Genomic DNA, 68,933 nt, shown 5'->3' with positions numbered 1-68,933 from the left:
CCATTGGTAATTTGATAGGGATTGCATGGAATCTGTCGATTGCTTTGGGTAGTATAGTCATTTTCTCAATATTGATTCTTCCAATCCAAGACCATGGTATATCTCTCCATCTGTTGGTATCATCTTTAATTTCTTTCAAAAGTGTCTTATAGTTTTCTGCATACAGGTCTTTTGTCTCCATAGGTAGGTTTATTCCTAGGTATTTTATTCTTTTTGTTGCAATGGTAAATGGGAGTGTTTCCTTAATTTCTCTTTCAGATTTTTCATCATTAGTGTATAGGAATGCAAGAGATTTCGGTCCATTAATTTTGTACCCTGCAACTTCACCAAATTCATTGATTAGCTCTAGTAGTTTCTGGTGACATCTTTAGGATTCTCTATGTATAGTATCCTGTCATCTGCAAATAGTGACAGTTTTACTCCTTCTTTCCAATTTGTATTCCTTTTATTTCTTTTTCTTCTCTGATTGCTGTGGCTAGGACTTCCAAACTATGTTGAATAATAGTGGCAAGAATGGACATCCTTGTCTTGTTCCTGATCTTAGAGAAAATGCTTTCAGTTTTTCACCATTGAGAATGATGTCTGCTGTGGGTTTGTCATATATGGCCTTTATTATGTTGAGGTAGGTTCCCTCCGTGGGTTTGTCATATATAGCCTTTATTATGTTGAGGTAGGTTCCCTCTATGCCCACTTTCTGGAGAGTTTTTATCATAAATGGGTGTTGAATTTTGTCAAAAGCTTTTTCTTCATCTATTGAGATGATCATATGGTTTTCCTTCTTCAATTTTTTAATATGGTATATCACATTGATTGATTTGCATATATTGAAGAATCCTTGCATCCCTGGGATAAATCCCAGTTGATCATGGTGTATGATCCTTTTAATGTGTTGCTGGATTCTGTTTGCTCTTATTTTGCTGAGGTTTTTGTATCTATATTCATCAGTGATAGTGGTCTGTAATTTTCTTTTTTTCTATTATCTTTGTCTGGTTTTTGTATCAGGGTGATGGTAGCCTCATAGAATGAGTTTGGGAGTTTCCTTCCTCTGCAATTTCTTGGAAGAATTTGAGAAGGATGGGTGTTAGCTCTTCTCTAAATGTTTGATAGAATTCACCTGTGAAGCCATCTGGTCCTGGACTTTTGTTTGTTGGAAGATTTTTTTTAATCACAGTTTCAATTTCATTACTTGTGATTGGTCTGTTCATATTTTCTATTTCTTCCTAGTTCAGTCTTGGAAGGTTATACCTTTCTAAGAATTTGTCCATTTCTTCCAGGTTGTCCAATTTATTGACATGGAGTTGCTTGTAGTAATCCCTCATGATCTTTTGTTTGATTAACATGCGTCTTGGTGTGTGTTTCTCCTAGGGTTTTTCCTGTATGGGACTCTCTGTGCTTCCTGGACTTGGGTGACTATTTCCTTTTCCATCTTAGGGAAGTTTTCCACTATAATCTCTTCAAATATTTCCTCAGACCATTTCTTTTTCTCTTCTTCTTCTGGGTCCCCTATAATTTGAATGTTTGTGTGTTTAATGTTGTCCCAGAGGTCTCTGAGATTGCCTTCAATTCTTTTCATTCTGTTTTTCTTTATTCTGCTCCTCAGCAGTTATTTCCACCATTTTGTCTTCCAGCTCATTTATTCGTTCTTCTGCCTCAGTTATTCTGTTATTTCCTTCTAATGTATTTTTCATTTCAGTTATTGTGTTGTTCATTTCTGTTTGTTTGTTCTTTAGTTCTTCTAGGTCTTTGTTAAACACTTCTTGTATCTTTTCAGTCATGCCTCCATTCTATTCTCAAGATTCTGGATCATCTTTACTATCATTACTCTGAATTCTTTTTCAGGTAGATTGCCTATTTCCTCTTCATTTATTTCGTCTTGTAGGTTTTTACCTTGCTCCTTCATCTGTGACATGTTTTTTTGACATCTCTTTTTTTTTTTTTTTTTTTTTTTTGTGAGTGGGATTGTGTTCCTGTTTTACTAGTTGTTTGGTGTGAGGCTTCCAACACGAGTTTGTAGGCTGTTGGGTAGAGCTGGGTCTTGGTGCTGACATGAGGACCTCTGGGAGACCTCACTCCAATGAATATTCCCTTGGGTCTGAGGTTCTCTGTTAGTCCACTGTCTTGGACTCAGAGCTCCCACCTCAGGAGCTTTGGCTGGACCTCTTGCTTGTGAGCCAAAATCCCACAAGCTGCGTGGGGTGGCAAAAATAAAAAAGAAGAAGAACAATAATGAAGTAAAAAATAAAATTAGACTAGGAAACTAATAGCTATGTTAGAAAAAATATAAAAATAAAAATATAGATGAAATAACAACCAGAAGGTAAAACAGAACCAGAATAGTAAAAAAGAGAACAAAAAAAAGAAAAAGTGGAAAAGGCCTTGGCTGTGGAGAGCAGGGCCTAAGCAGGGGTGAGGTTTGGGTGGTGGGTGGGGCCTATGCTTAGGCCCCATGGGGCTGGAAATGGCTCTGGGGGTTTGGGGATGGGGCTTAGGCCCAACAGAACAGAAGGGGCCCAGGCATGCCTCCCACCTCTGATCTCAGAGGGTGGGGCACTCCACCTGGGTGCCCAGCAGACTTCCTGGGCTCGAGTGGACAGAGCATACAGCCTCCTGCTCCTCTGGTCCTGGGGTTCCCCTCCAACCTGCCTCTCCTGATCTCCCTGGCCTCCCTCCTATTCCCCCAGTAACCACATGGCCTGGAGTGGGCTTTGGAGGGCAGGGGATCAGCCTGGGAGCTTAGCAGGCTTCCTGAGCCTGAGGGGTGGGGAAAATGCCCTCTGCTCCTCTCTGGCTCCTCTGGTTCCAGAGGGCCTCTCCCACCTGCCTCCCCTATTCTCTCCCAGCCTCTCTCCTACGCCCACAGGACCAACCCAGCCCAGAGGGGACCTCTGAGGGCATAGGACCCAGCCCAAGAGCTGGGCAGACTTCCCTGGCTAATTGGGCAGGGGAAACTCTGACCATGCTCCCCCCCAATCCAAGCTCCTCAGGGTCTCCCCAGGCATGGGAACCCCTCCCTCTCTCAGCCACCCCTCAGGGGCTCCAGTCCTGTCTGCCCTCCACTTCTCCTCCCCCATCAGTCCCCCCATGTCCTTCCTACAAGTTCGCTTGGGGGTTCTTCCCATCTCCTTAAGCATTAGGGTCCCCCGCCAGCATCTGGCAGGCACCCTAGTTGTGGGGAGATGCGAAGTCCGTGTCTTCCCACACCACCATCTTGACTCTGTCCCCAGTCCTACCATTTCTACTGAACTTTGTACTGGAGCTATAAGCTGATTGCAGTAAGGCAATGAAAATACTTAAAAGGCCTAAAGTTCAAAAATAAACAAAACTCTCTCTATTGGTAGATGACATAATTTTTAACATAGTAAAAACTAAGGAAACTATAATAAAGATACTAAAAATAATAAATGAGCTAGCAAGCTCACAGATTATAATTAAAAATCAATTGTATTTTCATACACTAACAGGAAAAAAATTTGGTAAATGAAATTACAGAAATAATTCCATTTATAATGGCATCAAAAATCATAAAATATTTAGAAATTTAACAAAGGCTATGAAAGACATTCACACTGGAAACTACTATACGTTGATGGAAGGTAATAAAGGAAACCTAAATAAATGGAATCAATTTACTGGGTTTTATTGGTTTGAAGACCTGAAATTGTTAAGGCATCAATTCACTCCACAGCGATCTATAGATTTAGGGCAATCCTAACACAATCACGATAATAATAATATTATATATTAATTATATATATAATATTACATATTAATAATATAATCAGTCTAGGACTGATAAACAAATTACAGAATAGAGAGTAACAGAATAGAGTTCAGAAATACAATCATATATTAATGGTAGTTTTGACAAAGGTGCCCCTGAACTCCAAAAGGGATAGGAATGTCTTCAACAAATGATCCAGAAAAGGTGGATATCCATATGGGAATAATTAATTTCAAACACTATCTAATGCCATACAGAAAAATTAACTCAAGCTGTAACATAAACTAAAATATAGTAGGTAAATCTGTAAAGCTTTAGAAAAATAATCATAGCATAATATCTTTGAAATGTGGATTTAAGCAAAAGTTTTGTAGACAAAACTAAGAAAGCAATAACTATAGTAGAAAAAATGTAAGTTAGACTTTATGAAAAGTAAAAACTTCTGTCATCAAAAGACATTAAAAAAATTAATAGGTAACCCAAAGACAGGGAAGAAACTTTACAAACATATCTGACAAAAGACTGCTATGTACAATATATATATTTTAAAACCCTATAACTCAATAATTAACAGACAAAAGAAAATCTATTAAATATGAGAAAAATATTTCAACAGAAATTTGACAAAAGGAGAGATATAAATGACCAATAAGCACATGAAAAACTGCTCAGTATTGCTTGTGACAGGAAGATGTCTAATACATTCACATGAAGATTTCTACACATCTCATCAGAATGGTTAAAATGAAAAAGAATGACCTAACTAAATGTTGGGAAGAATGTGAAGCACTTGTAACTCTCATACATTTTTAACTGGTGTGTAATATCGTACAATCAAATTGGAAAAAGCTCTGGCAATTTTTTATGAAACTAAGCATATGTTTATATTTTGACACTGTAATTCAAATCCTACGTGTTTATTCAAGAGAAATAAAAACACATGTTCACAAAAACACTTGTATAAAAATATTCATAGCAGTCTTTATTTGTAATAGCCAAAGCCTGGAAATAGCTCATGATTCCATTGAGGGCAATGGATAAAGAAGGTGGGATCCAGATGGTGGAGTTGGAGGACATTGAGTTCACCTTCCCTCATCATGAACACGTACATCAAAATTACAACTACATAGGGAACAACTCTCTCTGAAATTGACCTGAAGACTAGCAGAACATTTCTTATACCACCAAGGCTATAAAGAAAGATCCACATGGAGTCTGGTAGGTAGGGAAGAGGAGCGCTCTAGTCTGGACCCACACCCCTAGCTGGGGACCCAGAAGATAGGGGGATATCACAGGCTTGGGGAGTCCCTCTGGGGAGTGAGGTGTTCAAGTCACATAACAGGCACCCCAGCCCTGGGGTCTGACATTAGGAAGATGAGCCCTCTTAGCTGGTTTGAAAATCACTGAGGCTTGGGACTTCCCTGGTGGTGCAGTGGTTAAGAATCTGCCTGCCAGTGCAGTGGACATGGGTTTGAGCCCTGGTCTGGGAAGATCTCACATGCTGCAGAGCAACTAAGCGTGTGCACCACAACAACTGAAGCCCATGCACCTACAGCCTGTGCTCCACAACAAGAGAAGCCACCACAATGAGAAGCACGTGCACCACAACGAAGAGCAGCTCCCACTCACCACAACGAGAGAAAGCTCGTGCACAGCAATGAAGACCCAATGCAGCCAAGTAATAATAAATAAATAAATAAATTTAAAAGAAAAGAAAAAAGAAAATCAGTGAAGCTTACCAGAGGGCTGTAAGAAACTGAGACTCTGCCCTTCAAGAGTATACACACAAACTTGCTTACTCCCAGTCACAGCATGGCGACAGCCAATTGAAAACTGCCTGGTGTTCTGGCTGGCTTGCCAGGACCACCACTAGCATACCCACCAGCTCTCATTGGGCTCCTGCTCGGGCCCCTTTTGCTCTGATGCTGCTCCCAACTAAGACAGAGGCAGCCATTGCAAATGAGGATGTGCACACTAAGAGGGAACATAGCTGGCTTGGGCCCTGGCACTGCCTTTGACCAGGACAGAGGCAGCCATTGCAGATATATGCATGTGTGCACACATTTAGGAGGACGTAAAACCAGCTCCAGGGAGAAGACCAGCATTTCTGGCACAAATATCCATGTTTACACTTGGGAGGGAATGAAACCTACTCAGTAGTATGGCCCCAACCTCTCTGGCCCCACCCAAGCCTAAAACTAGGGCATGCACACTGGGGGAAAATGTCAAACAAGCACAGAAGTACAGCCCCAAGTCCTTGGGCCTTGGTGACACCCCCAACCAAGATGGAGACTGCCATCACACCCATGAGAGACCCAACTCCCTCACAGCTCCTGCCCACCCCTTGGGTCCTACCCTTACCCCTGATAAGGTGGTGACTGCCATTGAGCATAGGAGGAGCCCTGACTCATACTTGGCTCTAGCTCTAGATCCTCCCACTCCAGCCCTACATCCCACCAATGCATTGGTTGCCACTGTACCCCTGGAGAAGACATAGCCTGTGCTCACTTCAGATCCAGCTCTCCCACCAAAGCCAGTGGGCACACACAAACTGCATAGGGATGCTCCCACACAGGACACGCCTTTAATACTGGGATAGGTAACTGTTTCATCTAATCTACAAAGACAGAGAAAGTTAAACAAAATGAAAAGACAAATATGTTTCAAAAGAAAAAAGGAAAAAAAATCTCTGAAAAAACCCTAATGACACAGACACAAATAATTTACTGGATAAAGTGTTCAAAGCAATAGTAATAAGAATGCTAACTGAACTTGGGAAAAGATGACCATAGTGAAAATTTCAACAAAGAACAAGAAAATGTAAAGAAGAACCAATCAGAGCTAAAAAAAATAATAATATAACAGAAATGAAAAGTACACTAGAAGGAATTAGCAGATTCAGTGATACATAAGTAATCTGGAAGACAGAATAATGGAAATTACCCAATCAGAATACCAAAAAGGAATGCAAATTTTAAAATATAAGGATATGGCTTCCCTGGTGGTGCAGTGGTTGAGAATCTGCCTGCCAATGCAGGGGACACGGGTTCGAGCCCTGGGCTGGGAAGATCCAACATGCTGCGGAGCAACTAGACCTGTGAGCCACAACTACTGAGCCTGCACATCTGGAGCTTGTGCTCAGCAACAAGAGAGACCACGACAGTGAGAGGCCCGCACACCGCGATGAAGAGTGGCCCCCGCTCGCCGCAACTAGAGAAAGCCCATGCACAGAAGCAAAGAGCCAACACAGCCAAAAATAAATAAATAAATAAATAAATTTTTAAAATATGAGGATAGTTTAATGGACTTCTAACATAACATCAAGCATACTAATATTTGCATTACAAAGGTCCCAGAAGGAGAAGAGAGAGAGAAAGGGGTAGAAAATTTGTTTGATAAAATTATGACTGAAAAATTCCCTAAGCTGGAGAAGGTAAGAGACATCTGGGAATAAGAAGCACAGAGTCCCAAACAAGATGAACCTCAATAGACCCACACCAAAACATGTCATAATTAAAATGGTGAAAGTTAGATATAAAGAGAGAAATTTAAGGCAACAAGAGAAAAAGAGTTACATATAAGGGTATCAGCTGATTTTTCTAGAGAAACAGAAGTTTATAGCAATACAGGCCTTCTTCAAGAAACAACAAAAATCTCAAATAAATAACCTACCATCTAAAGCAATTACAAAAATAAGAAAAATAAATCCTAAAGTCAGCAGAAGGAAGGAAATAATAAAAGTCAGAACATAAAGAAATATAATAGAAACAAAAAAATAGAAAAGATCAATGAAACCAAGAGCTGTGTTTTGAAAAGATAAATAAAATTGATAAGCCTTTAGTTACACTCAAGAAAAGAACAGGCCCAAATAAACAAAGTAAGAAATGAAAGAGGAGAAATTACAATTGATATCATAGAAATAAAAGCAATCATAAGAGAATAATATGCCAAAAAGTTGGACAACCTAGAAGAAATGGATATATTCCTAGAAACATACAATCTTCCAAGACTGAATCAAGAAGAAATAGATAATTTGAACAGACAGATTATTAGAATTAAAATTGAATCAGCAATCATAAAACTCCCCCAAAACAAAAGCTTAGGACCAGACCACTTCAGAGGGGAATTCTACCAAACATAAAGAAGTGTTAATACCTATCTGTCTCAAACTATTCCAAAAATTTCTAAAGGAGGGAACATTCGAAAACTCATTATATGAGGCCACCATTACCCTGATACCAAAACCAGACAAAGACACTACAAAACAAGAAAATTACAGGCCAATATCTCTAATGAATATAGATGCAAAAATCCTCCACAAAATATTAGCAAACTGAATTCAGCTATATTTTATAAAAGGATCATACACTACTATCAAGTGGAATTTATTCCAGGGAAGCAAGCATGGTTCAATATTCACAAATCAATCAATGTGATGCACCACATTAACAAAAGCAGGATAAAAATCACATGATCATCTCAGTAGATGCAGAAAAAGCATTTTACAAAATTCAGCATCCATTCATGACAAAAACTCTCATCAAAGTGGGCATAGAGGGAACACATCTCAACATAATAAAGGCCATCTATGACAAACCCACTGCTAACATCATACTCACTAGTGAAAACTAAAAGCTTTTCCTCTAAAATCAGGAACAAGACAAGGATCCACATTCTTACTGTTTCTATTTAACATGTTATTGTAAGTCTATCCACAACAATAAGACAAGAAAAAGAAATAAAAGGTATCCAAGTTGGAGTGGAAAAAGTAAAACTTTCACTATTTATAGATGACATAACACTACATGTAAAAAACCCTAACGTCTCCACACACACACAAAAAAACTATTAGAACTAATAAATGAATTCAGTAAAGTTGCAGCATACAAGATTAATTACAGAAATCCACTGCTTTTCTATACACTAATAATGAAATATTAAAATTTTAATTTTAAAATTGCATCAAAAAGAATAAAACACCTAGGAATAAACTTAACCAAGGAGGTGAAAGGCCTGTACTCTGAAAACTATAAAACATTGATGAAGCAAACTGAAGATGATAAAAAGAAATGGAAAGATATTCCATGCTCTTGGATTGGAATAATTAATATTATTAAAATGGCCATACTTCTGAAAGCAATCTATAGATTTAATGCAAACCCTATCAAAATACCCATGACATTATTCACAGAACTAGAAAAAGTAATTCTAAACTTTTTGGAACCACAAAGAACCCTAAATAACCAAAGCAATCTTGAGAAAAAGGGACAAAGCCAGAGGTATCATGCTCCCTGACTTCTGACATACTACAAAGCTACAGTAATCAAAACAGCATGGCATTTGCAGAAAAACAGACATATAGATCAATAGAACAGAACAGAGAGCCCAGAAATAAACCTATGCTCATGTGGTCAATTAATCCATGACAAAGGAGGCAAAAATATTCAATGAGGGAAAGATAGTCTCTTCAATATGTAGTGTTGGGGAAATTGGACAGCTACATGTAAAAGAATGAAATTAGAACTTTTTCTTACAATATATACAAACATAAACTCAAAATGGATTGAAGACCTAAATTTGAGACCAGAAACCAAAAAACTCCAAGAAGAAAACATAGGCAGTACTTTCTTTGACAGAAATTCTAGCAATATTTTTTGGATCTGTCTCCTCAGGCAAGGGAATCAAAAGCAAAAATAAACAAATGGGACCAAATCAAACTTAAAAGCTTTTGCACATCAGAGGAAACCATCAACAAAATGAAGAGATAACCTACTGAATGGGAGAAGATGTTTGCAAATGATATATCTGCTAGGGTGTTAATATCTAAAATATATAAAGGCTCATACAACGCAATATCAAAAAACAAACAAAAACCTGACCAAAAACTGAGCAGAAAACCTGAAGAGACATTTTTCCAAAAAAGACACACAGATAGCCAACAGGCACATGAAAAGATGGTCATCATCACTAATAATCAGAGAAATGTAAGTCAAAACCACAATATCACCTCACACCCGTCAGAATGGCTATCATCAAAATGTCTACAAATAACAAGTGTTGGCAAGGATATGGAGAAAAATAAATTGGTAGAGCCACTATGGAAAACAGTATGGAGTTTCCTCAAAAAATTAAAAACATAACTACCATATGATCCAGCAATACCACTTCTGGATATTGTATTCAAAGGAAACAAAAACAGTAACACTAATGTTCATAGCAGCATTATTTACAATTGCCAAGATATGGAAGCAACCTAAGTTTCCATCAACAGAGGAATGAATAAAGAAGATGTGGTATAGGGAGTTCCCTGGTGGTCCAGTGGTTGGGACTCAGTGCTCTCACTGTGGTGGCCCAGGTTCGACCCCTGTTCTGGGAACTAGGATCCCACAAGCCACGCGATGCAACTGAAAAAAAAAAAAGGAAGAAGAAGGAGTTGTGGTATATATATACATATATACAATGAAATATTACTCAGCCATAAAAGGAATGAAGTTTTTCCATTTGCATTGCGATAACATAGATGGATCTGGAAGGTGTTATGCTTAGTGAAGTAAGTCAGAGAGAGACAAATAGTGTATATTTTAACTTATATGTTGAATCTAAAAAAAAAAGAATGAATATAACAGAACAAAAACAGATTCACAGTTACAGAGAACAAACTAGTGGTTACCAGTGGGGAGATGGGTAGGTGAGGGGCACGATGGAGAAGGGGATTAAGAGGTACAAACCGGGCTTCCCTGGTGGCGCAGTGGTTGAGAGTCCGCTTGCCGATGCAGGGGACACGGGTTCGTGTCCCGGTCCGGGAAGATCCCACATGCCGCGGAGCGGCTGGGCCCGTGAGCCATGGCCGCTGAGCCTGCGCGTCCGGAGCCTGTGCTCCGCAACGGGAGAGGCCACAACAGTGAGAGGCCCGCGTACCGCAAAAAAAAAAAAAAGAGGTACAAACCACTAAATATAAAATAAATAAGCTACAAGGATATAATGTACAGCACAGGGAATATGGCCAATATTTTATAGTAACTTTAAATGGAGTATAATCTATAAAAATATCAAATCACTATTTCGTACACCGGAAACATAAAATAAATCAACTATACTTCAATAAAAAATATTTTAAAATAAATAAGTAAAAGGATCTGGGTCAGAAAAAAAGGATAATGAATAAAGAAATTGTAATATATTCATAAACGGAAAACTTCATAGCAATAAAATGAATGAACTACTGGTATATACAACAGCATGGACTAGTCTCATAAATATTCTGCTGAGCGAAAAAAGCTGCACACCTAGAGTACATACTGATTCCGTTTATAGCATCTGTAAACAGGCAAAAATTTCTATGGTAAGAAAAAGATCAGAACAGTTGTTGCCTATAATGAGTGGAGTGGGGGTTTGCTTGAAAGGGGCATGAGGAAGCTTTCTGGACTGCGGCTAGTATTTAACATCTTGATAATGGGTTAGGTTACCATGTGGCACTCCAAGCAACTGCACTTTCTCTGAGGCCCTTGAGGCCAGCCCTGGCCAGCGGGCAGTATCACTTTATATATTGAAGCAAGCTAAATATTTTCCATTTCTGTCTGGTACTGGAAATTATTGGTTTACAGTGTTGCAGATGCAGATGTGAGTCCTAGCTCTGTCACATATCACCTGTTGGATTTGGGGCAAGTTATTTTCAGTTTCTTCTCCGAAATGTGGCCATGCAAATTAAATTTCCATTGCGAGTTCCAGCATCGCATATGAATTACACATGTGAATTTTATTCTAGTGAATTTACAAATAACTGAATGTATTATAAACGTTATAAAAATTAGTGACTTTAAAATCTTGCTATTAATGTTAGAAACAAGAATTACATTAATTAAAACAATCTTTTGCTTTTCTCCCCCACAATCCTTGGGGTCCCTTTTCCCAGTTGTGAGCTATCAGTCATAAGTAAAGGTCATTTTAAAATCAGAAAGGCTTATTATTTAAACAAAGTTATATATTTAGGATTAAGAACATAATATCGTGGGCACTATATAGTCTACATATGGTATTCTTCATTGTAATCTTTTGCCATGACTTTTTGGTATTCATAAGTAGAATAATTTACATAGTGCTTAACAATTCTAAAAATGTGTTTACTTACATTTTATCTTTTACTCTTGTACTGAAAAACAGGAGTGCTGGTTCTTGACTGTGGACCTGTCTCTGTGGGTGGCCAGGCCACTTCCTTCACCGTCTCCAGGTGCTAGAAACCTGGCTTTTTCCAGTACATCTTTAAAAAACTGACACCAAAGCTCAAAGCATCTGTTCCCCAAAGACATATCACTGGTACGCACTCCCCATTAAAAACAGAAAACAGGGGCTTCCCTGGTGGCGCAGTGGTTGAGAGTCCGCCTGCCGATGCAGGGGACACGGGTTCGTGCCCCGGTCCAGGAAGATCCCACATGCCGCGGAGCGGCTGGGCCCGTGAGCCATGGCCGCTGGGCCTGCACGTCCGGAGCCTGTGCTCCGCAACGGGAGAGGCCACAACAGTGAGAGACCCGCGTACTGCAAAAAAGAAAAAAAAAAGAAAGAAAACAGTAGGAGGCAAAGTACCTCTGCCAGCACCCAGCCCTATGCCCCAAACACATCTCTCCAGGAAATTGTAAAAGCAGGGGTCTCTTGCTTGTGCTGGCACTCACCTGTGAGTTCCTGCCTGCATTATGTGGTTCTTGCTGCTGTGTGCCCTGAGCCTTTGCAAGATAACCTTTAAGTCATTGTGGGACAAATAGGGGCAGGAATTATTCATCTCATTTTACAGTAAGGAACACAAAGTCAGATGGATAAAGTGAAATGCTCAAGGTCACATATCTTGATTGATGTGGCATTTGACCTTCCTATGCCGGGATAAGTCATCAGTGATGTAGGCTTCTTGATAATAATAGCTAACATATTATTTACTCTATACCAGATCCTCTCACAGGCACTTTATACTTATTGACACATTTCATCCTACAACAAACCTCTAGGACAGGGACCAATATTACCCCATTTTTACAGAGGGAGAAACTGAGACAAGAGAAAGTTTGGTGTTTTCCTCAAGGTCTTAACTGATAGTAAGTTGCAAAGCTGTAGTTCAAATCTACACGGTCTGGGTTGCAGAGTCCACACTCTTATTCTGGCTCTGAAACCCTTTCCCAGGGCTGGAGCTGTCCAACCATAGCTCTTCCTGGGCCTCATAACCAGCTTATTCTGAGGAAAAGGAAAAGAAAGATCTCCTTGTCAGAGGTCAGGCTTGTGTTCAGGGCAGCCCCAGGAGGGCAGGACAGGGTTTGTGGCCCACGTCACTGGTTAGGGCAGGGTGTAAGACCAAAGGCAGCAGACATGTAGAGAGCTGATTTGATAGGTCAGTAGTCTTCACCCATTCAGACTCATTCAACACTTGATGACACCTATTTTTTCATGTCTCCCATTAGGCATTCCAAGTCATGCAGGACACTAACAAATACTCTTTGTGCAGGGCTGCCCTATGTCCTGCAGGAAGTTCAACATCTCTGGTCCCTGTCCTTTCAATGCCAGTAATGTCCCTATCAAAGTGACAGCCATAAATGCTCCCTCACATACTCTCCCACTCCCAACATGAACTCTGAGACGTGGTTCATTCTGTGCTGAGAATCACCCGTGTATATCTGTGCAAAGCCTTCAGGGATGATCTAGACTCAGGATCCATAGGCAACTCATCTGCACCTCTCTGGGGTATATATACCTCATATCTTTATGTACCTGGCCTAGAAGCAATTCCCAATTCCTGAGGATGCCCTAAATTTCTCCTCAACAAGATCTCTACTTTTTCTTCACCTCTTGTTTCACAAGCGATGTATATCAAGATATTCTGGGCTCATTCCTGTTGTTAGAGCTTCATTGAAGACAGAGTCCCAAGAAACAAAAATTGGAAGCAAAATATTTGCATGACCCTCTTACAGGAAATAGTTAACTGGCTGGAGTGTTGGGGTGGGCTATAACCATGCATAGATTTTTAAAGAACAGCTAAGACAGGAGCACCCCGGGAGGTAACCAAAATGAGAGAGCTGGTGAGCAGCTCTATGCCAAAGTTCTTGAAGACTGTCAGAAACCAGAGACAAAATATAAATGCCAAATCTTCAGGGCAGAAGCAAGCGTTACATGAGAAAAAGGATCAAAAAGTCAGGAAACAGATGGAGATGGAATTTAAGAGTGAGCAGGCCAGGAACATAAGAGTAGGGATGGTCTGGGATGACAGCCAGACTATTGTGTGTTTTGGGCTCATTATTTGCTTGGTGGTGATTGTTGCACAACTCTCTGAATATACCAAAAAATACTGAACAGTACATTTTGAAAGGGTAAATGTTATTGTATGTGAATTATATCTAAATAAATCTGTTTTTTAAAAAGTATATGATTGAAATAGATTTTAAAAAATCAAGAAGAAAGAATGTGGCAGGAAACTGTTTACCTAGTAATCCTAAAATTCTTAGATGTTAACACAAAATCTTTTGTGGATACATGGAACTGAAGGTGAAATGGCACCTCTAGCCAGGGCTTCTAGCAGTCACAAGTCATGACATCACAGATCTAAGAGAGCAGCAGAGGATTATGTGCACTAGTTTTCTTCATCTGAAAAGCAGGATGTTATCACCCTCTGGTATGTGAAAGTAAGGAGTTAATTTTCTACTGTGTGGTATTCAGAGTTATTAGGAATATCAAATAAGTATTAAAAATCATATTTTTATGCAGTGAATGATATGATTCATATAAAATGCTTTCTTTAAATCATCTAAAATATGTTCTTATTCTACAATTATTTAAAAACACATATGTGGTGTAGTTGATATCTCTCCATTGGTTTTTATTTTTTTCTTACCTGTATGAAACTCAGTCATGTCTCAGTGTACTAAAGCCAATCCTTTAAGACTTGGCTCAGGTCTAGCAGAGTGCAAATAAATATTAAAATGTAAAATAAACACATAATGGGTATTATTAGATCATGTTTAGCTCATGTCTAATTTTGCGGTAGATTGTATCATATTTGTTCTTGTGTCCAAGAACATTTTAAGTTTGTTGAAAACCTCTGCAGAGTAAAGGAATGGGAATGTGTAAACATGGTTAAATAAAACAATGATTGTAACCTCCTCTTTGGATGTGTACCAGAGAAATGGAGAAAAAATTACAACTGTCATCGAAACGTTTAACAAGTAGGTATTCAGTGTACTGTTAATTTGTTTTCAAGATGCATTTTCAAATGTTCTTGAATCTTAATATAATTAAAATTAGATGAAAATCAGAAAAATAGAACAAACAATATGTCTTTGGCCAAAATGCCTGTGCTATTTTCCATTTAGTTGGCACTCTCTAAGAGACTATTCAAGAATGCTAGTAAAAGATACAATGCATTTGTCCAGTAAAAATATGTATTGAATCCAATCACATGCCAACCACTGTGCTAAGAACTGGGGTTATACAGGTGCCAACTTGTACACAGTCTTTGCCCCCATTGGGCTGTTAGTCTGCTGGGAAGGCAATACATGAACCTACAAAGCTAATTGTAACATACTGTGTGAGGTTGATGATAGAGAGAGGCATTGGGAAGTCCATAGAAAGAGTATTTAACACAATGGGGTGAAAAAAGAATAGCAAGAAGACTTAGAAAGACTTTGGGAGTAAGGCCTGAGCCAAGTCTTACATAGGAATTACCCAGGTAAAGAGGAGATATGGGAGCTCACAACAGGAAAGGATTCCAGAACAAAGGGATGAAATTAAACAAGGAGCAGAAATGACAAATAGCATAGTGAATGGGGAGTTTGCTAGCAACTGGATTATGATAAACACAGTGTTGGGAAGTGATGGGAGAGAGGGTGACAGAGGCAGAGGGGCCATGTGTGCACTCTAAGAGGTTGGGCTTTATCCTGAATGTGTTAATAAGGGACTGAAAGATTTCAACAGTTGACTAATGTGGTTTGAATTGTATTTTGGTTACATCTTTATGACTGTGTATAGAAAGCAGTACGTTAGTGGTACTAAGGAAGAAAAGAGGAAAATTATTTGAGAAATATTTGGGGTGTAAGATCTATACACATAGAGCATTGATTAGAAGTGAGTTAGTGAAAGAGATTTTTTATCTATGTTATTGGTACATCTTTTTATTTTTTCATTGCAGTATGGTTGATTTACAATATTATAATAGTTTCAAGAATACAGCATGGTTATTCAGTATTTTAACAGATTGTACCCCATTAAAAGTTATTATAAGATAATGGCTATAATTCTCTGTGCTATACAATGTATCCTTGTTGCTTATCTGTTTTATACATAGTAGTTTGTATCTTTTAATCCCATACCTCTAGCTTTCCCCTTGCCCCTTCCCTCTCCCCACTGATAACCACAAGTTTGTCTTCTATATTCGTGACTTCTTCTGTTTTGCTATACACATCCCTCGTATTATTTTTAGATTCCACATATAAGTGTTATCATACAGTATTGTGTCTTTCTCTGTCTGACATTTCATTAAGCATAATATTCTCTAGGTCCACCCACATTGCTGCAAATGGCAAAATTTCATATATACACACATATGCACCACATCTTCTTAATCCATTTGTCTGTTTATGGATACTTGGGTTGCTTCCATATCTCAGCTATTGTAAATAGTGCTGCAATGAACGTTGGAGTGCATGTATATTTTCGAATAAGTGTTTTCATTTTTTTCTGTATATATACCAAGGAGTGAAATTGTTGGATCAGTTCTATATTTGTCTTTTTGAGAAACCTCCATACTGTTTTCCATATTGGCTGCACCTATTTACATTTTCACTGACAGTGTACAAGGGTTGCCTTTTTTCCACATCCTTGTCAACACTTGTTCTTTGTAGACTTTTTGATGATAGCCATTATGACAGGTGTGAGGTGATATCTAATTTTTGTTTTGGTTTGCATTTCTCTTATAATTACTGATATTGAGCAACTTTTCATGTGCCTGTTAATCATTAGTATGTCTTTTTTGGAAAAATGTCTATCCAGGTCATTGCCCAATTTTATGATTGGATTGTTTCTTTTTTTCACATTGAGTTGTTTGAGCTGTTTATATATTTTGGATATTAACCCCTTGTTGGTCATATCATTTGCAAATATTTTCTCCCATTCTGGAAGTTGTCTTTTCATATTGTCATTTGTTTCCTTTGCTGTGCAAAAGCATTTAAGTTTAATTAGGTCCCATTTGTTTATTTTTGCTTTTATTTCTTTTTCCTTAGGAGACAGATCCAAAAAAATATTGCTATAATTTATGTCAAAGAATGTCTTTCCTGTGTCCTCATCTAGGATTTTTATGGTTTCATGTCTTACATTTAAGTCTTTACTCCATTTTGAATTTATTTTTGTATATGGTGTGAGGAAATGTTCTAATCTCATTGTTTTACACATAACTGTCCAGTTTTCCCAGTGCCACTTATTAAAGAGACTGTCTTTTCTCCATTGCATATTCTTGCCTCATTTATCATGATTAATTGACCATAGGGTGCATGGGCTATTTCTGGGCTCTCTATTCTGTTTCATTGATCTATTTGTCTGTTTTTGTGCCAATACCATGCTGTTTTGATTACTGTAGCATTGTCATATAGTCTGACATCTGGAAATGTGATGCCTCCGGCTTTGTTCATTTTCTCAGGATTGCTTTGGCAATTTGGGGTCTTTTGTGGTGCCATATGAATTTTACGATTATTTGTTCTAGTTCTGTTATTATAATGTCATGGGTATTTTGATAGGGATTGCATTAAATCTGTAGACTGCTTTGGGAAGTATGGCCATTTTAATATTAATTCTTCCAATCCAAGAGCATGGAATATCTTTCCATTTCTTTTTATCATCTTCAGTGTTATTCATCAATGTTTTATTGTTTTCAGAGTATAGGCTTTTCACCTCCTTGATTATGTTTATTCCTAGGTATTTTATTCTTTTTGTTGCAGTTTCAAACGGGATTGTTTTTTTCACTTTCTCTTTCTGTATTTCACTGTTAGTGTATAGAAAAGTCATAAATTCTGTATATTAATCTTGTATCATACAACTTTACTGAATTAATTTATTGGTTCTAATAGCTTTTTGTTGGAGGCTTTAGAGTTTTCTCTTTTTTTCCAGTTTCATATTTATTTATTATTTTTAAATTTATTTTTTGCCTGCGTTGGGTCTTCGTTGCTACACGTGGGCTTTCTCTAGTTGTGGTGATCAGGGGCTACTCCTCATTGCAATGTGTGGGCTTCTCATTGCAGTGGCTTCTCTTGTTGTGGACCACAGGCTGTAGGCACACGGGCTTCAGTAGTTGTGGCATACGGGCTCGGCAGCTGCGGGTCATGGGCTCTAGAGCACAGGCTCAGCAGTTGTGGCACACAGACCCAGTTGCTCCGCAGCATGAGGGATCTTCCCAGACCAGGGCTCGAGCCTTTGTCCCCTCACCGGCAGGTGGATTCTTAACCACTGTGTCACCAGGGAAGTCCCCTAGAGTTCTCTATATAAAGTATCATGACATCTGCAAATAGTAATGGTTTTCCTTCTTTCCTTCCAATTTGGATGTCTTTTATTTCTTTCTCTTGTCTTATTGTTGTGGATAGGACTTTCAATACTATGTTAAATAGAAGTGGTGAGAGTGGACCTCCTTGTCATGTTCCTGAATTTAGAGGAAACACTTTCAGCTTTTCACTGTTGAGTATGATGTTAGCTGAGGGCTTGTTATAAATGGCCTTTATTATGTTGAGCTATGTTCCTTCTGTTCCCACTTTGATAAGAGTTTTTATCATGAATGGATGTTGAATTTTGTAAAATGCTTTTTCTGCCTCTACTGAGATGATCATGTGATTTTTATCCTGCTTTTGTTAATGTGGTGCATCACATTGATTGATTTGTGAATATTGAACCATTCTTGCATTCTTGGAAGAAAACCAACTTGATCGTGATGTATGATCCTTTTTATATATTGTTGGATTCTTTTTGTTGAGGAGTTTTGCATCTATATTCATCTAAGATATTGGCCGGTGATTTTGTTTTGTAGTGTCTTTTTCTGGGTTTGTTATCAGGGTAGTACTGGACTCAGAGAATGAATTTGGTATTATTCCATCCTCTTCAATTTGGGGGAGTATTTTGAGAAGAATAGGTATTACTTCTTTAAATGTTTGGGAAGATTCCCCAGTGAAGCCATCCAGTCCTGGACTTTTGCTTGCTGAGTCTTTTTTTCTTTTAATTACAAATTTAATTTCACTAATAGTGATCAGTCTGTTCAAATTGTCTGTTTCTTTTTGACTCAGTTTTAGCCAGTTGTATGTTTCTAGAAATTTCTTAATTTCTTCTAGGTTGTCCAATTTGTTGGCATATAAATGTTTGTAGTAATCTCTTATGATTTTTTTTGTATCTCTGTGGTATCGGTTGTTATTTCTTCTTTTTCCTTTCTTATTTTGTTATTTGGGTCCTCTCTCTTTTCTTCTTGGTGAGCCTGGCCAAAGGATTATCACTTTTGTTTACGTTTACAAAAAAATCAGCTCTTGATTTCATTGATCTTTTCTGTTTTTTAAAAATCTCCATTTCATTTATTTCCTCTCTGATCTTTATTGTTTCCTTTCTTCTGCTGAAGTTGAGCTTTGTTTGTTCTTCTTTTTCTAATTCTTTCAAGAGGTAGGTTAGAGTACTTATTTGAGATTTTTCTTGTTTGTTGAGGAATCCCTGTATCACTATGAACTTTCCTTTTAAAACTGCTTCTGCTGCATCCTATAGATTTTAGAGTGTTGTGTTTCCATTTTCATTTGTCTTGAGGTATTTTCTGATTTCCTGTTTGATTTTACTGTTGACCCTGTGGTTTTTTAGTATCATGTTTAGTCTCCACGTGTTTGTTCTTTTTCCATTTTTCTTCCTGTAATTGATTTCTAGTTTCATATCATTGTGATCAGAAAAATGCTTGAAATAATTTGTCTTCTTAAATTTGTTGAGATTTGTTTTGTGGCATAGCGTGTGATCTGTCCTGTACAACAATCCAAGTACACTTGAAAAGAATGTGTATTCTGCTTGTTTTGGATGGAATGTCCTGTAGATATTTATTGTGCATTTAAGACCACTCTTTCATTATTGATGTTCTGTCTGAATTATCTGTCCATTGACGTAACTAGGGTGTTAAAGTCCCACACTATTATTGTATTATTGTATATTTCTCCTTTCATGTCTGTTAATATCTCCTTTATATATTTAGGTGCTTCTGTACTGGGTGCATATATGTTTACAAATGTTATATCCTCTTCTTATATTGATCACTTTATCGTTATATAATGCACTTCTTCATCTTTTTTTATAGCCTTTGTGTTAAAGTCTGTTTTGTCTGATATGAGTCTTGTACCTCGCCTTTCTTCTTATTTCTGTTTGCATGATATATCTTTTTCTATCCCTCCATTTTCAGTCTGTGTGTGTCTTTAGCTCTGAAGTTAATATCTTTCAGGAAGTTTATATGTGGATCTTGTTTTTTATTCAATCCACCACCACATGTCTTTTGATTTGAGCATTTAATCATTGACACGTAAAGTAATTATTGATAGGTATGTACTTAATGCCATTTTATTACTTTCCAGTTGTTTTTGTTGTTCTTCTCTGTTTATTTATTCTTTCTGTTTCTTCCCTTGTGGTTCTACTAGTATGATTGTGTTCCTCTCTTTTTAGTTTTTGTGAATCTATTGTAGGTTTTTGACTTGTGTTTACCTTAAGGTTCATATATGTTGACCTATATTTACTTGTTTTAAACTGTTAGTCTCATAAGTTCAAGCACATTCAGGAAGATCACATTTTTTACTCATCTCCCCCACATTTTGTGTTTTTGATCTCATATTTTACATCTTCATTTTTATCCCTTAACTTTTAATCTTCATACTGGCTTATTTAAGTGGTTGATCCTCAGTCATGACTATATATTTGCCTTTCCTAGTGGGATTTTCCATTTCCTATAGGTTCTTGCTTCTTTTCCACTTAGAGAAGATGCATTAACCTTTCCTTTAGGGTAGGTTTAGTATTGATGAACTCTTTTGTTTTTCTTTTTCTGAGAAGTTCGTTATCTCTCCTTCCATTCTAAATAATAATATTGCTGGGTAGAGCATCCTAAATTGCATGTTTTTCCCTTTTATCACTCTGAATATATCATGCCACTCCCTTCTTTCCTGCCAAGTTTCTGCAGAGAAATCAACTGATAGCCTTATGGGGATTTCCTTGTATATGACTCTTTGTTTTTGTCTTGCTGCCTTTAAAATTCTCTTTAACGTTTGCTATTTTACTTATGATGTGTTTTGATGTGGGTCTGCCTGGGTTCATCTTGTTTGGGACCCTCTATGATTCCTGTATCTGAGTATCTGTTTCCTTCTTCAGGTTTGGGAAGTGTTCGGCTATACTTTACTCAAATACATTTTCATTCCCCTTCTCTCTCTTCTTCTGGGAGAATGTTGAGTGTGAATTTTGAGTTGTGAATATTGGTATGATTAATGTTATCCCAGAGATCTCTAAATTGCTTTTATTTCTTAAAATTTGTTTTTCTTTTTGCTGTACTGATTGGGTGATTTCCATTATTCTATCCTCCAGATGACTTATGCATTCTTCTGTATCACTTAGTCTGCTGTTCATTCCTTCTAGTGTGTTTTTTATTTCAGCTACTGAATTCTTCATTTCTGATTAGGTCTTTTTTATTTTCTAGTTCCTCATTAAAGTGTTCAATGTTTATATCAATTCTTTTCCCTAATCCAGTTAATGTTTTTTTATTACCAATGCTTTGAATTCTTTATCTGGTAAATTGTTTATTTCTGTTTCATTATTTATTTTTTCAGATGTTTTTCTCTTGCTCTTTCAAATGTGATTAGTTCCTCTGCCTTTTCATTTTGCTTAACTTTCTCTGCCTCTATGAATTTAGGTGAAACAGTTAAGTATTGCAGTCTTGAAGAGGTGATCTTATGTGGGAGCATCCCTATACAGGCTGAATGTGCCCAGTGCCTTTGGTGGGAGAGCTGATTTGATGAGGACTCTAGGAACATCTTTTCTCAGGGAGTGCTTGCAGCTATCACCTTTTTGGGAAGTGGGGCTGGAGCTGGAGAGGCTAGAGCTGGCACCAGGTATGACTCAGGTCTTCCCATCTGCTCAGTGGCCAGCACCACCCTATTGGAGGCAGAGTCTGATCCCAAGTTGCTAGAGCAGAAGTCCTGTGGGTTGGGCCCAAGCTTGCTCTGTTTCCTTTAAGTGTGTGTTTTTCCTTCTCCCTGTACCAGGACCCTTGTCCTGGAGAGGGGGAGTGTTGAAGCAAGTGGGGCCCACGTGCAGACAGAGTACCAGTGCTCTGCCTGTGCAAGAACCTGCAGCTCTGCTCGAATGCAGCCTTGGATGCAAGCCCCCTTTGTCCCCCACAGCCTCTGAGTGCCCCAGCCTCTGCCATCCCTGCCCTGTTGTGGAACTGCTCCACAGGGCAGGTGGGGCCTGCATGGATTCTTGGCATGTATACAAGGTAAGCTATGGTGGAGTAGCCACCATCAGAGATATGGGCTGCTTCTGAGGCACTGCTTGAGCAAACACAAGCAATGGCCACCACCACCTCATGCAGTCGCTGTCCCTGGACCAAGTCACTTCTGCATCCCATGGTCATGTATTTTACTGGGTTGTGGCCACCCTAGATCCAGTGCCATGCTGTGACATGAGTGAGTAGGGCCACAGCACTCACTCAGTCTGGGCTGGAACACATGACATGGTGGTTGCAGGAAACCTGGCAGCCAGTAGAGAAGACCTCTCTCTGCCCTGCCTCAAGGTCTAGCCAGCATGTGCAGACTCCTCATGAATGGAGTCCAGGCTTCCCACAACTCTTCCATTTGTCCCAGTGTCCTCCAACCAGCCAAGGAGGCTTGTCTCCCCTGTGTAGGACCCTAGGACTAGAGCTCCCAATCTGTGGCTCAACTTTCTCACTTCCCAAGGTGGGTATCTGCCCATGTAATGTCTCTTTTCCTCTGATCCCCTCCCAGGGGCACAGATCCCAACCCAATCAATTTTCTTCCCTTCCTACTCAATTACATGTGTATATTTCTTACAGCCTTTGTTGTACGGAAGTTCTTCTACCAGTTTCCCGTTAGTTTTCAGTGAGAATTATTCATAATGTAGATGTATCTTTGATGTGTTCATGGGGGGAGGTGAGCGCCATGTTCTCTTACTCTGCCATCTTGATTCGAACCCTGAAAGATAGAGAAATTTTTTGAAAAACTGGTTTCTGACTAAGTGGATTGTGGTACTACCAGTTAAGACAGGGAGCGTACAAGAAGATGCCTAAGGTAAAATCAGTTTTGTTTTAAATCTGTTGAATTTGGGATGCCACTGTCATACCCAGATAGAAATGTCCAGTAGGGAACTGAGTTTGTGAATCTGTAGCTGAGAACAGAGATATCTGTGGGAATTAGAGTTTGGGGAATTTTGTATATGTGGGTAATCATTGAAAACATTTTAAAAGATTAGATTATCCATCTCATTTTAGCAAATAAGGATTTGCTACATAATGTATCCTATGCAACAGGACATTTAAGGTTTATGTGGGAAATATAAGTTGTGAAAGAGACAAATATCTGCAAAAGTATGAGAACCAGAAGGATGTGATATCAGGGAGCAGAGAGCCATGGAGGATCAATAAATAAAAGCTAAATTGTTTCCACTGAATTTGGAAATACAGAGGTCATTGGTGAACTATGCCAGAATCACTTCCACAGAGAGTTGATAAAGCAAGCCAGATTGCAAGTAATTGAGAAATAAATGGAAAATAAGATAGTAGAAATGCTTTTAGACTCTATAGTGGATATAGGGAAAAGTAGAGACAACAGATGACTTTTTCGGATGGGAGGGATAAGCCTAAATTTTGTCTAAGGGAAAGAAAACAAAAAAGAAAGAAAGTAGTTGAAGATACAGGAGGTAGACATTTCAAAGGGATAGGAGTGGAAAATTCAGAGGAATTACCAGGAAGAAGAAAAGGAGATAAGAGGAAGACAGATGGTTTTTGTTTCATGTTATCAATCCAGAAAGGAAATATCTATATGCTCAGGGTCCAGAGGTTGGCAGTGCATCGACACAGGTTGGTTAGTTAAGATGGATTTGGCTAGACCAGGCTACCACACCTAAATTTCACATATTCCCAGACTGGAATTGTTTTGTATTCAGTAAGTGCAATATTCAAATTAAGAATGAATTTAATTTTCTCTTCTATCCTGCACTTGTGTGTGTTTGAGTATGTGTTTCTTCTTCTCTGTATTGTTTGAGTCTTCATAATATATATATGGATCATTTTCACAATCAGAAAAATGTTAAGAATGTTGCTATCATGAACATAACAAGAATCAATGGGCTAGAGAAATTGAAGGAAAACATCTGACTAAATTCAATGGGAGGGGAATGGACAGAGTTCCTTTCTTGTTACATTAACTCAGAAGGCACTAGACCCACAAGTATCATATTTAGAAAAAATAAATACAAACATTGAAAGCAAACTAATTCTACATATTGACTAGAAATTACCAGACTTATTTTTTAAATGCTTTATTATTCATTTTTAGAACCTGTAAACAAACCCATTTCCTGTAGTCTTATGTCCCTAAGATTTAAGTCATCACAGTATAATTATAATAGGAAGAAATATACTATGAGGTTTAAACAAGCCTAGAAATAGATTAGCAAAACTTTTAATAATTATGTTTGTGAGTATATATAATTGAGTTGCTGACAAATAAATCAGATTTGAAAGCTAATGGACATGGTTGGCAAAATCATTTTTCATATTGAATCACTGGAAAAAATATTCAATGGCCCTGTTACTATGAATTATATACTAAATAATAATGTATTTCCAATATTTTCCTTGTACGTTCATGGACATTTATTTTTCCCCTCTATATTGAAAGATCATTTTAGCCAATTATTTGAAAGTTAGAAATTGTCAGGTATTGTTAATATATTAATTTGTAATGTATTGATTTTTAAAAATATTGATTCTTCTCATCCAAAAACATTGCTTATATACCCTATATTTTACAGATTTCATTTCAGTCTTTTTCATGAAGGCCCTATTGATTTTTTTGTTAAATTTATTCTTAAATTTCAAAGTTGTCTCCACTGTGCATAGTATTTTTTTTTAACTCTTTCCTTTTTAAAGACTGATGGAGATGATATTGCTTGAGAGAGGCAGAAAATAAATGTAATAAATGCATTCATAGATATAAGAAGTTAAAATAAGTATATTCCATAGTACTTGAAAAAGATAGAGGGTACAACAGTTACAAAGATCCTGAGGTAGGAGTGTGACTGATATTCAGGAATCAGAATGATGCCAGTGACTGAAGTAAAAGCAAGAGAGTGAGAGAGCAATGGGAGATGATGTCAGAGTTGCCAGATCACGTAGGTCATTGGCTTCTACTCTGAGAAGACTGATAGAATAAAAGCAAGCAAGTCATATAGTAGTTCTATTTGTAGTTTTTTAAGGAACCTCCATACTGTTCTCCACAGTGGCTGTACCAATTCACATTCCCACCAGCAGTGCAAGAGGGTTCCCTTTTCTCCACACCCTCTCCAGCATTTATTGTTTCTAGATTTTTTGATGATGGCCATTCTGACCGGTGTGAGATGATATCTCATTGTAGTTTTGATTTGCATTTCTCTAATGATTAATGATGTTGAACATTCTTTCATGTGTTTGTTGCCAGTCTGTATATCTTCTTTGGAGAAATGTCTATTTAGGTCTTCTGCCCATTTTTGGATTGGGTTGTTTGTTTTTTTGTTATTGAGCTGCATGAGCTGCTTGTAAATTTTGGAGATTAATCCTTTGTCAGTTGCTTCATTTGCAAATATTTTCTCCCATTCTGAGGGTTGTCTTTCAGTTTTGTTTATGGTCTCCTTTCCTGTGCAAAAGCGTTGAAGTTTCATTTATTTTTGTTTTTTTTTTTGTTTTTATTTCCATTTCTCTAGGAGGTGGGTCAAAAAGGATCTTGCTGTGATTTATGTCATAGAGTGTTCTGCCTATGTTTTCCTCTAAGAGTTTGATAGTTTCTGGCCTTACATTTAGGTCTTTAATCCATTTTGAGCTTATTTTTGGTGTTAGGGAATGATCTAATCTCATACTTTTACATGTACCTGTCCAGTTTTCCCAGCACCCCTTATTGAAGAGGCTGTCCTTTCTCCACTGTACATTCCTGCGTCCTTTATCAAAGTCAAGGTGACCATATGTGCATGGGTTTATCTCTGGGCTTTCTATCCTATTCCATTGATCTATATTTCTCTTTTTGTGCCAGTACCATACTCTCTTGATTACAGTAGCTTTGTAGTATAGTCTGAAGTCAGGGAGCCTGATTCCTCCAGCTCTGCTTTTCGTTCTCCAGATTGCTTTTGGTATTCGGGTCTTTTGTGTTTCCATACAAATTGTGAAATTTTTTTTCTACTTCTGTGAAAAATGCCAGTGGTAGTTTGATAGGGATTGCATTGAATCTGTAGATTGCTTTGGGTAGTAGAGTCATTTTCACAATGTTGATTGTTCCAATCCAAGAACATGGTATATCTCTCCATCTATTTGTATCATCTTTAATTTCTTTCATCAGTGTCTTATAATTTTCTGCATACAGGTCTTTTGTCTCCTTAGGTAGGTTTATTCCTAGATATTTTATTCTTTTTGTTGGAGTGGTAAATGGGAGTGTTTTCTTGATTTCACTTTCAGATTTCTCATCATTAGTGTATAGGAATGCCAGAGATTTCTGTGCATTAATTTTTTATCCTGCTACTTTACCAAATTCATTGATTAGCTCTAGCAGTTTTCTGGTAGCATCTTTAGGATTCTCTATGTATAGTATCATGTCATCTGCAAACAGTGACAGCTTTACTTCTTTTCCAATTTGTATTCCTTTTATTTCTTTTTCTTCTCTGTTGCTGTGGCTAAAACTTCCAAAAGTATGTTGAATAATAGTGGTGAGAGTGGGCAACCTTGTCTTGTTGCTGATCTTAGTGGAAATGCTTTCAGTTTTTCACGATTGAGGATAATGTTGGCTGTGGGTTTGTCATATATGGCCTTTATTATGTTGAGGAAAGTTCCCTCTATGCCTACTTTCTGCAGCGTTTTTATCATAAATGGGTGTTGAATTTTGTCGAAAGCTTTCTCTGCATCTGTTCAGATGACCATATGGTTTTTATCCTTCAGTTTGTTAATATGGTTTATCACATTGATTGTTTTGCATATATTGAAGAATACTTGCATTCCTGGAATAAACCCCACTTGATCATGGTGTATGATCCTTTTGATGTGCTGTTGGGTTCTGTTTGCTAGTATTTTGTTGAGGATTTTTGCATCTAGGTTCATCAGTGATATTGTTCTGTAGTTTTCTTTCTTTGTGACATCCTTTTCTGGTTTTGGTATCAGGGTGATGGTGGCCTCGTAGAATGAGTTTCGGAGTGTTCCTCCATCTGCTATATTTTGGAAGAGTTTGAGAAGGATAGGTGTTAGCTCTTCTCTAAATGTTTGAAAGAATTCACCTATGAAGCCATCTGGTCCTGGGCTTTTGTTTGTTGGAAGATTTTTAATCACAGTTTCAATTTCAGTGCTTGTGATTGTTATGTTCATATTTTCTATTTCTTCCTGATTCAGCCTTGGCAAGTTGTGCATTTCTAAGAATCTATCCATTTCTTCCAGGTTGTCCATTTTATAGGCATAGAGTTGCTTGTAGTAATCTCTCATGATCTTTTATATTTCTGCAGTGTCAGTTGTTACTTCTCCTTTTTCATTTCTAATTCTATTGATTTGAGTCTTCTTCCTTTTTTTCTTGATGAGTCTGGCTAATGGTTTATCAATTTTTTTTATCTTCTCAAAGAACCACCTTTTAGTTTTATTGATCTTTCCTATTGTTTCCTTCATTTCTTTTTCACTTATTTCTTCTCTGATGTTTATGATTTCTTTCCTTCTGCTAACTTTGGGGTTTTTTTGTTCTTCTTTCTCTAATTGCGTTAGGTGCAGGGTTAGGCTGTTTATTTCATATGTTTCCTATTTCTTAAGGTGGGATTGTATTGCTATATACTTCCCTCTTAGAACTGCTTTTGCTGCATCACATAGATTTTGGGTCGTCATGTCTCCATTGTCATTTGTTTCTAGGTATTTTTTGATTTCTTCTTTGATTTCTTCAGTGATCACTTCGTTATTAAGTAGTGTATTGTTTAGCCTCCATGTGTTTGTATTTTTTACAGATCTTTTCCTGTAATTGATATCTAGTCTCATAACATTGTGGTTGGATAAGGTATCTGATACAATTTCAATTTTCTTAAATTTACCAAGGCTTGATATGTGACCCAAGATATGATCTATCCTGGAGAATGTTCCATGAGCATTTGAGAAAAATGTGTACTCTGTTGTTTTTGGATGGAATGTCCTATAAATATCAATTAAGTCCATCTTGTTTAATGTATCATTTAAAGCTTGTGTTTCCTTATTTATTTTCATTTTGGATGATCTGTCCATTGTTGCAAGTGGGGTGTTAAAATCCCCTACTATGAATGTGTTACTGTCGATTTCCCCTTTTATGGCTGTTAGTATTTGCCTTATGTATTGAGGTGCTCCTATGTTGGGTGCATAAATATTTACAATTGTTCTATCTTCTTCTTGGATTGATCCCTTGATCATTATGTAGTGTCCTTCTTTGTCTCTTCTAATAGTCTTTATTTTAAAGTCTATTTTGTGTGATATGTGAATTGCTACTCCAGCTTTCTTTTGGTTTCCATTTGCATGGAAATCCCCTCACTCTCAGTCTGTATGTGTCTCTAGTCTGAAGTGGGTCTCTTTTAGAAAGCATATATATGGGTCTTGTTTTTGTATCCATTCAGGCGGTCTGTGTCTTTTGGTGGGAGCATTTAATCCATTTACATTTAAGGTAATTATCGATATGTATGTTCCTATTCCCATTTTCTTAATTGTTTTGGGTTTGTTATTGTAGGTCTTTTCCTTCTCTTGTGTTTCCTGCCTAGAGAAGATCCTTTAGCGTTTGTTGTAAAGCTGGTTTGGTGGTGCTGAACTCTCTCAGCTTTTGCTTGTCTGTAAAGGTTTTAATTTCTCCATCAAATCTGAATGAGATCCTTGCTGGGTAGATTAATCTTAGTTGCAGGTTTTTCTCCTTCATCACTTTAAATATGTCCTGCCAGTCCCTTCTGGCTTGCAGAGTTTCTGCTGAAAGATCAGCTGTTAACCTTATGGGGATTCCCTTGTGTGTTATTTGTTGTTTTTCCCTTGCTGCTTTTAATATGTTTTCTTTGTATTTAATTTTTTACAGTTTGATTAATATGTGTCTTGGCATATTTCTCCTTGGATTTATCCTATATGGGAGTCTCTATGCTTCCTGGACCTGATTAACTATTTCCTTTCCCTTATTAGGGAAGTTTTCAACTATAATCTCTTCAAATATTTTCTCAGTCCCTTTCTTTTTCTCTTCTTCTTCTGGAACCCCTATAATTTGAATGTTTGTGCATTTAATGTTGTCCCAGAGTTCTCTGAGACTGTCTTCAGTTCTTTTCATTCTTTTTTTAAATTCTGCTCTGCAGTAGTTATTTCTACTACTTCATCTTCCAGGACACTTATCCGTTTTTCTGCTTCAGTTATTCTGCTATTGATCCCTTTAGAGTATTTTTTATTTCATTTATTGTGTTGTTCATCATTGGTTGTTTCATCTTTAGTTTTTCTAGTTCCTTGTTAAATGTTTCTTTCATTTTCTCTATTCTAGTCCCAAGGTTTTGGATATCTTTACTATCATTATTCTGAATTCTTTTTCAGGTAGACTGCCGATTTCCTCTTCATTTGTTAGGGCTAGTGGGTTTTTATCTTGCTCCTTCATCTGCTGTGTGTTTTTCTATCTTCTCATTTTGCTTATCTTACTGTGTTTGGGGTCTCCTTTTTGCAGGCTGCAGGTTTGTAGTTCCCTTTGTTTTTGGTGTCTGTCCCCAGTGGCTAATGTTGGTTCAGTGGGTTGTGTAGGCTTCCTGGTGGAGGGGACGAGTGCCTGTGTTCTGGTGGATGAGGCTGGATCTTGTCTTTCTGGTGGGCAGGTCCACATCTGGTGGTGTGTTTTGGGGTGTCTGTGGCCTTATTTTGATTTTAGGCAGCCTCTCTGCTAATGGGTGGGGTTGTGTTCCTGTTTTGCTAGTTGTTTGGCATAGGTTGTCCAGCACTGTAGCTTGCTGGTCATTGAGTGAAGCTGGGTGCTGGCGTTGAGATGGAGATCTCTGGGAGATTTTCGCTGTTTGATATTACGTGGAGCTGTGAGGTCTCTTGTGGACCAGTGTCCTGAAGTTGGCTCTCCTGCCTTCGAGGCACAGCACTGACTCCTGGCTGCAGCACCAAGAGCCTTTCATCCACACGGCTCAGAATAAAAGGGAGAAAAAGAAGGAAGGAAGGAAGGAAGGAAGGAAGGAAGGAAGGAAGAAGATAAAAGAAAATAAAATCAAGTAAGGTAAAATAAAATAAAGTTATTATAATAAAAAATAATTATTTAGAAAAAATATTTTAAGTAGAAAACAAACAAAAAAATGGACGGATAGAACCCTAGGACAAATGGTGAAAGCCAAGCTATACAGACAAAATCTCACACAGAAGCATACACATACACACTCACAAAAAGAGGAAAAGGGGAAAAAAATCATAAATCCTGCTCTCAAAGTCCACCTCCTCAATTTGGGATGATTCATTGTCTATTCAGATATTCCACAGATGCAGGGTACATCAAGTTGATTGTGGAGATTTAATCTGCTGCTCCTGGGTATGCTGGGAGAGATTTCCGTTTCTCCTTGTTCGCACAGCTCCCGGCGTTCAGCTTTGGATTTGGCCCTACCTCTGCATGTAGGTCGCCGGAGGGCGTCTGTTCTTTGCTCAGACAGGATGGGGTTAAAGGAGCCGCTGATTCGGGGACTGTGGCTCACTCAGGTCGGGGGTAGTGAGGGGCACGGAGTGCGGGGCGAGCCTGCGGCGGCAGAGGCCAGGGTGACGTTGCACCAGCCTGAGGCGTGCCGTGCGTTCTCCCGGGGAAGTTGTCCCTGGATCCTGGGACCCTGGCAGTGGTGGGCTGCACAGGCTCCCGGGAGCGGAGGTGTGGATAGTGACCTGTGCTCGCACACAGGCTTCTTGGTGGCGGCAGCAGCAGCCTTAGCGTCTCATGCCCGTCTCTGGGGTCCGCACTGTTAGCCGTGGCTCGCGCCCGTCTCTGGAGCTCCTTTAAGCAGCGCTCTTAATCCCCTCTCCTGGCGAACCAGGAAACAAAGAGGGAAGAAAAGTCTCTTGCCTCTTTGGCAGATCCAGACGTTTCCCCAGACTCCCTCCCAGCTAGCTGTGGTGCACTAACCCCCTGCAGGCTGTGTTCACGCCACCAACCCCAGTCCTCTCCCTGTGCTCCAACCGAAGCCCCGCCCGTCCCAGCGGGTGAGCAGAGAAGCCTCTCGGGCTGGTGAGTGCCGGTCAACACCGATCCTCTGTGCAGGAATCTCTCCGCTTTGCCCTCCGCACCCCTGTTGCTGTGCTCTCCTCCGCGGCTCCGAAGCTTTCCCCTCCGCCACCCGCAGTCTCCACCCGCAAAGGGGCTCCTAGTGTGTGGAAACCTTTCCTCCTTCACGGCTCCCTCCCACTGGTGCAGGTCCCGTCCCTATTCTTTGTCTGTGTTTATTCTTTTTTCTTTTGTCCTACCTAGGTACGTGGGGAGTTTCTTGCCTTTTGGGAAGTCTGAGGTCTTCTGCCAGCGTTCAGTAGGTGTTCTGTAGGAGTTGTTCCACGTGTACATGTATTTCTGGTGTATCTGTGGGGAGGAAGGTGATCTCTGCGTCTTACTCTTCCGCCATCTTCCCCCTCTCCTGCTAGTGTTGGAGGGTCTCCTGCAGAGGCGGGCGGTGGCTGTGGCTCACCATGGGAACAAGGACACTCCGAGCAGGTTTTTAACATGGACAAGACAGGACTGTACTGGAAGAGGAGGCCAGACCGAAGTTACATCAGTAAGGAGGAGAAGTTGTTGCCAGGCTATAAAGCAGCAAAGGACAGGCTAACTCTGTTGTTTGGTGGCAATGCTTCTGGTGATACGAAGCTGAAGCCTCTCTTAGTTTATCATTCAGAGAACCCAAAAGCCCTTAAAAGCATAGCCACAGGCTCCCTTCCTGTTGTACAGAAGAGTAACCCCAAAGCCTGGGTTTACACAGGCCATTTTCCAGGATGGGTTTTTCTACCACTTTATCCCAGAGATAGAGAAATATTGCTTGGAGAAGGAGATCCCATTCAACATTCTTTTGCTGCTTGATAATGCTCTGGGCCATCTCCCATTCATGGATGACTTTCATCCCAATGTCAAAGTAGTGCATCGCCACTGAATACCATGTTGCTCATCCAACCTATGGACCAGGGAGTTATAGCGACTTTCAAGAAATATTATTTATGTCACACTTTTCGTCAGGCAGTACAGGTAAGTGATGAATCAGGAACAACATGGCAACAATTTTGGAAGGACTATAACATCTACAAGGCCATAAGAAACATTGACTTTGCTTGGTGTGAGGTTATGGCCGTTACCATGAATGGGATTTGGAAGAACATTTGCCTGCAGTTTGTTCATGATTTTCATGGATTTGAGGTGGATGAGGAGTCCAAAGAGTTCTTCAACAACTTAGTGACCCTTGGCAAGAAGATAGATCTGCAAGAGGACAATTTCATTGAACTCCTTGCTCTGCAACACAAGGAGCTTACTAATGAAGACCTGATGGAATTGGTGGCCCAGAGTAAGGATGAAGAGAGACAAGAGGAAGAAGAAGTAACTGAAGAACTGAAGAGATTCACGACCCAGGAAATGGCAAGGGGATTTTCTTTATTTGAGGAGGTGCTGTTAGTTTTCGAGGCACAGTACCTGAATGTAGAATGGTTCACGAAGGTTGCAGCAGCTGTTCAGAAAGCAGTCTCTGTTATCTATATGTGAAAAAAAGAGCTACTACCCAGACATCGCTGGATTGTTTTTTCAAGAGGGTAGATAGAATTGAATCCAGTAAGGAATCAGAACCCATGTCATCTATGTCAGGTGTAGGTGAAATTGCAGCTTGCCCTCCGTCTCCTATTGCTGACGATCCTTCAGCTCTATCATCTCCCACCTCCTCTCCCTCCTCCAGTCAGTAACTCTTCTTGCCTGTTTACTCGATGCCAGCCCCTGGATGCCAGCTGTTGTACTTGTACCACTGTACTTTTCAAGGTACTGTACTGTAGGATTAAAAATGTTTTCTTTATTTTTTGTGTTTGTTTTTTATGTATTATTTGTGTGAAAAGTATTATAAACCTATTACAGTACTATATAGCTGATTGTGTTATGGGTACCTAAGCTAACTTTGTTGGACTTACGAACATGCTCTCGGAATGGAACTCATTCGTATGTAGGGGACTTACTGTATTGGAAAAAAGTAAACAAGTCTTGCTGACCTGTGAGGCAACATTAAATGGTCTAAGATACATTTAATTGAATTTACAGAAGGAAAGAACAGAGAATGGTGTAGGGAGGTAAGTTAAAGAAATAATGGTTGGAAGTTTCCCAAATGGTGAGAATATCAACCTATCATCTGTCTGTGATGCTCAAAGACTTCCAATGAGGATAAATACAAAGAAAACCACACATCACAGCCTAATTGCAGAAAACCAAAGCTAAAAAGCCAAAAATCTGAATCCCATCAGATAAAAATGTAACTCAAAACTGTTGGGGAAGAAAAGAAAAATCTGTCCACTCAGAATTCTATATCCAGTGAAGATATTTTAAAATGCATACAAAAAAATACTTTCAGATTAAACAGTGCTGAGAGAATTTATCTCTAGCTGTTCTGCACTACAAGAAATGCTAAAGGAAATTCCCCAGCCTGAAGGGATGTGACAATAGATAAAACTCTTTAACTACCAGAAAAAATGAAAAGCAGATAACTGTGTATTTGTGGGTAAATATAAAAACTATTTTTTCATCTCCTAATAGCTGTAAAGACAACTGATTGCTTTAGCAAAACATAACATTTAATTATGTAGTCTATAATTTGTGTACATGTAAAACATGATAGCAATGACATATAGAATTGAGATACCAAAAAGCACTTTGCAAACTTCCTAATTTCACGTGAAGAGGTACAATATTAACTCTAAGAAGATTGTGGTAATGTGGGAAAAAACAATAAAAAGAAAATAATACTAAGAGATGTAGCTAAGGAGCAATAGGGCAAATAACGTAGGATTAGTACAAAAAACAGTAAAGTTTTCATCCCCTGAAGGATTTGAGTTGGAATATCACCAGATCAGGAACTTTATACACATAGGTTTGATCATTATTCTTCCCCTCAAAACTTGGGATTTGGGGCATGTGAAATACTTTCAATCGTTTCTTTATCCCTCCCCAAAGCAATATGTTTCACAAGCCATGTTTTGCTCCTGAATTATTGGGGATCATTCATGTGATCATTTTGGAGGTTTGCATTCATAAACTCAATCTCTGAATCACTCTCATGAATTTAAAACAAAGCTAATAAATAGTATCATATTTAGCTGTAGTTTCGGCACTACTTCGTTTTATGCTTTCAATATAACATTATTTCAGTATCTGGGTAATGTCCCATGCAATTACTACTGAGAAATGCAATATGAATTTTTAAAATCTATTTCACATACACAGTAGCAGATAGCATTCATAAGGGGAAAATGGAAAATTCCATAACTCCACTCCCATACGCCTTCCCCTATCCAAACTTCTCCCATAGTGGGGCACTGCCAAGTACTCTTCAGAACTTAATCTAATTTACTTCTGTCCAGTTCTGATTCTTTATAAGGTCAGAGATATCTAGATTCCCTCAGTTCCTGTCAGTGGGTTGTGTTCCTTCCCATGGACCACAGATCTAAACTTCATTAGTTTGAAACCAATACTTGTGCCTAACAACAGTAATTAACAAATGCCATTTTTCTCTCAGAAAACATAGGCGACCCAGCTCCCCCACTCCTCTTTTCTGGCACCCCTTCCTCCCTACCTCCCTCTAACATCAAACTGGCCTCCTCCAATCCAGTGGAAAGGAAAACAAATGCCTGGGCCCCGGGCCTGAGTGTTTCCAGCCCGCATTGCATCGCCAAGGTCAATTCTCCAAGCCAAGGGTCTGGGGTGTGGGACAGATGCAAATTAACAGGGCTCTTACGAAAGGCTGGCTTCTTCTTTTCCTTTCTGGGCTCTTTGATCTCTGCCACGAAGCCCTGCCTCACAGGCTCTAGAAAGTGCCTTTAGGATTAGAGGCAACCGTCGACTTGCTTTTATCTTTTTCTTCACCTCACATGTGAGCGGTGACAACTAGTTTTCCCTCTTTTCCTGTCTCCTGTGCATTTTTACTGGAAAGGCGGCTTCAGCAGCGGCCCGTGCCTCCAGGGGCAGCGGACCCGCCGCAGCAGAGCTCCCAGCGCGGGGGCGGGGCGGGGCGGGGAGACGGCGCCCCGGGGAGGGTCCCCGCCCGCGGGACCACGCCCCCGACCCTCCTCCCAGTCGGCTGCGGGGCTCTGTGTGGTTTTTCATTGCAAAATCCTCCTCTTCCTTCTCCATTTCCCCGCCCCGCCCCTTTCTCTTTTCTCCCTGGATAAACTCAGACCCCAGGCCTGGCGTCGCGGGTGCCGAGTGGACGGCTGGCCGGGCGGTGAGTGGGGCCGGGCGGGCGGAGAGCCGGGTCGCGGGCGCCTCGAGGAGAGGCCCGAGGCCGGCGGACGCGGGGGCACGCCGTGTCCTGGGCTGTCTGCCTCCCGGCCCGCCGCGCCCCGCGCCGCATCCCCAGGTGGTTTCCGAAGTTTCGGGGCGCTCGGCGCATGTCTGCCAGGTGGACGCGTGGACCTGGCTGGCAGCGAGCCGTCTCCCGCGCTGGGTGAGGGGTCGGGGCCCCCTGGATCTGAAGTCGGCGGTCGTGGCCCCGGGACTGAGGCTGTGTTGGGGAGAGCGTTCCGGCCGCGGAGACGCGCGCCCCGGAGAGCTGGCTGCGCTGCCCGGCCGCGCTGCGCACCTTTCCCGCGTCTCCTGCCCCGGAGGCGGCTCCGCTGGCGTCTCTGGCGGGCGCTCGCTCAGCGCAGCTTTGCGGACCCGGGCCTGCCCGACTAGCAGGTAAAAGGGTTTGCAGCTACTTCTTGACGTGCTTTGCTGGCAGAGCGACGGGGGTTACAGGAGAGAACCCAACTCTCGCTTTAGCATTCAGGCGGACTTGGGGGGCGGGTGGTAATTTATTTCGGCGTACAGTTGGTTTGTTTCTATAAAATAAAACGTTTATGTTTCAAGACTTAGAATTTTCTTTCATTTGTTTTCTGGTCTTAGGACCTACGATTTAGTTGAGTTTTTACTTTGTTGCGTATTTAGTGTGTTATCTACCCAAACTAGTACAGAGATGAAGATATTATGCACTAAGGTCGATTTCCCACCTACGTAAAAGGGTAAAGCTTTAATATTTTATATTGGGTGTTACTGCATTACGAGTAGGATACCCTCCATCTGTCTGTCTTGCTCTCACGGTAAATCTTGGAACACTAGCATCACTTCCAGGAAATTTGGAAAAGCCAAGAATGCTTATCATCATACTCTATGACGTTGTTGAGTTGTATAGCCCAGTGAGGTAGGCAGGAGGACACGTTAACATTCTGATTAGAAAAGAAGACACAACATTATCACTTTTTACACATAATACAATCGTGTACCTTGAGAATCAACAGAAAACAACTGAAAATCTCATAGAAAAAATAAAAAATTTAGTGAAGTGTCTAATTGCATCTAACTGCAATTTACAGTTATCAATAGATGTTATATATATATATATATATATATATATATATATATATAAACTGGAAAATAGAACAAAATAAACCATTCCGTTTGGCATGAAATAACTTGAAAAGCGTATTTTAAAAAAGATGTAAAGCTCTAGGGACATAGATGAAAATATACTATATATGAGAATGTATAGATAAAAATACAATGAAATACATAACGTTCTTCTAGACAAAGGTATCATTTCTCTAAAAGAACATATAAATTAAACAGAATCCTAACCGAATTTTTTTGTTTGTTTTTAAAGCAACTGTTTAGCTCAAGGGGAAAAATAACTACTTGCCAGGAAGTTTTCAATTCAAAGAAAAATGTACATATGTATACATATATCTGGGGATTTTGCAATATAATAAAAGGTCTTATAAAGCTGTAGTGATTAAAAGGCCACTAGGGGGAATAGATCTACTACCAGACAAATCAAAGAAACTGAAGAGACATTTAAGAATAAAAGGAAAGCTGACATTTGATAAACATACATTTAAAATAGGGAATGGAGAATAAATAACATTTAATCCATCATGTATGGACAATCAGGTGTTTATTTGGGAAACCTAATAATAAAACTTGAACTTTCCCTCACTCTTAACATACAAATGAAATCTAGATGATTTACTAATTTAAGTTGAAATATATGAAACCTAAAAAAGAAGAAAAGCTGAATGAATGTTTGTGAGTGTAGCATGTGGGAAAGCATTTTTGAGGTTGATAGAAAAACCTAAAGCCCATGTAGGGACATGATTCTTAACATTTGCGTGCAAGAAAAACAAAACAAAACAGATACAAATGGAAATTGTTAACAGAAAAAGAGCTTATTTTCTAATATGCCTAGAACTCTCATTAAGGACTTTTAAGATCAACCATCCAATCTGAGAATAAAAAGTGTGAATTCAAAGTAAGAGAAACACAAATGATAAGGGGAATGAAGACTCAGCCACATTAATTATCAGAAAAATGCAATTAAAGTAAGACCATTTTTGCCTGTTTTACTGATTTTGAAAATGTGATAATGCTCAGTATTGTTGATAGTGTGGTGAGAGAAATATACTCTTACAAACTCTTAGTGGAAATGTATTGGTAAAACTTTTTTATGGTGATAACTTAAAAATTTTAATATCCATTCATTTATTGGAATTCATCGTGCTCCTAAGTGTGCACATAAAAATCTGTGTCAAAGATGGTCACAAAAAAAAAAAAAAAAACCACAAAAGATGGTCACAGTAGGATTGTTTGTAATAGAAAACTTGGGAATAGTTTTGTAACCATTGATTGGAATTTGGTTACATAATTAATTGTACATCTACAGTGGAATAATAATAGTTTAAAACATTTGATAGTTCTAAATGTTCTAAGGTGGAAGTATGTCCGAAGTATATTATAAATTGAAAACAAACAGAAACAAAAAACAAGTTGTACCACAGTATGTATAAATGTTTATGTATATGGTGTGTATATATACATATATTTATATGTATATATGTGTATTTGTTTTATTGTGGTCTGGAACTGAACATGCAATAGTTCTGAGGTATGCATATATTATGTAGATTCATGTTTTCTGTAAATATATGCATATTTGTAAATAAAAAGTGATATTTTTATAATAGGAAAAATAAAATAATAAATAGTAAAGATCTTGAGATTATAATTAGTAATTTAGGTATATAATTCCTTTCTGGATATATTAGTTATCATTCAGTGTAGAAGAAATATATTTTCTTTCACAGAGCTTTTCATATTGTTCACTTCATTTACTTTCTCTTTGAATGTTCTCTTTCAGCTTCTTTCTTTGAAAATCCCTTCCTTTATCTACTTCCTCAGTATTGATTGCTATGATGTTTCCTATAAGCACATAATTGAAGTTTTGCTTGAGGGATTTCACAGCCTGTTAACATTTTTATAAACAGAAAATACAGTAGTTTTTATACTCTTTATATATTTCAGTAACATTGTCCTAAAATCACTTTTATAGTACTCATTCTTCAGGATGAGAGAGATGCTGTACTTCAAAAAGTTTGTAAGAGTATATTTCTCTCATCACATTATCAACACTACTGAGTATTATCACATTTTCAAAATCAGTAAAACAGGCAAAAATTAGACTACAAAAAAAATCAAAAAGAATGCGTGGCAAAAATGTAAACATTCATGACAAATTTGAGAAAAAATTCTTAACATAAAATGAAATTTTCTTTTTATACAGCAGGTTCTTATTAGTTATCCATTTTATACATATTAGTGTATATATGTCAATCCCAATCGCCCAATTCATCACACCACCATCCCCATCCCCCTGCCGCTTTCCCCCCTTGGTGTCCATATGTTTGTTCCCTACATCTGTGTCTCAATTTCTGCCCTGCAAACTGGTTCATCTGTACCATTTTTCTAGGTTCCACATATATGGGTTAATATATGATTTTGTTTTTCTCTTTCTGACTGACTTCACTCTGTATGACAGTCTGTAGATCCAGCCACATCTCTACAAATGACCCAGTTTTGTTCCTTTTTATGGCTGAGTAATATTCCATTGTATATCTGTACCACATCTTTTTTATCCATTCGTCTGTCGATGGGCATTTAGGTTGCTTCTATGACCTGGCTATTGTAAATAGTGCTGCAATGAACATTGGGGTGCATGTGTCTTTTTGAATTATGGTTTTCTCTGGGTATATGCCCAGTAGTGGGATTGCTGGATCGTATGGTAATTCTATTTTTAGTTTTTTAAGGAACCTCCATACTGTTCTCCATAGTGGCTGTATCAATTTACATTCCCACCAGCAGTGCAAGAGGGTTCCCTTTTCTTCACACCCTCTCCAGCATTTGTTGCTTGTAGATTTTCTGATGAAAATCTACTGGTGTGAGGTGATACCTTCTAACTGGTGTGAGGTGATACCTCATTGTAGTTTTGATTTGCATTTCTCTAATAATTAGTGATGTTGAGCAGCTTGAAAAGAAACTTTTTACAAAACCTAGCAAACAGAAAAATGGGCACATGACAAACAGGCAGTTCACAGAAATGGAGCTGAAAATGACTTTTAAGCAAAGAGTAAAAAATGCTCAAGATATGGAAAATAAAACTGGAATGTTTTCACCTTTCAGATTAACAATGACAAAATTTTGATAAAACATAGTGTTAGAAATGTAACACATTTTTGTCTGGTATGTGAGTTGATTCAGATTCTTGGTGAAGAGTTTGACAATATATGTCAAAATAAAAATGTTCAAAACTTTTATCCATCGGTTCTGCTTCCAGGGATTCAATACACTGGTGCATAAAATATATAAATTTATTTCAGCATTGTTTGTAATGGCATACATTTGGGAACAATTTAAATTTTCATCAAGCAGCCGGTTGAACTGTGGTGCAGCCTTTAAAAATAATAAGGTTATATGAACTGAAATGTAATCAACATCAAAGAATTTTAATAAATGAAAAAACAAGATACAAAACAGTATATAGGAAACTGCCGTTTGTATTAAAAGGCATATATATTAGTTTGTGTTTGCTTAGAAAACCTCTTGAAAGACACAAAAAATCTAGTATCTGTGGCTGCCTTTTGAGAAAGGAAATGGGGCTCTAGGTAGGAAGGATCCTTTTTGTGATATAAATATATGTACTTTTGCAGATAACACATTTTAAAATGTAAGGTTACTTATCAAAATGATTTAATTGTAGGTCACCTGACATCCTGTTTTGTTACAGTTTTTAATACTAGAAGACTAGCCAGAAAATGACACAATAAGGCATTATCTGGCAATCTTTTAGATATCATGATTGTCATGGTAATGTTTCCTAAAATGTATTATATAAACATCATGATTATATTATTCTTCTGGAATTTTTTGTACTCCAGGTAACAAAAACATGCCTCCTCTGAAAGCTAAAATGGAGAGACCTCATATTCTCTTTTAAAAAATTAAGCTAATACGTTTAATAAAAGTTATCTATCGGGCTTCCCAGGTGGCGCAGTGGTTGAGAGTCTGCCTGCCGATGCAGCGGATATGGGTTCGTGCCCTGGTCCGGGAGGATCCCACGTGCCGCGGAGCGACTGGGCCCGTGAGCCATGGCCGCTGACCCTGCGCGTCCGGAGCCTGTGCTCCGCAGCGGGAGAGGCCAAAACAGTGAGAGGCCTGCGTACCGCAAAAAAAAAAAAAAGTTATCTATCAACTGTGACTATCAGTTTGCTCCCATTTAATCTAATTCTTTTGTTTTTAAATAAAGCTGAATAACCAACCTCCTGCTAAAAAAAGGAAATGTCCTACCATAGACCTTTTGTTTGGAAGGAACCATAGTGTGACTAAAATAAGAAAAATATTTGTATAAATTATAAAAACAGAACATAAATTGATTAGATTTTTCATAAATTGATTAGATTTTCCAACATTTTTATTTGTTCATAGTGAAAATTAGTCACCATTTCTGTCAAGTTTCTTGTAGGATTAATTTCATGCAAATATATAATTAAATGTATATTCCATGTATTGTTCTAATGAAAGATTCTATGTGTCTCTGGGTTACTTCTACTGCATGTTTTATTCCAAAGTAACAGACCTAAATTTATCTTGTTAGTGCAGGCCTCTGTAATTGCTTTTTGAGTAGGATAGTTTCTTAATTCCAGCCCATGTAACAGCAACCTATTAAGTTGCCAAGGTGTGGAACAGGAATGACAGAATCCTTCACAATCATCGGACTTTAATCCATTCATACTGAGTCCACTCAACTATCTAGTTCCCTGGTGACTAGGAAACCCATAAAACTAACACAATACACCACAGGAGCCAAGATTTTGGCTTCAAGTCTGTAAAGAGAATTGTGTTTGGAAGGGTGTGTAAAGTTTTCATCTTTTATAGACCTCAGGTCTTTTTAGTTAAATTCACTGTAAGAGTCTAGATTGTCAGTTCTATTTCTATTATTTTTTTCATTTCAGATTATAAAATCTATTATACATTTCTTTTTTTTTTTTCGGTACGCGGGCCTCTCACTGTTGTGGCCTCTCCCGTTGCGAAGCATAGGCTCGAGTCGCGCAGGCTCAGCGGCCATGGCTCACAGGCCCAGCCGCTCCGCGGCATGTGGGATCTTCCCGGACCGGGGCACGAATCTGTGTCCCCTGCATCGGCAGGCGGACTCTCAACCACTGCGCCACCAGGGAAGCCCTATTATACATTTCTTATAGAAAATTTGAAAAGGAAATATTATTTATTCTTTAGCATATTCTCTAGATTTTAAATACTTTTAAAAACAAAACTTTCCATATTATAATTATGCAGATTATTGTAAGCATCTTAATTATTTTTACGAAATTATTGTGACCATATTTTTAAATGAATATGATTTTTATAACGTTTCACTATAATGTGTTTTCTTATATGTGTTAGATATTTATGTGCTAGATATTTATGTAGTTTACAGTTACTACTGTTTCATTCTGTACTCCTATGAGAATGAGAATGTATCACTTAAAACAAAAATCTTACAACATATTGGAACTTTAAAGGAAGTTTATTAAGATAAGGTTCTTTTATAAGTCAGAAAGAGAAAAATACCGTATGCTAACGCATATATATGGAATCTATAAAAATGGTACTGATGGACGTAGTGGCAGGGCAGGAATAAAGACGCAGATGTAGAGAACTGACCTGAGGACACAGCAGGGGAGGGGAAGCTGGGACAAAGTGAGAGAGTAGCACTGACATATATACACTACCAAATGTAAAATAGATAGCTAGTGGGAAGCAGCCGCATAGCACGGGGAGATCAGCTCCATGCTTTGTGACCACCTAGAGGGGTGGGAGGGAAGCTCAAGAGGGTGGGGATATGGGGATATACGTATACATATAGCTGATTCACTTTGTTATAAAGCAGAAACTAACACACCATTGTAAAGCAATTATACCCCAATAAAGATGTTAAAAAAAAACAAAACTATATTGTAAAATTTTTAAGAATGGGGAGAGCATTTAGAGTGGTGGAAAAAAAAGAAACCAGTGGCTCAAAGGAGGGAGGACTAAACAAATTCCAAGAGCACCTGCAGCTTGTTAGGCAATGTGTAGGTGTATTTTACTTTAAATTCATTGATATTAGTTACTTTAAAAAACATTTTTATAGATTTAAAATTTTTTCAAAATTGGTTTATTTTTTCAAGGTGTTTTTCAATCACTGGAATCACATTTGAATGCTAATTTCTGCCTGGCATGGTTGAGAGCTGTTATTTTTCTTTACACTATATCAGTCCAAACATGCCTGATCAAAAGGATCACCTGGGACTGTGTTAAAAGTACAGATTTCCAGGCCTGGACCCCAGAGGTATTATTTCGCTTTTGGGGTCCAGAATTATGTACTTGTTTTCCTTCAAGTTTTTTGTTTTTGTAATAAAAATATTCAAATCTGTCTTCACTTAGCTTCAGCAATTGTTAACATATGCCACTTTTGCACTATGCTGTACCATTTGCCACTCTAGATAGTTGGATGGATATATGGATGAATGGATGAATAGATGGATAGATAGATTGATAATTTGGCCCGTTTTTACTAAGGCACTCAATAATCTGTTCTAATTACTTTCCATCACAGTTATTTGACAGTTTGCAATCCCCAGGCTTGATGTAGAAAGGAACAATAGATGTTTAGTTAGAAAGTTACACTAAACATATAACTGTCAGATGGTTCTTTTTTATTGTGAAACAATGTCATACATATAAATATGCAGATATAAACGTATATGTACTCTTTAAAAACTAGTAACAACCCATCACCCCTGTTTCACCACCCTATTAGAACTAGAACATTAGCAGGAACTTCAAGCCCCTTGGGGGCCAGAGCTAAACAGTTTACCCACATCACTTCTTTTCCACAGGTAACCATTTTCCTAAATTTTGTGTTATTAATTACCTAATTTTATTCTTTAAAGTTTCCCCCATACATGTATCAGAAAAAAAGCGTTTTGTCTCATTTCCTGCTTTTGAACATTCTTAAATGGACTCATATGTGTTCTCCTATGACTGCTTTTTTTTTTGTACAGTGTTGTAATTTCGAGATTCATCTCTGTTGATGGGTATGGCTGTACTTTGTTTTCACTACAGTATACTATTATATCATATAAATATACCAGAATATATTTATCCAGTGTACCACTGATGGGCACTGGAAATGTTTTTAGTTTCTTTTAGTATGAACAGTGTGTCAAGAATATTCTCGTATATAACCTGTGTGTACACATGCAGTCACTTGAGAGTACATTCCTAGGAATGTCCAGAATTTAAGGTTCTAGAAAGGTAGGGGCATTTTCCTAAACACCAGATATTACCATCATTAAAGGAATAGGACCAGTTCCTGAAACTCTTGGTTGGCCTGCAGTTGGGTCCGGATTTGTGATGTGCTCCAGGGAGCTGTTTTTACTTTTAAGACACGTAGGACGTTGTACAACTAACTCCAGCTCCAGAGAGGGAGAGGAAATGGTCCAAGACTGACGCAGGCTTGGCAGGAGGCTAGAATCTACATACTGGCTTATGCCATGGTAACATTTGCTGGGTCAACTCAGTCTGTATTGACTACTCACTCATATAGTGTTCTAATGCTTCTTTGGCATACCTACCCTGTATCGGTGATTTCTACCCTACTGGAGCAACACAAATGACCACATTCTGTACTCTGATAAGCAGGACAACTCATTGGAAAGAACATGGACTGGGAACTTAGAAGTACTTGAGTTTAGCAGCATTGGCCATTTACGTATTAGATGTTTTCATTTGTTTTTTTCACTATTACATTGTTTTGTTTATTTACTTTTTTCCCAGTTTATTTATTTATTTATTTATTTTTGGCTGTGTTGGGTTTTTGTTGCAGTGCACGGGCTTTCTCTAGTTGTAGCGAGTGGGGGCTACTCTTCGTTGCGGTGCATGGGCTTCTCATTGCGGTGGCTTCTCTTGTTGTGGAGCACAGGCTCTAGGCGCACAGGCTCAGCAGTTGTGGCTCGTGGGCTCCAGAGCACAGGCTTAGTAGTTGTGGCACTCATGCCCAGTTGCCCCACGGCATGTGGGATCTTCCCGGACCAGGGCTCGAACCCGTGTCCCCTGCATTGGCAGGTGGATTCTTAAGCACTGCACTACCAGGGAAGTCCTTGTTTTTTTTTTTTTTGGTTTGGTTTTAATTTTTATTTTATATTGGAGTATAGTTGATTAACAATGTTGTGTTAGTTTCAGGTGTACAGCAGAGTGATTCAGTTATACATATACATGTGTCTATTCTTTTTCAAATTCTTTTCTCATTTAGGTTATTACAGAGTATTAAGCAGAGGTCCCTGTGCTATACAGTAGGCCCTTGTTGGTTATCTATTTTAAATATAGCAGTGTGTACATGTCAGTCCCAAACTTGCAATCTATCTCTTCCCCCACCCTTCCCCCGCTGGTAGCCATAAGTTCGTTCTCTATGTCTGTGAGTCTGTTTCTGTTTTGTAAATAAGTTCATTTGTATCATTTTTTTTCAGATTCCACATATAAGCGTTATCATATTTGTCTTTCTCTGTCTGACCTACTTCACTTAGTATGATAATCTCCAGGTCCATCCATGTTGCTGCAAATGACATTATTTCATTTTTTTAATAGTTGAATAATATTCCATTGTATATATGTACCACATCTTCTTTATCCATTCATCTGTCAATGGACATTTAGATTGCTTCCATGTCTTGGCTATTGTAAACAGTGCTGCAGTGAACATTGAGGTGCATGTATCCTTTCGAACCATGTTTTTCTCCAGATATATGCCCAGGAGTGAGATTGCTGGATCATATGGTAGTCATATGGTAGCTCTGTTTTTAGTTTTTTAAGGAACCTCCATTCTGTTCTCCATAGTGGCTACACCAATTTACATTCCCACCAACAGTGTAGGAGGGTTCCCTTTTCTCCACACCCTCTCCAGCATTTGTTGTTTGTAGACATTTTGATGATGGCCATTCTGACTGCTGTGAGGTGATACCTCATTGTTTTGATTTGCATTTCTCTAATAATTAGTGATGTTAAGCATCTTTTCATGTGCCCCTTGGCCATCTGCATGTCTTCTTTGGATAAATGTCTATTTAGATCTTTTGCCCATTTTTTGACTGAATGGTTTGTTTTTTTGATATTGAGCTGCATGAGCTGTTTGTACATTTTGGAGGTTAATCCCTTATTGGTCGTATCATTTGCAAATATTTTCTCCCATTCTGTGGGTCGTCTTTTCATTTTGTTTATGGTTTCTTTGCTGTGCAAATTGGAGATAATATATGAAAAGTGCTCTGCCTTTTCCTGACATTTGATAAGCATTCAGTGTATTATAGCTTTTGCTGATGTTTTCTCCTTGTTATTTGTCATCACCCAGAACTCAGAAACCTGAAATACTGAAATTCCTTTCTGTAATAATCTTTTCCCCTTGATTGAATTAATGAAATCAATGAACTCTCTCCCCAACCTCCACCCCTTGTTTCAAATATCATCCCAACTTCTAGATTACTTCTCTGAGTTATTCTCATAATGTTCACATATACATGTTTTTTATTTAAATGTTTAACATGTCTTCTCTTGGACTCTTCTTTAAACATAACATGTCCCGATTTAAACTTTTGATTCCTGCCCTCCCCAGTCCCAACATTTTCCCACCATCTTCCTCTCTAGTTCAGCTAATGGCATCACCATCAGCTCGGGTACCCTGGCTTAAAAAATGAGACTCATCCTCGACTCCTCTCTTTACTTAGTCCATCAGCAACTCTTGTGGATTCTGCTTCCAAATCTTGTTATGCATCTGACGGCATCTGACCCTCTCTCATGTCACCTCCCCAGTCTAAGCCAGCATCAGCTCCCACCTGGATTACTGCTGCCATCCCTCCCCCACTGCTTCTACTCCTGCCCCTCAAGATAAAGTTTAAATCAGATCTGGTCACTCCACTGATTAAAGTCTTCCAAAGACCCCCAACTGCAATTACAACAGATTCCAAACATTTTGCCATGAGTTTCAGGTATGATCAGACCTCTGTCTCCATCTCTGACCTCGGTTCTCTTCTTTCCCTGTGTTCCAGTCACACCTGACCTCTTTCTCTCCCTTGGTCATTGCCCAAGCTCATTGCCATCTCAAGGCGTTTGCACTTACTTTCTTGTCTTTTGGGAACTCTCTTCCTACATTTTTAGTATAATGCTTTCTGTCATAGTTCAGATAGCTGAAAGCTCACCTCCTGAGAGAGCTTTTCCCTGACCCTCCTCGAGCGCCTCATCCATGTTTTTCTTAATCTTTAACTTTGTTTTCTTCATAACTGTACTATCTAAATTTAATCTTAAGTATCTCTTGATATGTTTCACTCCACTAGCATATAATCTCCAGCAGAGTGTCCATCTGGTTTACTGCTGTATTTTCAACACCTATTATAGTCCCTGGTACATAATAGATGCTCAGGAAATATTTGTTGAATTAATGAAGGAATGAAAGAAAGGTAACTGGGGACTAAAAGAATCACAGAACTTGTTACATGTATCACTAAATAATAATACTAACTATATAAATATATTTTTAAAGGTATAAAATGTGTTTTTTTTCAGGATTAATTAGAATTCTTCAAATGTCAGGTAAGTTTTTGTGAATAAATTTTAATATGCTTTATTTTCAAATGTGAACTGTGTGATTCCTTTCCTTAAAAAATTGGAGTTTATTTCACTTTTAAGTCACTTGTTTAATATTTGAAGAATATATATATATATATATATACATTCATTTGTTCATTTATATATATGAACATTCCTCTTTATCTTTGACAGAAAAGGATTAAAAGGGTTTTATACTGGCATATAGGTACTGCAAAAATCTCTAAAGTATGTGGGGGAAAGTTAGGTAAAGGAAAAATACAGGTAGGAGAGTAAAGCTGCAAAGAGAGGTAATAGTAATAAAAAGCCTGTGATGGCAGCTTGCCCTTACAGAAGAAGACTCAAAAGTAGCGCTGCTTTTTCAAGCAATGTAGGAGATGATACAAGGAGAGAAACACCACATCTGTGGGATTTGTGTTTCTTATGAGATAAAAGTCAACCAGTTAAGAGATTCAGGACTACCTTCTAGAGAGTAATTTCTCTAATTTCAACAAGAGGACAAGACAAGTGACTTCAGTACCTCCCTTGCAGCAATTACAATGATCTAGGTTGCTTTTAGGCGGAATATGGTAAAAATGTGACTCACTGGAGATGAAGACTGAACCACCTCCAGCTGAGTTGTGTGTAGCATTACTGCTATTTAAAGTATTAAGTATTCATTGTGTTATGTTTTAAATTTATTAAGTATTCATCATGTTATATATTAAATTTATTAAGTATTTATTGTGTTGTGCTTTGAATTTATTTAAACACAGCCATTTTCCAAAAAGGATTCGGGACTAAATCAGATGCACTCTATAAATGACTGTACTCTCCCTATTATATAATAGGAGAAAGAAGTTTTGCTACTGTGCAAGGAGTTTATGTAGATAGGAATGAGCATCAGGTCAGCTGAACACTAGCATGAAAGCTTGTTGCTTTGATCCTAACAATATAATTGCTTAGTTTTATTTTTAAGTCCATATTCAGGCTAAAAATTCATCAAATATATTAATAGGTTGATGTCTAATATACATAATGAATTGCTTTTTTATAAAAAATGAGTGTATGTCATGTTGGTTATATTCATTGATGCATACCAAAATTTAAAAAATGAGTATCTTCTGTAATCATATTATCATTCCCATTGTAAATCAGGTCCCCTTTCTCTCCCCCAAAATATAGTCCCCACAGGCCCTGAACAACTTGCAGATGAAATGGAGAATCAAATAAAATCACCTGATCCAAGGCCTGGTGCCCCTCCTGAGTACAATTCCCATTTTGTACCAGGTAGGTTAAATATTCAGAAAGAATCTTGCCCCTCTCCAGAAAACCATGCTCATAGTTAAGATTGCTTTTAAAATTAACTAATTAATTAATGGAATGATTCAGTAAATAAATACTGGATGCCTACAGCGGGCCGAGTCGTTTACTAGATGTTAATTAGAATTATATTCCTGTCTTAGGAAGGAAGTTGTGCAAACATTCATGGCATTCTCTTTGCTTGAATGTGAAGAGAACGTTGTCCCGTGAAGAGCACAGAGGGCAGTAACTGCCTCTACTGGGGATTTGAGGGAAGCACTAACTGAGGAAATCAAGTTTTACTGGCACGTGAGGAATTTATCAATCGAAGGAAAGGGGGAAAGGGCCATACTTGCAGAAAGAACAATATGTCCAAAAGCTCAGGGTCATGAAGGTCTGGTTGGGACAAATGGCAGGAGAAGTGCAGAAAAATGGAAGTGAATGGCTTTGAGTTCTGATTCAGGAGCTTGTAGTTCAGCAAATATTTTTATAAGTCTGAATACACAACTCATACTGTAATCAGGGACTCAGGAAAATAGATACTCCTAAGTATTTGGGCAATATGTAAATTCTTTAAAATTAAAAATACTCTTACTCTTTCACTTGGTCATGGCTAAAAAAACTAAACAAACAGTATTTTTCTCGAATGAACATCCTTATGATAGATTTTCTTTTTTTTCCAGAGAACAGCAAAACATCCACAGCTAAGCCTAGCTGTTGAAACTTAACCTTAATCCTGACTTGAAGTGGAAGCTTTTAAAAAATCTTCTCTTGCTTTTCTACCAAATTCTAGCTACTGTTGTCTTTGCTGCTACTTTTCCTCCCTAGATCTCATATTCAAAGATGCCTATGGGTTTAATTGTATGCAAATTGCACGTCATTATTTTTAGAGACACACAGCATGGAGGGTGGGTGGAGCCCTCTAGGTGCTGAATTTTGATCCTTTGCAAGATGACAGCAGTGGGGTCTTCTGGATTCTGCAGCTGTTAATTCAGGTCACCACCGACCGTGTTGTGATGTTCCAGACTAAAAGGCAAACTGGAGATATTTCTTTATACTGTTATTCTCATAAAGAGATAAAAGTGACGTACTATACGTTTATATAGCAAGGTCTGTTTTTAATACCAAATAGTTTATATCTCTATGCATTTATATCTCTGTGCCTTTATATTTCTAATAATATGGTTCTTGCTGGTATATGTTGAGACTTTGAGAATGTTAGGATCCTTGACCTTGTGCATTAGAGTGATACGTTCTCAACTGTTGTGGGCCTCCCCTTCCCCCTCCCCTCTCCCTTTTTAAGCTGCTTCACAAGATTTGGAAGCTCCCTGATTCACTTTTACTTTCCTTTCAGTGGGTAGAAGAACGGTTGGTTGGTTGGTTGGTTGCTTGTTTACTTGGTTGGTTCTTTGTTTTTCAGTTATGCTGTTAAACTAAAAATCTCTGTTAAACTCCCTTACTGTTCATGTGACTGTTCTCTTTATGGTGTTTGACCAGTGATGCCGTGAGTTCAGGAAGATCTTCGCTGAACAGTCTTCTCCCCTATTGTTCATCCATTGTCAGTGTTTTATGTTGACCGTGTGAAGGACATTAAAGCCCTAAAACATCTAAAAAAAAAAACCAACTCTTACTTTTGACTAAGGAAATAGTTTTAATCAGGATTATATTCAAATACATTTTAGTGATTTAGAAAATGATAAAGTATAGTGATATTTCTTTAAATATATATTTAAGTGTTTGTTTAGAGGCAGAAACCAGTGAGTTAGGCTGTGAAAGAGCAGAAGAAACCCCAGTATCCACAGGTTGATGGCAAGGATGTTGTCTTGGCTCCAGACATATGATTCATGGAGCTCAGGTAGCCTTTGCCCCGGCAGTGTTTTCTGAAAACAGGGCTTCCTTTTCCCCTTTCCCTCATGTGTATGCATGTTGTGTGAATCTGATCCAGTATAACCCCTCATTATGGCTTAACCCCTGCTAAATCCAAGTTTTTGACAACCCTACATTGTAATATCACTATATATACGTTTCTCTATGTTTTACTTCAGTGGCTATCAACATTATCTACATAATCTGTCTTAGATTCACCAGTCACTCTATATCCAAGAACTTAGGTTCCAGTAGAACAGAAACTCCACCGTTTCTAAGAAGTAAACATTGGTTGTAAATCATGTTTTGCTCATCTGGGAAAGTGTCTGTCTCTTCCTTTCTGTATCAAAAAAATAGCACAAGTAATGAATTTTCAGTTAATGAAAATCAGCAACAAAAATTCACTGTGATCACCATCTAGTGGCTGAACTATATACTTATTTATACTGATGCAAATTGTGTGCCCTTGATTCACATTAAGGAACTTGAAATACTATACTTGAAATTTTAGCTTTAAAGAATTTCTTTAAATTCAATTATATAATTCCATTTGCATTACATTACTGGATATTTGTTACCATTGAAAATAATTTTGGGCCAAATATGTTTAAAAACATAGTTAATAAAGAAGCCTTTGTTATATGTAGTCTATTTAAAGAGGAAAATGACATACTTTTTTGAAATAAAAAAGGATAATAATATTCAAAATAACTAAGAAAACACAAATCCCATAAAGCAGTATTTCTCACACTAGCATTGGTAGGAAAATGCTCCATAACAGAGTTCGTTATTTAAATAAGTGTGGGATACTATAGTTACACAAAGTTAAACGTGTTTTGTTGTGTTTTCCTGCAGAACAATCAGAACACTTAACGGCAATTTTAAAGCTTAAAAGAGAGTATAAAACATTTCCCACATGTAATTAGATTATGTTTTTTTCTTCACTTCTCTTAACATCTCTGAATAATACATACTTATAACAAAAAATCATTTGATTACGTACATTTGTATACAATTTTTTTTAGAAGTATAGTCTCTAAACTGAATAGCACCATAATCTAAATTGTAATTTCCTTTCTAATTTATTGATCCTCAAATTTTGTTCCGTGACGTACTTTTATCTTAAAATCACATGGTTAATACCAGAAGAATTAATCATCAACTCATTGAAGTGATATAACAATTAGTATTTTTGAGATAGTTTGTGTGACTTTTTAGGTGCATTGTATGCTTTTTAATAATAGTTCTAAAAAAATGATGAGCGGGATATCCGATTTCCAATCCAATTTGGGTACTCTTAAACACAGCTCTTAAAGGAATTAAAGTCTATTCTTCACAACAAACTGAAACGTGAAATTTCCTCCATTTTTTCTAAAGACATTAGCACTTTTTTTCTCACTTAGCTCTAATTTGACATTGTTTTTAGTTACCATTATTTTTCTGTTAGTCTCTCCTGACTCCTGGTCTCTGTCAAGAGGTCTGTGTTCTCTACCCTTAAAAATGGGTCTTCCCCAGAGGTCCTTGGGCCACTCCCCTGTCCAGCCCTTCCCTGCCCTGTCCTCTCTCTCACCTCTTCCATTCACCTGTCCTTTTACACTCTCCTAAGTTATACTGGGAATACCCCATATGGTTTCATTTGCCTTTAACCACTTACGAATCCCTTAGCCCCTACCCACATCAGTCTTCTCTGCTGTAAACTTGCATTTCCACCTGCCTGTAGACCACTTGCCTTGGGTGACCCAGGATCTCAAACTCAGTGATTCCTCAGTGCATCTTGGGCATCTCACTCCGGAACACGTGCCCTCTGTTCTTTCTCTACACTGGAGGCCTGCAGGGACCCACGTCAGAAACTTGAGAATGTTTCCTCACATCCAGTCTATTGCCAAGACAATATGTCTCTTAAACGTCGATTATTATTTCTCCACTTTCTACTCTTTTCATCACAATTAAACTTCCTTACCTCACATCTAGACTCCTGCAGGCACCTCCTTCCTAATTTAACCTTCTCATTCATAAAGGTTCTAAATGTAAAACTGGTCACTCCATTTTACATTTTACTAGCATAAAGTTCAGGTTCTTTGCACAGAGCATAGGTCTTTCATAATCGTCACTTCCTCCCCACCTTCCTTTCTGTTTTGTTTGCTAAATCTCTATATATGCATGGCCTTTACTCCTGTGGTACTGAGCTTCCTCTGTGCAGCTGCTCATTTTGTACCTGCTGTATCTAAAACCTTTGCTCATCGTAAAGGTGCTGGCTGGGTCTAATGTGTCAGCACTTACATCACAGGGTATCTCTTCTGCCTAGGTTAGTTGCCCCTCCCCTCTAATCACTTCACATACTATGCGTCTACCAGTGAATATGTTACAGACCCAGGTCCTTGGACAATTTAATCAACAGAAATTGTTAAGAGGCCAGATGAGAAGTTGAAGCAGGGCTTTACTGGGATTCCTGCTACAGCAGAGGGAGCGAGAACAAGAAGCAGGTGGCCTTGCTCACTCCCCGAGGCAGGGGCTGAGCTGGTTCCTTAAATGGGGTGAGGGTAGGGACGGGTCAGTGGGTTGGGCAGGAAGCGTAGCCTGGGTGGTCTTCCCACCCCCTTGGTGGTGCTGTGTGCAGATATCATGCACAGGACCCTGCTTTTGCATGCAACCGTTCATAATATTTCCATATGATGCATTTTAATTTCTGTAAGTTTAGTAATGTCCCCATTTTCACTCCTGTGTTTAATAATTTAAGTCTATTTTTTTTTCTTGGTTAGTCTGGCTTAAGGTTTCTCAATTTTGTTGATCTTTTAAAAGAACCTACTTTTGGTTTTGCTGATTTTTAAAAAATTAATTAATTTATTTATTTTTGGCTGTGTTGGGTCTTCGTGTCTGTGCGAGGGCTTTCTCTAGTTGTGGCAAGCGGGGGCCACTCTTCATTGCAGTGCGCAGGCCTCTCACTATCGTGGCCTCTCTTGTTGCGGAGCACAGGCTCCAGACGCACAGGCTCAGTAGTTGTGGCTCACGGGCCCAGTTGCTCCGAGGCATGTGGGATCCTCCCAGACCAGGGCTTGAACCCGTGTCCCCTGAATTGGCATGCAGATTCTCAACCACTGCGCCACCAGGGAAGCCCAGTTTTGCTGATTTTTGTCTATTGTTTTTCCTGTTTCATTCACTCACTTCTACTTCAGTGTTTATTATTTCCTCCTGCTTGCTTTGGGTTTGATTTATTTCTAAGGTGGAAAGTTGGGTTACTGACTTGAGATATTTCTTTTTTAGTGTAGGTGTTTACAGCTGTCAGTTTCCCTCTAAGCATTGTTTTAGCTGCATCCCATAAGCTTTGGTATATTGTGCTTTTGTTTCATTCATCTCAAAGTATTTTCTCATTTCTCTCATGATTTCTTTTTACCCCTTTGTTTATTTAAGAGTGTATTGATTTATTTCCTCATATTTGTGATTTCCAAAATTTCTTCTATTATTATTGATTTCTGGTTTTATTCCATTGTAATAGAATATACTCTGTATGATTTCAGGTATCTTAAATTTGTTGAGACTTGCTTTATGGCCAACCAGTAGGTCTATCCTGGAGAAGGTTCTATGTGCATTTGAGAAGAATGTTTAGTCTGTAGTTGTTGGGTAGAGTGTTCTATACATGCCTGTTATGTATTGTTTCATTTATAGTGTTTTTCATGCTTCTATTTCCTTTTTGATCTTCTGCTTAGGTGTTCTATCCCTTATTGTGAGTGGGGTATTGCAGCCTCCAGCTGTTGTTCGTTGGATTGCCTATTTCACTTTTTAGTGTGTCAGTTTTTGCTTCATGTATTTTGAAGCTCTGTTTTTAGGTGTATATAATTGTTATGTCTTCTTGATGGACTGACACTTCTGTTATTATAATAAAATGTCCTTTACCTCTAGTAACAGTTTTTGTCTTAAAGTATATTTTGTCTGACATGAGTATTGTTATTTCACTAGTTTTTATTAATGAAGTACTAATGCAAAGTTCAAGGATGAACCTTGAAAACTTGCCAAGTAAAAGAAACCAGATACAAAGGCTATGTCACATGATTTTATTTATATGAAATGTCCGGATTAGGCAAATCTATAGAGATAGCGGTTTCCAGGGACTGGGGGAAAAGATGGGGAATGACCGCTAATGGGTATGGGATTTTTGGGACGGATGATGAAACTGTTCTGGAGTTAGACAGCAGTCATTAAAAGAACCCCTTTGGGGGGCTTCCCTGGTGGCGCAGTGGTTGGGAGTCCGCCTGCCGATGCGGGGGACACGGGTTCGTGCCCCGGTCCGGGAGGATCCCGCATGCCGCGGAGCGGCTGGGCCCGTGGGCCATGGCCGCTGGGCCTGCGCGTCCGAAGCCTGTGCTCCGCAACGGGAGAGGCCACAACAGTGAGAGGCCCGCGAGCCGCAAAAAGAAAAAAAAACAAAAAGAAGAACCCCTTTGAAGTTAAGTAGACCTTACTATCTTTATGACCTTAAACAATAATAACAGTAAACATAGTAACAAAAAATTAACCATGCTAATTATATGCTAGGCCTTGCGCTAATCCTACTATAACCTAATGAAGTAGGTATATTATTATCTCCAAAGAAGGAAGCTAATGCCTAGAGGCTAACATGTTAACTTGATATTTCAACCTTACTTCTGTACCTCTGAAATGGGAATAATTGTCTCATAAGGCTTAAGAGGATTAAATGAGTTAATGTGTAAATCCCCTTAGTACATTTTGGTACATCCTACACACTCGTAAAATGGAACACCTTGTTATTTTTAAGTGGAGGTTGTGTGATCCATATCATCTCCATGTAAAAAGTCATGCTAATTTCCAATATATTGTAGTGTTTATAATGTATAACACTTTCATTTGTTTTTGAACACAGGGCCCCCTGGACCAGCTGTCCCTCCTCCTGCAGGCCACCCAGGAGGCTTGCCTGTGGGATACTACAGTCCACATCAGCCCACTACCTTCCCCTTGTACATGCAAACTGGTGGTAGCCATCCTATCCAGTACCAGCCTGGAAAATATCCTGCACCACAACATTCTGCTCCAATAGTGTGGATGCCAATGCCAACTGTTATGCCAAACTGTCCTCCAGGTCTGGAATATTTAGCCCAGGTACTCCACACAAATCCAAATTATTTTCTTACAAAGTATGACTGGGGATCCAACAAAAAGAGACTGGATAGAGTGGATAAAGGGATGGGTCAGTGATGACAGATGTTTGTGAGACTATAGGAGTGGTAGTGCTAATTTCAGAAATGTGAATGGGGAACAAAGAACATAGGGATTTTTTTGGTGGGATGATACGGTTTTTGTGAAGGTTGTATATTGAATTTTAAGACATTCAAGATGTCCTATGAAGGCAGTTTAAAAACTAGGAATTGGAATAGAAGAAAAATTATCAAAGATGTTAATTGGAGTGTCATTTGCTTAGAAGTAAAGGCTGACTGTCAAGAAAAGCAACATTACAAAGAACAGAACAGAACGGTAGACAGTGAGTAAATCACTCAGTGCCTCAGGCCATTGCTATTTCTCACCACCCATAGTTTTCATCAGCCAGTCCTGTCACCTCCCAAAGCATACAAGGTAAATAAAAATAGGGGACCTCCAAGGATACTGTTTCAGGTCAAGTTCCGGAGAACCCCTTTCCACAACACAGAGACTCTCTAATTTATATCTAGATGGACATTCTAGGACTGGGCCACCCATTTCAGAAACTGGGGCAACATGCCCACAGGTTTGTGTATCATCAAATGGTACTGTTTAAAAACCCATGTCAGAAATAAAAATGTTGCTTAATGAAGATAAGATAAACCTAGTATTGCAAATCCCCTAGAAACTACTAAATCATGTTTCACTTTTAGAAAAAGCAAGTGTTGGAATATTGACACATTATAAGCAAGGGACTTGCCAATTCAATACATGTCTCCCCACCGTAGTCAACCAAATGTTCCTTGGAGTTTGACATGTTTCTCTTTTCAGTTTTATATACTGACTGTTAATCCTGTGTACTGAAAACCATTGTTACAAAGTTCTAGTGTTGATCTTTGAAAGTAATACAGTTGTATCAGGAAAATTTGGATTTTACATAAACCAAAAACTTTATTAACCTGTTGTTTGGCAAAATATTGACAAAGCCAGTCATTCAGGTACAGTGCTAGAGTAACCCCTACATTATTTTGGAAGCTTATAAAATGTTTATAAGTTAACCAAGTTTAGAAAGTTTATTTTTTTACTTGATGATAAATGTAGAAAATTTCCTTAGAAATCCAATATCTAGAGTCATTTCTTTTTAAAAATGTATAGCTTTAATATTGTTCATTTAAATATTAAAAACCATTTTCTTAATTTCTTCTATTACTTTAGGTGAAGTTAAATGGGCATATTTTATGAAATCTATTTTCCCTTTCAGCAATGTTTTTAGTTAAAAAAAAAATTGAAAAAGAAACAAATAAAACAGGTTTAGAGCCAGACAAACCTGGGTTTTAATTCTAGCTCTACTCTCTCCTCACTCTGCTACCTTGAGTAACTTTTCTAACCTCTTGGTGCTTGAATTTCATCATCTATAAAATAGTGCTAGTCATACCTACTCTATTGGTTGTTAGGAGAATTTTTAATGAGATAAGGTTTGTAACGTGCCTAATATTTTTGGCACATGGGACCCACCCAGTGGATAATAGCTGTGTGGATGTTTTTAGTTGAAACACCTTGTGTGTAGGTGGAAGACACAGAGCCAGGCATCCAAGCATTTTTTCATCCTAGGCTTTTATTTTTTTATTTTTGGCTGTACCTTAGTTCCCCGACCAGGGATTGAACCCATGCCCCCTGCAGTAGAAGTGTGGAGTCTTAACCACTGGACCGCCAGGGAAGTCCCTATCATAGTCTTTTTGCCATCTCGTGTGCAAATTACATGAATCATTATCAGGACTATCCTGACACTTTAACATCCAGAGTAGCAGGTTTACATTATTTCTAGAATATTGGCTTGGCCAGTGACTCCACACTTTGTTAGGACTGCTTCTTAACAACCATAGTATCTTATTGGGTAAACTGCTTTCACAGTAACAGGCATTTCTTTAGAATATTTTGCTCAGCAGTAGAAGCTCTTACCAAGTAGTGAATATTTTTACTTTTTAGTTATAGATGTTTAAGAGTCCCTAGAGTTTTTCAAAGGGACTGTAAACCACCCTAGTGGCCACTTTTGATAATTTTGTAAGACATGTTTAGGCCCTCTCACCTGATTGTGTTTTCATAAAAGAATTTTTTTTTTTTTGTGGTATGTGTGCCTCTCACTGCTGTGGCCTCTCCCGTTGCGGAGCACAGGCTCCGGACGCGCAGGCTCAGCGGCCATGGCTCACGGGCCCAGCCGCTCCGCGGCATGTGGGATCTTCCTGGACTGGGGCACGAACCCATGTCCCCTGCATCGGCAGGCGGACTCTCAACCACTGCGCCACCAGGGAAGCCCGAAAAATTTTTTAATGAAAGAAAGATTGTATCCTCTCTATACCCTCCTGTAATGGATCACGCCACAGAATGTTTATGTCAGGTTACATTATTTTAAATTTTATTTATTACCACAGTAATGTAGTGTTCATTAATTAATGTATTCAACAAACATTTGGTAAAATATGGCATTTCAGGCAGTGTTCTGGGCTCAGGCATTAGGAATGATCTAATGATCTAAATTATCTACAATTAGATATGAGTAGTCTGTCCTTAAGGGGGTTTCTTTTCTGCTAGGATGTTCTCAAGTATAACAGATGATGGGCCAAAGTGTTTATCTTTACAGTGATTCCTAAGTAAAGTTAAGGTAGAAGTTGGTCTAATGGTATTACCAACCTCCCTTTTCAAGGGATTCCATCCTTGGAGAATGTTTCCTCTCCTTTGCCCTCATCCTATTCACATGCTTCCAGCTCTCTTGGATCTTCCCCTATTAGTCTGCACTTAGGGAAGACCCTGGCATCAGCAGCCCAAGTGAATGGAAGTCAGTGTGTTAACCTCTTTCAGAGGTACTGTGAAGTAATATGAGATCGGAGATTCCTGTGCAAGGTCCACCCTGCCTCATTCACTCTCCCTAAGCCACTGAGAAAATTGGCTTCTTGTGGCTGGTCCATGTTAAACTGTCCCGAACTTCCTGACAAGTCCAGTCTGTGGGTGACATATCAGAGAGACCAATGAGTAGGAACTGAACTAGGCAACATAGCTTCTTCTAGGTGCTGTTACTGAAGCAGGAAGATGATTTTCTGATATTTTAGAGAATTGTTTCAATATTTTACAGTGGACCCGGAGGAGAGTGTTCTATCTGGACAGCTCTGCTAATAACCATCTGATCAGGTGCAGATGGGCTGATTTTACCTGATAAAAATGTTTTTGATTCCATTCAGTTTCAGAGAGATATTTTTGTATCAATTGATACATTTAATTTCTGTCTCATCAGTTTTTTTTCTAATACTGGTTTGATTTGATTCTGTTATTTCTCTCTCTCCTAATTGCTTTGTTCTATCCCAACAGTTGGACAACATACATGTTCTTCAGCATTTTGAACCCCTGGAAAGTATGTATACTTTTGTAGTGTCCAGCAATATTTGAATCAGGTGAAAATTTGCATTATCCAATATCTAGTTCCTTATTTATATTGATCATTTTTTAGTGGTTCAAAGAGAAAAGACTATCCTCTATTACCCTATCTTCAAGAAAGTAATAAAGGGACTTAACTTTGTATAATTTTATCTGTTTACACATCATACGTGAGCTCTTAGATTTCAAAAGGACTTAAACATTTTTACCTGATCGAACGCCCTATCCTTTACCCATGTCAACTCCTCCATATTCACTTTTCATGGACAAGGGAAAGAAGGAGCAAAAAGACTAGATGAGCTAGTCAAGGGCACCCTAGTCAGCTAATCAATGGCAGAGCTGGAAATAGAGTCTCAGTCTGCTGAGTTCTAAGTCCAATGCTGTGGAAGTAAGAAAAAATCACGGTAAGCGCAATGCCTGTTCTCAGTTCCCCTCACTGTATCAGATCTACACCCTCATTTCATTCATTTTACCTCCACATAGAGCCTTTGACTTTTCTTATTTGGTTTTCTTATTTGCAATTAGTAATGACCCTAATCCTCTCAGCATATTTCATAAGCTGATTAATTCATGGTCTGGTGTATAATTTCCTTTAAATGTTTTTATAATTAAAGTTTTCTTAATTCAAGTACTCTAGGAATATTGTTTCCAATCTTTGCTTCTATGTGGAAAAGTTTTAAAAATCATTTTACACTGAACTTCTTAGAAGAAATGTTTTAAAATTTCAAAATTACCTATATACTTATAGGGCATATGAATTACAATGGCATTCTAATAATTGCATATTTTTCACCTGAAATTTTTTAAAAAGCTCTTTTGCTTTAGGCCCCTGTGAAATACTACAAAAGGACTTCTTGAGGCCCATTTTAACTGCTTCTAAAATAAGATGGCTCTCTCATTTTTAGTGATAACAGGTTTTGAAACTAATAATACATATGATATTAAAAACAACCTGGGCCAGATGGTTTACTTTGTGACCGAAGACACAGATGATTATACCAGGAATGCTTATCGGACACTGAGGCCCTTTGTGCTCCGGGTCACTGACTGTATGGGCCGAGAAATCATGACAATGCAGAGACCTTTCAGATGCACCTGCTGCTGCTTCTGTTGCCCCTCCACCAGGCAAGAGGTAAGAGGACAGAAGTCTCATCGGTTGTTTCTTCCTGATCCAACTCTTCCCTGCACGGTTGTGCTCCTTCCAAAGCTACACAGGAGGGGACTTTCATGGCACAGGCAGAATGGAAGAAGATAGTGGGGTGGGGGGAGGAAGGAAGCCAAATGCCAAATTGTCTCACCTATGGAAAAACCACAAAGACATTTTTCATGTGGGTTCATGTCTTCAGGGGCTAGTTGCGGGGGCGGGGGTCAAGCACAAATGAGGGTTATTTAGTCAGTGATCGCAATTCTATCAGTTGTGTCTACTGAATTAGAAATTAGTCTGTTACCTAGAACACACATCTGTCTAAATGTGCCTACATATCCCCAAATAAGGTCACACTAAATGTAGACATGCTTTTAAATAGGATCGGAAGAAACTTCAGATACTTTTACTCTACCCATCATAACCTACACCTTGTTACAGATAAAGACAGGGTGGCTAAAAAAGAATAAGTGCCTGAGGATGGTGTTACACTTGGTAGATGCTAGAACTAGAAAGCAGTTGTGCCAAGTTACGGTTTAGTTGCTCTTCTATAATCTGTGCTGCCCTAGGAAAATTGTTTGCTACAGGAAAAAGAAAAGTTTTAGAGAGAGATCCAAGAGAATTTGAATTTCAAATATGCCACCTACTTCAAGGTGGGCAATTTACTTAACCTGTTTTAGCCTCAGTGTTCTTAATACGTTAACTGGGCAGAAAAAAATACCTCCTAGGATTACTGGGATTTTAGTTCTATGTTAAGCACCAGCATTTTCAATAGAATTTACTTATAGCCTCTGTGCCTTAATTTGTTCACCTATAAAATGGAGGTATTAATAGTACCTATCTCATAGGATGGTTATTTTGAGGATTATATAGTAAATAAATGTCAACTGTGTTAGCATAGTGCCTGGCAAATAGTTTAGTGCTCAGTGAATGTTAGCAATTGTCCGATAGCTTACTCCTTTGTCATTATTGTCTTTGTATAATAACAGTCTTATATTTGAGATCAGTCTCCACTTCATCCTATACTTATACACACATACTGTTGTCTTCACAACCTACAATTTTCAGAATGCCTCTTTTCTCTTGTTTCCTATTACACTTGTCATGTCTGAGATGTCAGTCTAAGAAGCTAGCATGTTACTTTTTCATGGATTGTGCCAGAAGACGTGAGACCCCTAGGTCAGGGGCAAAGAACTTTATTACAGCACAGTAAGCAGCGTGAGCTCCAGCACATGTGCGTAGGTCCCCTCATCCCCAAGTTCTACAAGGATGACTCAGCGGATCCCAGGTAGATGCTACATATGCAGCTAAGGGACATGGAGCTTGGAGAACTGACCGTTTTATAACAAGGAGTAATTTTGTCCCAAAGGGAACATGACTTCATCTCTCAAGGCTGTTCACTGAAATACAGCCCTAAGAAATAGCCTGGGGATAATGGAAGACTCTTTCCCAGTGACAGTTTCCCTAGTTCTTGAATGAATTAGGAACATACCTAGGTTGTGTGTGTCTGTGTATGTGTATACCTATACATGTAGCATCTTCGCCTCTGTCACTGCTTCTTTTGCAGCTGGAGGTGCAGTGTCCTTCTGGTGTCACCATTGGCTTTGTTGCCGAACACTGGAACCTGTGCAGGGCAGTGTACAGCATCCAAAATGAGAAGAAAGAAGATATGATGGGAGTGCTTGGGCCATGCTCAACCTATGGCTGTGGTTCAGATTCTGTTTTTGAGGTAAACAAATATAAAATAAATGTTTCTACTATTTTTTCTACATCTACTAACAGACCTCAGAATGATGTGCTTTTAGATGATTTTTTTGTGTGTGAATGAATAAAGTAATGTGAGGAAAGAGTTAACTAACCAGTTGACGTTGAAAAATTTTCAAATTATCATTAGGGGATTGCTTAATGTTTTCCACAATGTGAGCTTCTTTTGCGTGATTTCAGTGTTTGATAAAGATAAGAAGAAACCATTTAAAACATTAAACCTGAGAATAAATAGCCTAACCTAATCCATCTATTTTATTCTTGGCTGTATTTCACTAACCATTTTTACGAAAGATTTCCAGGAACAGAATATAGGTCCTGAGTAATGAAAAGGCCCCACATATCACAGAACCAATAGAGCACCCCTGAGGTTGTGCAAATTGCTTATTTGCAAGATAGAAGTCTGTCTGCATCCTCAAGAAACAAGACAACACTCATAAACCAGGATAAATCTTATAGTGGATTATAACATTTTCTGGAAGAAGGAAAATCCTTCTGTTCTGCCTTCATCTCAATGGCCACAAAATGATAGCTTTTTACTCTTAACAGTTGTGACAAAGGAGATTCCTGGGCTTCTTAAAGAGTTCTTTCTAAATGCCTCACAGTTCAACAAAATTGATAATCCAGAATTGCTCATTCAAATATTTTCTGTGACACCCGATAAACTTTCCTTAGTTCTCATTTTACATAACCATATCATCAACCATGACTTATTTATTAAAAGGCCATTATAGATAGATAGAAAATGTAGATAAGCCAGATTTCGAGGGCAGGGTGTGTGGGTCATTTTAATCACCAAAATGTAGTGTTTGGTTATTATCCTTGTGGCAGGTACCTTCTAGAAGCTGAAGCCCTTTGGGATTCTGACATACTTTAAGAAGACAGGGCCCACAAAAGCCTGAGTGATCATATGGATTTTGTGAAGTGAAAAGAGCCATACCACCTTGCTTTTGCTAACATGTTTCCCTCGACTGGGAAAGACTCCATCCCAATCCCCAATTCCCACCCTTTGCTATATGAAAAAGAATTTCAAAATCAGTTTAAATCATACCTCCTCTGACAGGCTTCCCTAATAACTCATTTGAGGGTGAAGAAAGAACACTGGCCTGAGAATTGTAAGATACTCCCCAGCTTGGTTGTCAGCCAGTTGCAAGGCACTTAACCCTTCTTGGCCATAATTCCCAATTTGAAATTGTATTATTACTATATTCATTTCCTGCACCATATTTATACTACCTCAGTGTAAACTGCTTACAAACAGGAGAATAAAGCATGTAGTTTAACACCTCTCAATCATAAAGTCACGTTCTTGTCTTTCTAGGTCATATCCCTTGATGGTGTATCCAGTATCGGAAGTATTACTCGGAAGTGGAATGGTGTGTTATCAGCAATGAGTGATGCTGACCACTTTGAAATTCACTTCCCATTAGACCTGGATGTGACAATGAAAGCCATGATTTTTGGAGCTTGCTTCCTCATTGTAAGCATTTTGCTTCTGAGTTATCCTGAGAGAATTATTCTTTCTGATGAGAAGCAGTGTAGTGCAGTAGAAAGGCAATACGATTTGAAGCTGTCCCTGCCACTTACTAGTTATATGTCTTGCAAAGTGTTTAACACTTGCAAGCCTCAGTTTCCTTATTTGTAAAATGGAAATGAAAATACATATATATATATATATATATATATATATATATATACATATATATATATTTCAGGGTTATGAGTATTAGCTATCATATGAGTAAAGGGGCCAGGAGAGTGCTTGAAAGATACTAGGCATCCAGTGGGTGTAATTGTCATCATTTCATGTTACTTACCATTCTCACTACTTAAAGATGCCTGTTCTTTGATTTCTTAGTGAAATAAAATAACTCTAAAGCTGATGTTCTCTCCCTTCATCTATTACCTCTTTGTCAATATACCTAAGATTTATTAGGTACAATTTCCTTGCTGTATTCCTGTCTGATTAGTGGCTAATATTCATAAATCATAGAAATAAAATTGATAACATTTACCTTAAAAACCTAATTAACATTTTGCAATTGGTATATTTAACATTTTTAATATTGATTATCAAGTTTTTCCTCCTTTCAACAAGGAAAATTTAGTTAATTGGTACCCCAAATGGAAAACTTATTGACTACCCACAGTTTCAGATTTGCAACTGCTGTTCTTCATATTAGGTTCTCGTCATGAAAATTTCATTAGCTTGATTTATTCTTAACTGGAATGAGATCACCTGATAAATTATGAAGAATAACATTTTGTGCATTGCACCTAATTATCTATTTACATTCTTTATTTATATAATTATTTATCTAATTTGATATTTATCTATACATATAATTCTTTTTCCAATTTCAGGACTTCATGTATTTTGAAAGCTCTCCACCACAACGTTCATCCACTCATAATTGATGGATACCGCAAGTCAGCAATTCTGATTAATGAAAAAAATTTAGAAAAGTTGGTTGGGCTTACAGTCAGCCCTCAATTATTCACAAATATATTTATCTCCTCTTGCAGATTATTATTATTGGGTATTAGCTTTGACAGGCTGAGCGTGTAAGTGAAAGAACACATCTAAACATGTGTTTCAATTGAGTATCCGTCTACCCGTCTACTTGGTAGACTAAGAGTTTACCTGAAAAGGTTATGACCCATTAACCAAGTAAACATATATGTAGTGAACTTGAAATCGCTTTAAACATTAGATGAGGGGAAATGAATCCCAAAGCTTTCACATTAATTGATAGTAAAATGATGGGCTTTTTAGAGCAATCTTTGTTGAGATAGAGTAATATAGCTTCTAACTCTGACCCTCTCCTCTCCATCAACATGTCCAGTTACTGAAGACAAATTTGATTCCAGGTGAAAAGAATGATACTCTTCATTGTTAAAAACAAAACAGAAGGCAGAGAGAAATACTATGTTTTATTGCCCAAGGAAAATTTTACTTGTGCAAATGTATCAGAACCTTATTTTGCAAACTTCATAAAAATTTCAATGGAAATTTTTATTTTATTACAAAATAAAACATGTTTTTCATATCATAAGGTTATATTTTCTATGCCTCATTTACTAGCATACACAATCAGGAGCTGCCTCTGTATGAAGATGGAGTCAGACTACCAGGGCCATTAACCAATCTAGATCTCTGAGCAATTTAGAGACATCAGTGCCCTTATGAGAAGCTTGTATTTAATACATTTAACCTCTCTTGGTTATAGATGTCTTACATGTAAAATAGGTTTGGTTGAATCTCTAGGATTGCCTATTGAACCTGTGTCTCATTTGGTATGACACAGAGGAGATGATTTTTTTTTTTCTTACAAGAAGATCCCTGATTTGAACTGTGCTGTTCAAATTGCAAGAGTTGGAGTTTTGTTTTTAAATTTTGAAATGTGACATTCTGCATAGCACTTTGTAAAAGCAAAAATTACAAATGCAGACACTGCTTAATATTGTTTTGCTGTTTTTTATTTAAATGATAGATAAATCTGTATCTATGCAAAGAAAATGATAAAACACAGCAAACATGCTGCTTCTCTGGGATCTATAGCTTATCAGTAAAGATTATTTGGATCAACATAGTAAAAGTATAAATTACACTTATTTGTATTAACTAGTTAAAATCACAGTATATTAGTGAATACACTCTGTTAAATCAACTTGCCTCTACTGCACTTTAGCTTCCTATCTGGACCTGAACTCTGTTCTTTCAACACAGCCAGTACATAGAATGGAATGTATTCTTCCACTGCTCTTTATTAAAAGAAGCAAGACTGAGTGTTCTTTGGTATGAGATGAAGGCCTTCACCCACAGTTCCTATTGAAGTGAAAGAAAGGTGCCTCATTTTAAAATTATATTCATCTTTTCATGGTAAATGTTTTTTACCCAGTTTCTTGTAATGTTCATTTTTATATGCTACTACTAGCTTTCCAAAAAAATGTAAAAACTGCTTGTTTCTAAAATAATAATTACCTTATATTTAAGGCAATTGTAGTCTTAAATGGACAGATATATTATTTCTTATAATGATGTCTGACATTTGATAGAGCAAATCAGACAATAGTATTCAGAAAGTTTACTATATAAACTTTTCATTTTTACTTGCATACATCCCTACATTCTAAGACCTGATGCATAATACTAAGAAAAAATTATTTCTAGCATGACATTTTAAATTTCTGTTTAAAGTTGTTGTGGTATTAACATGTCTCTTACAATTTCTTTCTTTAAAAATAATACTATGTTTCTTATATTTTTATACTACAGTTTATATTATAATTTTTATGTTTCTTAACGATATTTCATTGTGTAAAACTGATCAGATTGATTAACAAAACAAGCCATTCTCTGAAATGTGTGTGTTTTCATGTTTCATCACATGGTTTTTGGCTTCTAAATAAATATAATATAGTTTATAGTAAAATACTGTTTTATTTTTGACTTGTGATTGAGGCTTTGCAATAGACTGGATGTTTGTATTCCCCCCCCCACCCCCGCCAAATTTATGAATTACCTGTGTGATGGTATTTGGAGTGGAGCCTTTAGGAGGTGATAGGTCATGTAGGTGGAGCCCTCATGAATGGGATTAGTGCCCTTATAATCTGCCAGCCTTGATCTTGGAATTCCCATCCTCCAGAGTTAAATGTTTGTTGTTTAAGCCTCTCAGTCTGCAGTATTTTTGTTATAGCAGCCCAAACAAACTGACAGAAATTGGTACCGAGAAATGGGGATGCTGCATAACAAATATGTAAAAATGTGGCACTGGCTTTGGCATTGGGTGAGGAATAGAGGCTGAAAGTTTTAAGGTGCATACTGGTAAAAACCTATATTGACATAAACAGAATTTTAAAGATAATTCTGATGAGAGCTTAGGAAGAAAAGAGGCAAACTGTAGAGAAAACCTCAGTCTTCTTAGAGAATACTTAATTAAACATGAACAGGATATTGGTAGAAATATGGACAATAAAGACCAGGATGGAAATGAGGAACATGTTATTGAAAACTGTAGGAGAAGTGATCCTTATCGTAAAGTGGCCAAAAACTCTGGCAGAATTGTGTCCATGTTCTAGTGTTTTGTGGAAGGTAGAACTTGCAAGTGGTGAAATGGGATACCTAGGTGAAACAATTTCTAAGCAAAGTGTTGAAGTGCAGCTTGGCTCCTCCTGACTGCTTACAGTAAAATTCAACCTGAGAGAATGGACGTAAAGATGGGATTGTTAAGCAACAAGGAAGCAGAATTTATTTATTTATTTAGAATTTTATTTTATTTATTCTTTTATACAGCAGGTTCTTATTAGTCATCCATTTTATACATATTAGTGTATACATGTCAATCCCAATTTCCCAGTTCATCTCACCACCCCCCTGCCACTTTCCCCCCTTGGTTTCCATACGTTTGTTCTCTACATCTGTCTCTATTTCTGCCCTGCAAACTGGTTCATCTGTACCATTTTTCTAGGTTCCACATATATGCGTTAATATACGATATTTGTTTTCCTTTTTCTGACTTATTTCACTCTGCATCACAGTCTCTAGATGCATCCACGTCTCTACAAATGACCCAATTTCATTCCTTTTTATGGCTGAGTAATATTCCATTGTATATATATATGCCACATCTTCTTTATCCATTTGTCTGTCAATAGGCATTTAGATTGCTTCCATGACCTGGCTATTGTAAATAGTGCTGCAATGAACATTGGGGTGCATGTGTCTTTTTGAATTATGGTTTTCTCTGGGTATATGCTCAGTAGTGGGATTGCTGGGTCATATGGTAATTCTATTTTTAGTTTTTTAAGGAACCTCCATACTGTTCTCCACAGTGGCTGTATCAATTTACATTCCCACCAACAGTGCAAGAGTGTTCCCTTTTCTCCACACCCTCTCCAGCATTTGTTGTTTGTAGGTTTTCTGATGATACCCACTCTAACTGGTGTGAGGTGATACCTGATTGTAGTTTTGATTTGCATTTCTCTAATAATTAGTGATGTTGAGCAGCTTTTCATGTGCTTCTTGGACACCTGTATGTCTTCTCTGGCGAAATGTCTATTTAGTACTTCTGCCCATTTTTTGATTGGGTTGTTTGTTTTTTTAATATTGAACTGCATGAGCTGTTTATATATTTTGGAGATTAATCCTTTGCCTGTTGATTTGTTGGCAAATATTTTCTCCTATTCTGAGGGTTGTGTTTTTGTCTTGTTTGTAGTTTCCTTTGCTTTGCAAAAGGTTTTAAGTTTCATTAGGTCCCATTTGTTTATTTTTGTTTTTATTTCCATTACTCTAGGAGGTGGATCAAAACAGATCTTGCTGTGATTTATGTCAAAGAGTGTTCTTCCTATGTTTTCCTCTATGTGTTTTATAGTCTCCAGTCTTACATTAAGGTCTCTAGTCCATTTTGAGTTTATTTTTGTGTATGGTGTTAGGGAGCGCTCTAATTTCATTCTTTTATATGTAGCTGTCCAGTTCTCCCAGCACCACTTATTGAAGAGACTATCTTTTCTCCATTGTATATCCTTGCCTCCTTTGTCATAGATTAGTTGACCATAGGTGCGTGGGTTTATCTCTGAGCTTTCTATCCTTTTCCATTGATCTGTATTTCTGTTTTTGTGCCAGTACCATATTGTCTTGATTACTGTAGCTTTGTAGTATAGTCTGAAGTCAGGGACTTTGATTCCTCCAGCTCCGTTTTTTTCCCTCAAGACTGGGAAGCAGAACTTAAGATTCGGAAAATTCTCAGCCTATCCATATTGCAAAAAATGAGAACACTAAGGGCGTGGTCAAGTGACTGATAAGGAGATTAGTATGGATCAGCCATCTGATCAGAAGCCAGGCACTATTCTCCAAGGCAATGAAGAACAACCCCCAAAGGGGATTCAGAGATCAACAGAGCTGCCACTCCCATCACAGGCCCTGAGTGCAAGGGCCTGGGGAGCAGAGTGGTTCAAAGAAGGGACCACCAGCACCTGTGAGACCTTTGTGCCAGCTGTATGGTGCCATTCACATGTAGAGCTCTGATCTCTGTAGTCTGTGCCACACTCCTCCAACACCCCAGACGAAACTCTGGTAGACCCCCAGTGTAGCATGGGCCTCAGTGGTTGCCCTTCCAAAGGG

General features: G+C 38.2%; 1 protein-coding gene across 2 annotated transcripts; it reads left to right on the top strand.

Annotated features, from left to right (window-relative positions):
• The first annotated feature begins 35,356 nt into the window (after positions 1–35,356).
• On the top strand, positions 35,357–65,426 carry PLSCR4 (phospholipid scramblase 4). Of its 2 annotated transcripts, none has more exons than XM_027091614.1 (9): positions 35,357–35,410; positions 47,140–47,166; positions 48,346–48,450; positions 55,205–55,440; positions 58,837–58,879; positions 59,808–60,034; positions 61,614–61,775; positions 63,132–63,290; positions 64,175–65,426. In XM_027091614.1, exons 2-9 carry the CDS (start codon positions 47,160–47,162, stop codon positions 64,226–64,228), a joined length of 993 nt encoding a protein of 330 aa, XP_026947415.1. In that variant the 5' UTR covers positions 35,357–35,410; positions 47,140–47,159; the 3' UTR covers positions 64,229–65,426. The 2 variants fall into 2 exon arrangements, with proteins under 2 accessions (XP_026947415.1, XP_026947416.1); XM_027091615.1 differs by lacking the exon at positions 35,357–35,410 and adding an exon at positions 35,769–35,865.
• The last annotated feature ends 3,507 nt before the right edge of the window (positions 65,427–68,933 follow it).

This window comes from Aethalodelphis obliquidens, unplaced genomic scaffold (assembly GCF_003676395.1).
Source record: "Aethalodelphis obliquidens isolate GAN/ISIS:26980383/991018 unplaced genomic scaffold, ASM367639v1 scaffold72, whole genome shotgun sequence".
Lineage (NCBI taxonomy): Eukaryota > Metazoa > Chordata > Mammalia > Artiodactyla > Delphinidae > Aethalodelphis > Aethalodelphis obliquidens.
The sequence above is the reverse complement of the archived record's forward strand: the minus strand, read 5'-3'. Positions and strand labels throughout refer to the sequence as shown.

Coding starts and splice junctions, on each gene's coding strand:
- PLSCR4 (XM_027091614.1), top strand. Junction 61,776..63,131: donor GTTCAGATTCTGTTTTTGAG/GTAAACAAATAT, acceptor TTGTCTTTCTAG/GTCATATCCCTTGATGGTGT. Junction 63,291..64,174: donor TTGGAGCTTGCTTCCTCATT/GTAAGCATTTTG, acceptor TTCCAATTTCAG/GACTTCATGTATTTTGAAAG.